Below are 52,314 nucleotides of genomic sequence, written 5' to 3'. Positions count from 1 at the left end.
CTGTGTTATCTGTGGTGTTACATAGGACTGCAGGTGACATCTACTACATTACCGCTACTCAGAGTTATCACTGTGTTATCTGTGGTGTTACATAGGACTGCAGGAGACATCTACTACATTATCTGTACTCAGAGTTATCACTGTGTTATCTGTGGTGTTACATAGGACTGCAGGAGACATCTACTACATTACCGCTACTCAGAGTTATCACTGTGTTATCTGTGGTGTTACATAGGACTGCAGGTGACATCTATTACATTATCTGTACTCAGTGTTATCTGCAGTGTTACATAGGACTGCAGGTGACATCTACTACATTATCTGTGCTCAGTGTTATCACTGCTATCTGTGGTGTTACGTAGGACTGCAGGAGACATCTACTACATTATCTGTACTCAGTGAGATCACTGTGTTATCTGTAGTGTTACATAGGACTGTAGGTGACCTCTAGTGTTAAGCGAACTTGTGTTTCAAGTTCGGCGTACAAAGTTCGGGTTATCTAAGAATTCCGTTATGGATTCCATAACTTATGACTACAATGGGAGTGGGGGCTGAGTTCCGGCAGCAGCGCACGGTGAGAGGCAGCCAGACTAAAAGTACTGCATGTAGTAATTTTACTCCGGCTCCCTCTCGCCGTGCGCTGCCGTGCTGCCACCGGAACTCCGCCCCATTTCAATGGGAAAAAATGCCGGCATTCCCACAAGTGTTCCGGAATTTTGGCGGAGATAAAACCGCAGCATGCTGCGGTATTATCTCCGTCCTGAAAAGTCAAAAAGACTGAACTGAAGATATCCTGATGCATCCTGAACGGATTGCTCTCCATTCAGAATGCATTAGGATAAAACTGATCAGTTCTTTTCCGGTATTGAGCCCCTAGGACGGAACTTAATGCCGGAAAAGAATAACGCTAGAGTGAAAGTAGCCTTATGTGTAGTGTTACATAGGACCTCTATATTCTGCGTCTCAATACGATTCCTGCAATACCAAACATGTATAGGTTTTATTTGTTTTACTACTTAAAAATAAAAACCTTTTAAAAAATCGAACTTTTCTTTACCTCACTATTTTCTGACAGCCATAACTTTTCCATCCACAGAGCTGTATGAGGGGCTTGTTTTTAGTGGGACGAACTGTAGTTTTTATTGGTACCGTTTTTGTGGTACCGTACTTACAATCTTTTGATCAGCGTTATTAAAAAAATTTGGGGGGGAAAGGTGACTAAGTTATGGCATTCTCCGCACAGGAATTTTTTTTAAATTGTTAATATATTTTTATATGTAAAATTGGGAAAGGGGGGTGATTTAAACTTAATATTTTAATGATTTTTTTTAACACTTTTTATTTAATAAATATTAGCCCCCTTTAGGGGGCTAGAAGCTGGGATCTTTTGATCCCTTGTCCTATTCACCCTAATAGAGATCTATTAGGGTGAATAAGATTTTCACATGCTCCATGCTGCGCTATGCAGCAGGGAGCTTACCAAGGCAGTCATGGAAGGCTTTACAAACGTCCAAGTTGCCATGGTAACCGATAAGAGCCCCGCGGTTTTTCTGCGGGGGCTCTGATCGGAAGGCAGAGGGAGCTGCATGTGCCACGATCAACGTGGATCGTGGCACCTGAGGGGTTAAATGACAGGGGTCTGGTGGGATCATTGTCCCCCATCATTGCAGCCAGGTGCTGACTGTATGGTACAGATGGCACCCACCGCGTATGGAGCGGGCTTACAGCAGCAGCCTGCTCCATACATTGCCTCTACCACCGTAACGGTGGTGGAAGGAGTTAAAAGGGTTTTTCAGGATTTTTATACTGATAACCTATCCTCAAACAGCTGATCAGCGCAGTCCTGGGTGTCGGACTCCGACCAATCAGATACTTATGACCTATCCTGAGGATAGGTCATTAGTATAAAAAAACCCTTTAATTATTGCTACTTCTGATGTTTTAAAGGGGTTGTCTCACTTCAGCAAATGGCATTTATCATGTAGAAAAAGTTAAAACAAAGAGCTTACTAATGTATTGTGATTGTCCATATTACCTCCTTTGCTAGCATGATTAATTTTTCCATCACATTATACATTGCTGATATTCAGGAGTTATGACCACCCTTCAATCCAGCAGCAGTGGTCATGCTTGCACACTACACAGCTGGCCTTTCTGGTGGCTGGGACCGTGGGAGTGCACATAGGCCAGTGCTTTTGCCATTTGCTGAAGTGAGACAACCCCTTTAATTTTCTTACCCTAGGTGGTGGGGGGCTTATGAATTATAGTTAACCTCCGGTAGCTGCTACATTCAGTGCTTGCCATAAAGTTTTGTCTGAGAATAAATAACTTTTCATAGGAGCCCACAGCCTGCCTCCACTATGAAAAGATTCATACTTACCTACTATCCGCAGCTATGGCCCTATGCACTGGCTTCCGTGTGTCCATTTTTTGGTCCGCAGCTTGTTTAATTCATGCCCGGCATAGGCATGATCATCTTCTCTGCTGCAGATTCAGCGGTGACGTATCCACAAGAGAGACATCACTGGTGAAGCCAATAATTGGCTGCAGCAGAGCAGATGATTATACCCATGCCCCGGAACTAAACAAGCCCCGGTCCAGAAGATGGACACATGGGAACTAGCTCACACGACCAGAGTGGTGGGAGTAGGTATGATTCTTTCCATAGGAGAAGCAGGCTGTGAGCCCCTGTGAAAAGTTACTCATTCCCGGACAACCCCTTGATGAACCCAGATGACTGTAGCCATGCCCAGTAGTGTACTTCTTCCTCTGGTCATCAATACTCAGCATGTGCAGCACAATGTCAGGCATTGTAACTAAAGGTCATGAACCAGCAGGCAGATACCTAGTATAAGGGACAGGAGAGGTGAGAACTGATCATCTATAACCACTAGAACATCCTATCACTGATTATAGTATAAGGGACAGGAAAGGTGAGAACTGATTATCTGTCACCATTAGAACATCCTGCTTATCATTGATTATAGTATAAGGACAGGGGAGAACACAGGAGAGGTGAGAACTGATTATCTATCACCACTAGAACATCCTGCTTATCATTGTTTATAGTATACAAGACAGCAGAGAACACAGGAGAGGTGAGAACTGATTATCTATCACCACTAGAACATCCTGCTTATCATTGTTTATAGTATACGAGACAGCAGAGAACACAGGAGAGGTGAGAACTGATTATCTATCACTACTAGAACATCCTGCTTATCATTGTTTATAGTATACGAGACAGCAGAGAACACAGGAGAGGTGAGAACTGATTATCTATCACCACTAGAACATCCTGCTTATCATTGTTTATAGTATACGAGACAGCAGAGAACACAGGAGAGGTGAGAACTGATTATCTATCACCACTAGAACATCCTGCTTATCATTGTTTATAGTATACGAGACAGCAGAGAACACAGGAGAGGTGAGAACTGATTATCTATCACTACTAGAACGCCCTGCTTATCACTGATTATAGTATAAGGGACAGGAGAGGTGAGAACTGACTATCTGTCACCATTAGAACATCCTGCTTATCACTGATTATAGTATAAGGACATAAAATATGTTTATGATTAACATTTCCAAAATTTTCCAAATTGATATGAAATTTAATAAATTAAGTACATAATATTAATAAGAGATACAAAAAAATTTAAGCAGGCGTCAGAGTCGGTACATTTCTACTGACTCCAACTCCACCCAAAACTAGCTCGACTCCACAACCTTGCCATGAATACTCTGTGTCCCCTTTATACAGTGCTTCATGCTTGGTGCGTATAATGTTGGTGCCAGAGGCGCAGTACCCCATGTATAGTATCAAACACTCTGTGCCCCCTATATATAGTGTCACACACTGCACCCCTTGTATATACTGCCAAGTTATGTGCCCCCCTTATATAGTGCCTCTTGTTTTGAGCCCCGTAGTCTGTGCCCCCTATATACTGCCTCTTGCTTCTGCCTCATATATAGTGCTTGTTGTCTGTGCCCCTGTATATAGTGCCTGCTGTGCCACCTGTATATAGTATCTCCTGCCTGCTATGCCCCTGTATATAGTACCTCCTGCCTGTTGTGCCCCCTGTGTATAGTGCCTCTAGGCTGCAGTGTCTCCCTGTATATAGTGCCTCTCACTTACTTTGACACACACACTCATGCAGACAGTATAAACTAAATCAGCTGCCCTTGCCTGGTCCCACGATGCACGCCTGGCCTCTTTTGTCCAGGTCTGATCCAGAGGAACATCCCAGGTGGCTCATTTACGTCATTGTGCTGGCCTTCATCACACTGAGTGCCAAATCATGACAGGGGAGGGAACCAATAGGTCTCTTGTCCTGTCAGCACTGCTAGCTGTTCAATTGTTTCTGCGTCCTAGGGACCCCAGAAATCAGATGCCCTAGAGAGGGCCCTCAGCTTGTTCCGGCCCAGACCTAGGACAGATGCCTCCCCTGCTAGTTATACCTCTGCCTTCCCAATTGTTGCATAGACAGTGCTCAACCATCACTATGTATAGAGATCAGGAAGCTGCAATGCCCAGCGGTATTGTGATTACTGGGGGCTGGGTGTCTGCATGAGCTGCTGGGTCTTAGCAGACCCAAGTCAGCTCTGCATTGATGCTGAACAGCCTTGTACAGCCTCTCTGATGGCCAGTGTTGGACTACGGTGCCTGGGGCCCACCAGTAAAATTAATTATAGGGGGCCACTGTAAAGCTACATCCAACTATTACTCTCTCAGAGAACAGCAGCAGCAAGATGCTACAAGGTGACTGATTATGGGGGTCCCTGCAGCGACTTGGAGAAGGCAGGTCCCCTGATGAAAGAGGATACTGGATGGCATGCCTCTGTATCTTCAAGTCATCTCAGCCAACCGATGCATCTATAACTAGAAAAGCTACAATTTCTGGGGAAATTGTGTGAAGTGTTCTTGCCTCCACCAGTAGTCTACAACTGGAGTGGGCGGAGTAACTGGGTGGAGTGGCTGGAGTAACTTGTGTGGTTGGAGTGGCTGGAGTAACTGTGGAAAGGTCGGACTGGGCAGAGTAACTTTATGGAGTGGGCAGAGTAACTGTGTGGAGTGCTTGGAGTGAGTAAAGATAGTAAACATTCCACTAACCAATTGATTGATCAAATTTAAAAAGTGCACATGGCAAGCTTGATAGAGTGAGAAATGCATTTCAACTTTTATTTATTTATATAGCACATTTAATTGCAATGTTTTTGCCCAAAGTGCTTCACAGTTACATTAAAACATACATTAGCAGCCGATTTGTGTAGGTGGGCTTGAAAATGATGGTGGAAAAAGTGGTGGCAGTTTAGAAATCATGTCCTGATTTTTCAGCTCCCACTCAAGTTTTGAACATTCCGCCATTCATTCATATGGGACAAATTTCGCCACAAAAACACTGATATTTCGTGAACCATTCGGTGAAACGTTCCACAAAGTAATTGCACACCAATCGGGAACAATCCGCACTTTTCCGTATATTACTGTCTATACTGTAAAAACTGTGGGAGGAGTTAAAGGGACACTGACAGGCCCCAAAAAGCATATTTAGGTATATATATGACAGTACAGGTCTTACAAAGTGTATTAGAATCATCTAAGTATCCCCCCTGTCCACCTTATAAATACAGTAAAATGAAGTTTTATAACCTGCTTGAATCGTCTTCAATCTGCCCAAGGGGCGGCGTTTCATCTCCACTTGCGCCCAGCCAGCCTCGCCCCAACTGCCGTTTGAAACGCCGCCCAGCTCATCAATATTCACTTCGCTGGGCGGCTACTCTGAAGCGCTGCTCTGAACTGTGCCCGGCGCATGCGCATAAAGCAGAGGCTGCATCGGCCTCTGAGAATAAGACTGTGCGCAGGCACGATGCGATCCCGGCCAGTGAGGGTGCCGGGCGCATGCGCTGAAGATGGCCGGGGACACTAGTAGCCGCCCAGCGAAGTGAATATTGATGAGCTGGGCGGCGCTTCAAACGGCAGTTGTGACGAGGCTGGCTGGGCGCAAGTGGAGATGAAACGCCGCCCCTTGGGCAGATTGAAGACGATTCAAGCAGGTTATAAAACTTCATTTTACTGTATTTATAAGGTGGACAGGGGGGATACTTAGATGATTCTAATACACTTTATAAGACCTGTACTGTCATCTATATACCTAAATATGCTTTTGGGGCCTGTCAGTGTCCCTTTAAGGTGTTACATTTGTCTATAATAATAATAATATATATGTGAGATAACAGTAAGTCGTCTTGCCATGCAAGAACACCTAATTATAAACTGGATAGTTTTTTAAATAATCTACCCAGTTTTTGTATGAACATAGACTTGGAGCTCACTTTTCTTAGGGATCCCCTGGGCCCGAGGCACCCTAGTCCAGCACTGCCAGTTCTCCTGTGGGCCAGTCTGAGCTTGCTGATGCCTGTATTTCTCCCATAAGTGGGGCTACTATGTCAGTCCCCGTTACATGAGAAATCAGTAATAAAAAAAATTCACTTTAAATGTCCCCAAAGGTCATGTATGACCTTATGGGGGGCACAAAGTGTAAATAAAGACAAATAAATATGCCACAACACAGCTTTTAGCCGTATCCCAGCGACCAGAACCCATATATCAAAACAAAACAACCGTTACATAAAGGGGACATAATAAAAAATAAATGTTTCACTTTGTGCTAGTAACAAAAAAATAAAATAAAAAATAAAAAAAAAGACTATTTTTTCTGTATTCGGCGCATGCGCATTGAATGTCTGACCGCTCCGAGCTGAGATCTCAAATGCGCCGAATACAGCCGCGCACGGCGCATGCGCGAGAACTCGTCCGCTGCATCACACGGAGGAGGACATGGGCGGGCTGGAGGGACGCGCTGGGCGGCGGCTGTGTATGAAGGTAGACGGAGCCTCTAGGTGCTAATGACGCCCACATAGCACCTAGAGGCTCATTAGCATATTTATAAAAGTTAGTTTTTTAGCAAAACCGCTGCCCCACAAGTGATTATAGTAGGATGGTTGGCCAGAGCAGACACTAGCAGATCGCTAGTGTCTGACAGCTAATTATGTCATACCAAGTGATAGAAACCCTTTAATACAAACTACAAGAGTCCCAGGTGTAATATAGCAAAAAATCTTTAAGTGACATAAATACATAAAAAACACATAAAATATGGAATAGAGGGGAGTTTGAGTTGTAGTTTTGAGCTGAAAAGTGAAGTTTTTTACTTCAGTTAAACTGATTTTTGATGTAAAACCAGTGTTATACAATATTCTATTAAATGCAACACAATGGATAGCAGGAGATGAGTAACAGTAGCTTCAGATATTGTGGATCTCTTGAAGATTTACAGTGTAGATTCTAAACTGAAACCCTACAATCTAGAGAACTATACATGTGGATGTCTCCGTACACCAGAAACCGTCCCCTCTCCTGACAGGTCTGTTTTAGTAACTACATGCATTCCCCATCTAATAACAATTCTGGAGCATCTATTCTTATGGCTCTATGTTGTGCCATTCCTTTATTATTCCTGCTAGAAGTTATGAATGAATTTCCAGCAATGTGCAATGAAGGTCCAGATGGTTGTTACCAGTTGGGGGGAGGTGTCCCTGCGCAGTCTAACATTATCCCCCAACTAGTAGCACCCATCTGGACCTTCATTGCCCATTTCTAGCAATTCATTCATAACTTCTAGCAGGAATAATAAAGGAATGGCAGAACATAGAGCCATAAGAATAGATTCTCCAGAATTGTTATTACACGGGGAAAGCAAGTAGTTACTGAAATAGACATGTCAGGAGAGGGGAGCTTAGAGCAAAAGCAGATTTCAGATATTATTTCTACCAGTTTTCTTAGGCAGACAATGTTAAAGAGGACCTGTCACCTCTCCTGACATGCCTGTTTTAATAGCTTCATGCATTCCCCATGTAGTTACAATTCTGGAGCATCTGTTCTTATGGCTCTATGTTGTGCCATTCCTCTATTATTTATGCTATAAATTATGAATAAATTGCTATTGTCTCCAGTAATGGTACAGAGGGGAGGTAACCAGTTGGGGGGTGTACCTGCACAGACTGACAGTGGCAGCACTGATTGGATAGTCAGTCTGTGCAGGGACACACCCCCAACTGGTTACCACCCCTCTGTACCCTTACTGCAGACTGCTAGCCATTCATTCATAACTTCTAGTAGGAATAATACAGGAATGGCACAACATAGAGTCAAAGAATAGATGCTCCAGAATATTAAAACAGGCATGTCAGGAGTGGTAAAAGGCCCTGCCTTGCCCTTTTTTAACATAAGTGTTGAGTGGGCTTTTGCAAGAACTTGCAACTTCTCTACACCAGAAAACTAAGATAGAAGCATTGATACATTTTTCTTCGGTGACCTGGGTTTCGTTCAAGAGAACTGCAAAGGGTCTTGGTGTTAGAGGTGTGAAAATGTGTATATACTGTATTACAGATGCGGGAGACACGGCTAAGACCAATTTCACCCCAGTGTAATACATGCACATTCCTGTGCCTTTGCTATAGCTGGAAATCCAGGCCTAATGTGGGTCCGATCATCTGAACAAACAGCATCACAGGTGGATCTTGATTGTGGTTTGGGCGATCAGATCGGGCATGTTGGCTTTCAGCTGCCTGTACATTTTGTTCTCAGAGGTGCCTAGCAGCAGTTTTCTCTCCTCTACCGGAGCCGAGCATGCATGTGTATGGGAGAATTAGGAGAGATAGTTGTCGGCTGAAGAAGAGTTGGGCCAACGACTATCTAATCTGTACTCGGGCGAGGAGCCCGGCTGTTTTATATATTTTTGTGGCCAGATATTGCTTTAACCCGTTTGCTGTCAGGAGTGTTTGAACATTTTGCACCTCTGGTAGTCAGGACAATGTTCAGTTTTGACAAGTACAAAAAAAAACAACTAACTTACAAAATAAAAAATCCTACTAACCCCCACATACCCATGTATTTTCTGAAAGTAGACACCCATTGTCAAAATACTACTCAGCACTTTATACACATAGACAACTTCATGCAACTTAGCATCAAAGTGTCGTTTTTCATACAAATTGATATAAGTGGTTGTAAGTGTGACACAAGCCAAAAGTTTCATGGAGCACGCCTCCTAAAACGAAACATTCAAAGTTCAATGTGTATGAGTTCATACATACAACGTCGGCCTAAAATTAAAGGGAGTCTGTCACCACATTTGGGCATATTAGACCGATCAAATAGGGTTATATGATCCACCCAGAACTTAAAAACGGTACCTTTGTTGTACAAAACGGACTTTTCTTTTTGCCGAAAATGAACTTATAAGGTTATGTTAATGAGCCCTCTCAAGTGCCCAGGGCGGTCTCTCAATCCTCGGAGCCCCAGGCAGCACCTCCTAAACGGCTCATAACCCCACCCTCCGTGCGCCTCTGCCCGCCCGTTTACTCCCCTCTCCTGTCCTTTTCCACTGCGGATGTGCGGTCCAAATCGTAGCGGGCGCATGCGCAATGCGATGCCCGCTCCTGGCAGGGCATCGCGATACCTACTGCGCATGCTCCCGCTACGATTTGGACCGCACAGCCGCAGTGGAAAAGGACAGGAGAGGGGAGTAAACGGGCGGGCAGAGGCGCACGGAGGGTGGGGTTATGAGCCGTTTAGGAGGTGCTGCCTGGGGCTCCGAGGATTGAGAGACCGCCCTGGGCACTTGAGAGGGCTCATTAACATAACCTTATAAGTTCATTTTCGGCAAAAAGAAAAGTCCGTTTTGTACAACAAAGGTACCGTTTTTAAGTTCTGGGTGGATCATATAACCCTATTTGATCGGTCTAATATGCCCAAATGTGGTGACAGACTCCCTTTAAATGCACATATCTTTATAAAATCTAGATTTAGGCCTCATGCACACGACCGTTGTTGTGTTCCGTGTCCGTTTTCCGTGATTTTCTGCGGACCCATTGAGTTTCAATGGGTCCGTGGAAAACTTGGAAAATGCACCGTTTGTCATCCGCGTCCGTGATCTGTGTTTCCAGTCCGTCAAAAAAATATGACCTGACCTATTTTTTTCACGGACAACGGTTCGCGGACCCATTCAAGTCAATGGGTCCGTGAAAAAACACAGAGGCACACAAGATTGTCATCCGCGACCGTGATTCGTATCCGTTTTTTTCCCTATCATTTTCAAGGCAAACTTGACTTGATTTTTTTTTCACTTTTCATGTCTGGTGATCCTCCAAAAACCAAGGAAGACACACGGAAACAAAAACGGAAACGGATCACGGAACAACGGAACCCCGTTTTGCGGACCCTGAAAAAATACTGTCGTGTGCATGAGGCCTTAAAGTGGCTATTTTAAAAAGTAATAACCTATAAAATACAAGGATAACAGTCCTTAGGCTGCGTTCTAGATTCCATTATGGCTTTCCATTATAACATGGTTATAACGGAAAATAACGGAATCCATTAGACGGAAGGACGGATCCGTTATACTGCCCATAGCCTTGTATTATGATGGAAGTCAAAATGGAAGCCTTTAGAGGCATTCTGTTTTGATCCGTCTTAATAGAAGTCTATGGGAATCATAACGGATCCGTCCCGTTTCCGTTATGCAGAACGGAGAAAAAAGTCCTGTTGACAGGACTTTGTTTTCCATCTTGCATAACGGGACCCAGACGGATCCGTTACGATTCCCATAGACTTCTATTAAGACGGATCAAAACAGAATGCCTCTAAAGGCTTCCATTTTTACTTCCGTCTTATGGATTCCGTTATTTTCCGTTATAACCATGTTATAATGGAAAGCCATAACGGAATCCAGAACGCAGATGTGAACCTGGCCTTAAAGAAAAGTAAGTACACCCGCAAAACCTATATATTTCCTGATCACTGCAGTTGCCTTGACAGACTGCTCAAAACCGTGTCCACCTTCATGTAAGGCTACTTTCACACTGGCGTTTTGGTTTCCGTTTGTGAGATCCGTTCAGGGCTCTTACAATCGGTCCAAAACGGATCAGTTTGCCCTAATGCATTCTGAATAGATACGGATCCGCTCAGAATGCATCAGTTTGCCTCCGTTGTCTCCATTCCGCTCTGACGAAACTGGGCCAAACGGATCCGTCCTGACACACAATGTAAGTCAATGGGGACGGATCCGTTTTCACTGACACAATCTGGTACAATAGAAAACGGATCCGTCTCCCATTGACTTTCAATGGAGTTCATGATGGATCCGTCTTGGCTATGTTACAGATAATACAACCGGATCCGTTCATGACTGATGAATGCGGTTGTATTATTGTAACAGATCAGTTTTTGCAGATCCATGACGGATCCGCCCAAAACACGTGTGTGAAAGTAGCCTAACTTTGTAACAAAGAGGAATGCTTAAAAACATCAAAACATTGACACCTATAATGCACGGCCAAGCAGAAGTTTACATATAAAAACAATATATTACGGTGTGCAAATATCATATACACCACAAGTGTATACATCAACAAAGTTTAAAACCACTGGCACGAGGGCTATGTAATATATGTCTTCACCCAAATATGTGTCAGGGCTCATGCACACAAACATGTGCTCCCTGTGCCCCTTATTGCGGCTCACAGTGAGTTGAGCGCCACACCTCTGGTTCTAATGTACCATGGTCGCTCCTAGTGTTGCAGCCATAATATGGACACTAAAAAGTAAGTAGAATAAAAGTAAATAAAGTAGTTAAATGATTGTTTATGGCGACAGTCTATAAACTAAAATGTATTTTCTGATGAAATGTTTTTTCCTCTGTAGTACGGACCCATTCACTTCAATGGGGCCACAAAAGACGCGGACAGCACTCTGTGTGCTGTCCGCATCCGTTGCTCTGTTACGTGGTACGCAAAAAATATATAACCTGTCCTATTCTTGTACGTTTTGCGGACAATAGGCAGTTATATCAATGGCTGTCCGTGCCGTTCCGCAAATTGCAGAACGCACACGGACGCCATCCGTGTTTTGCGGATCAGCAATTTGTAGACCGCAAAACACACAACGGTCGTGTGCAGGAGGCCATAGACATTGAGGGTCTGATCTGAGGTCTGATAGACATTGAGGGTCTGATCTAAGGTCTGATAAAGATTGAGGGTCTTATCTGAGGTCTGATAAAGATTGAGGGTCTGATCTGAGGTCTGATAGACATTGAGGGTCTGATCTGAGGTCTGATAAAGATTGAGGGTCTGATCTGAGGTCTGATAAAGATTGAGGGTCTGATCTGAGGTCTGATAAAGATTGAGGGTCTGATCTGAGGTCTGATAGACATTGAGGGTCTGATCTGAGGTCTGATAGACATTGAGGGTCTGATTTAAGGTCTGATAAAGATTGAGGGTCTGATCTGAGGTCTGATAGACATTGAGGGTCTGATCTGAGGTCTGATAAAGATTGAGGGTCTGATCTGAGGTCTGATAAAGATTGAGGGTCTGATAAAGATTGAGGGTCTGATAGACATTGAGGGTCTGATCTGAGGTCTGATAAAGATTGAGGGTCTGATCTGAGGTCTGATAAAGATTGAGGGTCTGATCTGAGGTCTGATAAAGATTGAGGGTCTGATAAAGATTGAGGGTCTGATCTGAGGTCTGATAAAGATTGAGGGTCTGATCTAAGGTCTGATAAAGATTGAGGGTCTGATAAAGATTGAGGGTCTGATAGACATTGAGGGTCTGATAGACATTGAGGGTCTGATCTGAGGTCTGATAAAGATTGAGGGTCTGATCTGAGGTCTGATAAAGATTGAGGGTCTGATCTGAGGTCTGATAAAGATTGAGGGTCTGATAAAGATTGAGGGTCTGATCTGAGGTCTGATAAAGATTGAGGGTCTGATCTAAGGTCTGATAAAGATTGAGGGTCTGATCTGAGGTCTGATAGACATTGAGGGTCTGATCTGAGGTCTGATAAAGATTGAGGGTCTGATCTGAGGTCTGATAGACATTGAGGGTCTGATCTGAGGTCTGATAGACATTGAGGGTCTGATCTGAGGTCTGATAGACATTGAGGGTCTGATCTGAGGTCTGATAAAGATTGAGGGTCTGATCTGAGGTCTGATAGACATTGAGGGTCTGATCTGAGGTCTGATAAAGATTGAGGGTCGGGTCTAAGGTCTGATAAAGATTGAGGGTCTGATCTAAGGTCTGATAAAGATTGAGGGTCTGATCTGAGGTCTGAAAGATTGAGGGTCTGATCTAAGGTCTGATAAAGATTGAGGGTCTGATTAAACATTTTTTTCTACTCAAATCAAATGACTTTTTTTCCCCACAAGCGTTAAAAACGTATCTAAAGGAGCTTTCTGGTAAGTACATACATCATTTTAGATTAAAATACATTGAGAAGTTTATTATAGGATAGGCCGCCTGACATACATTCTATCCACCAGGCCCCGTGTACCCGTAAACCATAACCAGTGGGCGAACCCTGAACCGCCTACTACACGGATGGAACCGCATCGACGCATGCGTCAACTATAGCGGGGCTTGGCGCATGCGTACTCGTTTCCGAGCGTCGTCCCGTCAAGTCGTTGGCTACGCAGGCGCAGAAGCAGCTGCACCCGGCCCGTCAGCTCCTGCACAGGAGGAAGCCGCCATGGAGTCATACGATGTGATCGCTAACCAGCCCGTGGTGATTGATAATGTGAGTATTTCAGAACGGCCGGCGTAGCTTCGGTTGTCCATCGCTGCACCAGGTTTTTGTGCTTAGCGATTGGTATCGGCTGTGCTGCGGAGATTAATTTTTTCCCTTTGTCATTACAACCGCGCCCCTCCTGTCAGTCACAATGACCAGGCTGCTGTGCCCTGCGGCGGCTCGGAGGGGGTAGCAGAGTCCGGGCGGACGCGGGCACGTTCTCCCATAAGAACTCATAGATTTGTCTTTATTTTATGACGGGTGTTTAGGGCAGAGGAGGCTGTGAAGGCTCAACCTAACCTGCTGCCGCGACAGAGCACGCCTAAAGCACCGAGGAGGCGTGGCGGACTGCGTTTTCTTGGCTTGCGATTGGACGAGCTTGCTGTCAGTTACGCTCAGTGTAAGGGGCGGGAGTCGGTGATGTCAGCTGGCGGCGCCCTCGATTTTTATTGGTCGGGCACCTGAATGACAGCAGCTACGCTGTCTGTGATTGGTCTGTTTTAGGATTGGGCGGGGACAGAGTCAGGGTGTGGAAGGATGGGGATGACTGGTGTAAATAGGCCGAGCCCGTTATGTCTGTGGGTTTGGTTGATTACAGGATGAAATCATTCATTTGATTTGGCTTCTCTGGGGGCCCTGCCATATGACTCCCCCAATATGTGCCCCCAATTATATTACAGGGTTACATAGCGACAGCATCACTCACATCAAGTGACTTTTATTTTTCCCCTTATTAAAATGTATCCTGACCACTTCCAGTAGGTGTAACTGAGCCTCGGCCTTGTGCGACACCTCCTGGCGGGCAGTTTACAGCTCTCTCAAATTATGGGGGCGACACCGCGAATATCTCTTAAGTCTGTATTGCCTGACTGTAGGAAATATGATCAAAAAATAGATGCTCCCGTTACCTCATACTCTCTGGTACTCTCTGCTGGTCTTTCAACACTTTAATGCAGTGATCACTGGATTTAGCGCTCTTAGGCTGCGTTCAGATTTCCGTGTCACGTCCCTGGAACAAAGTGTACGTGAAGATGTCCGTGTGTCATCTGTAATTCATGGAAGTTGCTCAGCTGAAAATAAATTTCCAAAGAATCCTCTATTAGTCTTCAGTGAAAAATGTACGCAACACGGATGCCATCCGCGTTGTGTCTGTGATTTTCACGGACCCATAGACTTCAATGGGCGTGCTAGTTGGTCCGCATCACGGATCAAAGTAGTGCATGACCCACGGTCGGGGAAAAAAAAAATACAGAAATGTGAACAGACAGATTTAAATCAATGGGATCCTGTGCTGTCGGTGGGAAATGCGGACAGCACACGTTAGTGAAAAACGGAAATGTGAACAAGGCCTTATGTGTATCATGCAAACAAAAAAGAAAAAAGTGGTCGGCACCACACATGGACGCCATCAAGGTCCAGCTCAGCGAAGGGCAACACAAAGGAGCGGCGCTCAGTGATGAAGGAACATAGTAATTAGAGATGAGCGGATTTCCACTTATGAAGTTCGTTGACACTTCGCTTGTTGGTTAAAGGTGAATTGCGTTATGGATTCTGTCACCACGGACCATAACGCAATTCTATGACGGAATGCCTTTAGAGACATTCCGTTATTCATTCCATCCTAATAGAAGTCTATGGGCTGCAAAACGGATCAGTCCAGTTTCTGTTATGCAGGGAAGTCCTCTCCTGATCCTGAGTCCTCTCCTGCATAACGGAAACCGTACGGATCCGTTTTGCAGCCCATAGACTTCTATTATGACGGAATGAATAACGGACCGCCTCTAAAGGCATTCCGTCATAGGATTGCGTTATGGTCCGTGGTAACAGAATCCATAACGCAATTCTGCTTTTACCACCAAACGAAGAGTGGACGAATTTCAAAATATGAAATTCGCTCATCTCTAATAGTAATGTGAAAATACAGCGAAACAGATATAGTCCACGGCACCCACCCGGTGCATAAGAAGTTCACTTTTTTAGACACATGCGAGGAGCAATACTCAGCACATTCAGCCGGCCCACGGCCGTTTTGTGTCGTGTGACGCTTTCTCAAGGCCTCACGACGTGAAACAGCTGTTGGCCGGCTGAATGTGCTGAGTATTACTCCCTGCATGTGTCTAATAAAGGGACCTTCTTATGTGGACCACCACTGAGGGCAGGGATTGGCAGGCAGTGGTCATATGGACGCAGTGCTCCAGACTAAAAAAAAACAAACAGGAGCCATTGGCTCCTAAACTGAAAAATGTAGGAGCCAAATTAAATTTTAGTCGCCAAATTAAATATATATATAATTATAATAACAAAAAAAAACACTTGGAGAAGATGAGACTCGGGTCACAGTAGTGAGCCAGCTCGGCATCTCCTGTCATGTAGACCTTCTCTTTCCTCTTCTCCTCCATTTGACCCAGACCTCCATGACAAATTCAGCCGCATCTCATCTCTACAGAGTTTGTTACAGACACGTTCGATTTTTCAATTTTTCCATCAACCCCCCCCCCCCCCTCCTGGTGTCCCCACGGTGTCATCCTGCTACCATTCCCAATACTGTGCCGTGGTGCTCCCCAATGCCACAGGTACTATACTGCTGAAAAAATAGTGACCCCAGTAGAAATAATGTCCCTACAGTGTCTACAGCAATTATAAATGCCACCTAGAGTGCCCCCAGTAATAATAATAAAACCTTAGATTAATTCCCCCCCCCACACTGCCCCCACATAGTAATTTCCACACACATAGTAATTACTCCCCCACTGCCCCCACGGTAGAAATATGCTCCACAGTAGTAATTTCCCCCCCATACTGTCCTCTAGTGCCCCCCTATGGCTAGTAATGTCCCCTCAGTGCCCCCCTTACGGCCAGTAATGTTGGCGCTTAAAAAAAATAAAAAATGCTAAAATCTTATACTCACCTGTGTCCTTTCACTCACTAGCTTCTGGTACGGCCCGGGGTGGTGCGACACAGATGCGCACACCTCACTGCTGTGCGCTTGCGCTGGGATTTCACTGCCAAATAGACCTCAGGCCTGTAGCGTAGGTGATTGGCGGCGGGGCATGGAATTATTGGCTCCCATGCCCCGCCGCAATATTCAACTACAGTGCGGCAGCCCTGTCCCAAATGGCGACAAGGCTAAAAAGTCTTGTCGCCATGTGCAAATTTCAAGGCGCATTGGCGACTATTTTGGTCGCCATCTGGACCGCTGGGACACACAGCACAATCATTGCAGTAAAGTAAACACATTTCTTCAGGGAGCAGCATGGCCTTTAAAGGGGTTTTTGGGGAGTTAAAGGGATTGTCCAGGTTCAGAGCTGAACCCAGACATATCCCCATTTTCACCCAGGCAGGCCCCTTGATATGTGCATCGGAGCATTTCACGCAGGGCATCGGCATTTTCTGGAGATCCGGTGACGTCCCGGGCTCTCCATAGGGTAAGCTAGGTGGAGTCTTCCTCCTAGCAGTGAGCCCGGTGACGTCACCTGCACTGATGGATGGGCTTTAGCGCTGCCCTAGTCTGTAAAACGCCAACACTGCTGGGCAGAAGCTCCAGCCTATCAGTGAGAAACGTAAAGAAAGAAGTCCTGGCCCCGTGCGATACAGCGCAGAGCATCGCATCATTACATTTTTCGATGCTCATATCAGAGGGGCTGCCCGGGGGAAATATTGCTGACCTATCCTCAGTATAGGTCATCAATATCTGATTGTTGGGGGGCTAACTCCCGGCACCCCCGCCAATCCGCTGTATTGAGAAGGCCGCCTCTCTCCATTGTGTGCTGCGCCAGTGATGTCACTGTCATCGGTTACATGGCCCGGGATCAGCTCAGTCCCATTCAAGTGAATGTAAATTCACAGTAAATCACAGCACTCGGCAGAAAACTGGCAAATGAATGGGTGCTCGTCCCTTGTTATCCCTGACTCCACCTCAGGAATTCTTCAGACAATTAATCAAAGTTTGAGACCGCACACCAATAGGAATTTTCAATTCAATTAGTGTTTTTATTCAGCCGGACTTTACATAATTTAAAAAAAGGCAACGTTTCTGGCTTTACATATTGCGCCCTTCATCAGGCCTTATGATGCCAGCACAATACTCAAGCCTCATGAGATACTGCCTGATGAAGGGCGCAATATGTAAAGCCAGAAACGTTGCCTTTTTTAAAATGATGTAAAGTCCGGCTGAATAAAAACACTAATTGAATTGAAAATTCCTAATGGTGTGCGGTCTCAAACTTTGATTAACCATTCAAGTGAATGGGCTGAGCTGCAGTGCCAGGCACAGCCACTATACAATGTACGGCGCTGTGCTCGGTAAGCTGCCAGGAGGCTGATGGGTGGGGGTGCTGGGAGTCGGACACCTATGGATCTGGAATTGATGACCGATTTAAGGATAGATATTCAAATAGAAGTTAACGCCAGCATATTCATCCAGAGATTCTTTATAAATAGTCCATGAAAATATGTCCAAAAAGGTTTATAAAAAGCAGCAACATTTCGACATTTTCTCAAGCATAGTATGAAGTGCGTTCCCCAAATTATTTATAAGGCATCAAGTACCCCCCATAATATCGCTAAACCAGTCCATTATCAATCGCCCCTCCCAGGCTTGAAAAAACACCAATAGCAGATCATCACCTCGTGTTAATTATTGCGATTTACATATAATGAATCCTTTGGAGGGCCTTCAACTGTGGACACCTTACCTCATGCACCATCCAGCTTGGCGTCTCGTAATTCAATTTGTGCATGCTCAACATGTCACTTCTTCCCCCGTCATTAACAGCTCAATCACGTGATCATCTAGTAATCACATGATCATCTAGTAATCACATGATCATCTAGTAATCACATGATCATCTAGCTCCTCCTCAGCCGATTCACCGCCGCACTGGCCCATATCTAATTCTAAGGATAGGTCATCGGTATTGTGCTCCTGAAAACCCCTTTAACAGGGAAGTATTGGTTCATTTCTTCCTTACACGGCACAGTTGTCGGCCCGGGGAACGGATATTAGTACAAACGCTTGTTCCCGATAATCTGCCCGTGATAAGGGGCTGCCAAACAGCCGATGAGTGATTTTTTTTATTTTTATGAAATGTTTGTTCGTCGGATGAATTCATCATTTATGTGGACACCTCAGTCAGCAGATTGTGTCTGTAATCGGGGATCTGCTGTCCAGAAGCAATGGATCTGTAAGAGAATTCCTCCCTATTCACTGGAGGTGATCACTGCAATCTAAGGCTACTTTCACACTGGCGTTTTGGCTTTCCGTTTGCGAGATCCGTTCAGGGCTCTCACAAGCGGTCCAAAGCGGATCAATTTTGTCCTAATGCATTCTGAATGGAAAAGGATCCGCTCAGAATGCATCAGTTTGCCTCCGTTCCGTCTCCATTCCGCTTTGGAGACGGACACCAGAACGCTGCTTGCAGCGTGTTGGTGTCCGTCTGATGAAACTGAGCCAAACGGATCCATCCTGACCCACAATGTAAGTCATTGGGGACAGATCCGTTTTCACTGACACAATCTGGCACAATAGAAAACGGATCCGTCCTCAATTGACTTTCAATAGTGTTCAAGACAGATCCATCTTGGCTATAGAAGACATAATACAAACGGATCCATTCTGAACGAATGCAGATGGTTGTATTATCTGAACGGATCCGTCCACAAAACAAGTGTGAAAGTAGCCTAAATCAAACTCTTCGGCCTCTTTCACACGGGCGTTGCGGGAACATGCGCGATTTTTCCGCACCAGTGCAAAACATTGTAATGCGTTTTGCACGGGCGTGAGAAAAATCGGCATGTTTGGTACCCGAACTTCTTCACAGAAGTTCAGGCTTGGGATCGGTGTTCTGTAGATTGTATTATTTTCCCTTATAACATGGTTATAAGGGAAAATAATAGCATTCTGAATACAGAATGCATAGTACAATAGGGCTGGAGGGGTTAAAAAAATAAATAAAAATAATTTAACTCACCTTAATCCACTTGATCGAGCAGCCCGGCATCTCTTCTGTCTTCTTCTTTGCTGTGTGCAGGAAAAGGACCAGTGGTGACGTCACTCCGGTCATCACATGGTCCGTCACATGATATTTTACCATGGTGATGGACCATGTGATGACCGGAGTGACGTCACCACTGGTCCTTTTCCTGCACACAGCAAAGAAGAAGACAGAAGAGATGCCGGGCTGCTCGATCAAGTGGATAAGGTGAGTTAAATTATTTATTTATTTATTTTAACCCCTCCAGCCCTATTTTACTATGCATTCTGTATTCAGAATGCTATTATTTTCCCTTATAACCATGTTATAAGGGAAAATAATAATGATCGGGTCTCCATCCCGATCGTCTCCTAGCAACCGTGTGTGAAAATCGCACCGCATCCGCACTTGCTTGCGGATGCTTGTGATTTTTACGCAGCCCCATTCACTTCTATGGGGCCTGCGTTGCGTGGAAAACAATATAGAGCATGCTGCGATTTTCACGCAACGCACAAGTGATGCGTGAAAATCACCGCTCGTGTGCACAGCCCCATAGAAATGAATGGGTCGGGATTCAGTGCGGGTGCAATGCGTTCACATCACGCATTGCACCCGCGCGGAATACTCGCCCGTGTGAAAGGGGCCTTACTCTGCTGATGAGCCGGTGAATATCAGGAAGGGACACCTCCTTCCCAATATCGGACTGCTCAGTCACTGCCCATAACTGCACCTTTAGGCCATTTCTTTGAAGCTCATTTAAAAGGAGACATCCACTAAAACTTCCGATATGTCTTAGACTCAGGTGAGAAGGTCATGAAGCCTGATTTCCAGAATGAATCGTTTCTATAGAAAGCTCCCATCCCTTTGGCGCTGCCCAAGATTTTTGTTAGTTCTCACAAACACGACCGTGTATTTTTTTCTTCTGCATCCGATTTGCAGTTTTTTGCTGATCAGATGCAGACCCGTTCATTTCAGTGGGGCCGCAAAAAGTCTGGACAGCACGCCATATGCTGTCCGCATCCGTATACCCGCGTGGCCATTCTGCAAAAAAGATAGAACATGTCCTAGTCTTGTCCGCTTTTTGTAGATCTACAATACGACCCGCAGAAAGAGTGGGATACACACAGAGGGCTTGTGACGAGCCTGTCATTAATTATGTGACATCCTGACTCAGACTGGTTTCCTCTGTGATCTACCCCGGCCCCATTTCTCAGCCATCCACTACTTGTATATAGTAACTGTGGGGACAGTGGACGTCCCCTATGCTGGTTCACAATTGAAAAGATTAGCAGTCCTGTGCAAGCAAAGAGGTTCCAGTGTCCATGGTCTCCAGCTGGTGTACAACTCCCACTATGCCCTGCTGTAGGCTGATACCTGTAGGCAGTCTGGGCATGCTGGGAGTTGTAGTTTTGCAACAGCTGGCGAGCCTCAGGTCGGCCATCCCTGGTCTACAAGATAATTAGTGGTGCACTATCCTATTAATATTTGGATCTCTTGCTAATGGTTCATTTCCAGTCACAGTTAGCACAATCACTGTATGCAACATTTTGTTAAAGGGTTTTCCTGTTAACAACATTTATTATCCAGTGCCCGCCCATTAGTGGCGGTAACGTCACCGGGCACACTGCTAGGCGGAAGCCTAGAAGTAAAAAGGTAAAGAAACAGCCCTTGCCCTGGAACCCCTTTAAATGTATAACATGTAATTGCTGTTCATGCGCTTCCTTAACCTGTTCTTGATGCTTATGTTCTTCTTCCTAGGGCTCTGGGGTGATAAAAGCTGGATTCGCAGGTGATCAGATCCCGAAATATTGTTTTCCAAACTAGTGAGTGCGATTTTATCACGTTGATATACATTTCTCTACCCCGTCCGTACATGTGTAACACAGTGTTGTATTCTCCCTTAGTGTTGGCCGACCTAAGCATATTAGAGTCATGGCGGGTGCCCTGGAAGGAGACTTATTTATTGGACCAAAGGCAGAGGTAAGACAACTTCACGTGGTGGGCTGCCCTGGGCTACCTGTTCTCTGGTCCAGGGCCTCTCAAACTTTTTGTATTGGGGCCTCATAAGCCAGAACATAACGATGCGGCCGCTTCAACCAGCTGATCATCGGGCATGTCAGGAGTTGGAACCCCTACCCATCTTGAGGCTAGGTCATCTGTAACTGTAGCCTGGACAATCCCTTTAATCCCTGTTTACACCTGTGTCAGAGGCCTCTATTGTAGATTTTTTTTTTACCTGAAAAATAAGGCTGCATGGAGGCCTAGGCCTGTGTCACATTTGCATTGTTATTTCCGGTTCTTCTATCCGCCAGAGGATCTCAAAACCGGAATTAAACAGAATTTGTACATCAGGATGCATCCGTTGCGTTACGATGCGGTTGTGTGAAATCAAAACGGAGCAAACCAGATCCGTCACTAAATACAATGAAAGGGAATGGGAGCCGGATTCTAAAAAAAACTGATCTGTCACCATTGACTTGCATTGCTTTTAGTGACTGATCAGTTTTTTTTCCCGTTTCTATAACCGGACGCAAAACCCCAGCTTGCGTCCAGTCACAAAACGGAATGCTGAGGGGGGCGGAAGACGTCCTGATGCACCCTGAACGGATCTCTTTCCATTCAGAATGCATCAGGACTAATCGGAACCGTTTTCTTTTTTTTTACGGTTTTGAGATCCTCTACCGGATCTCAATACCAGAAAACAACAACGCAAGTGTGAAAGTCGCCTTAGCTTGTTCCACGATCCACTAATATTTATTTTACTTTCAAACTTTTTTTTTTCTTTTGTATCCACACCTTTGTTTTAAAGGGGTTGTCTTACCTATGAAAATTATTTAGAAAAGCCCCAAAAAATGTAAAAAATAAAATAAAAAATAAAATCATACTGTCCCTTACCGATCCTTTGACAGAGAATTATAAAGCATCAAAACAGGGTGCGTGTCCTTCAGAGCCGTAGGAGAAATCCAAGATGGCGCCCGCTCTCTGCACCACGAGGCGCCGGAGGTAGGATATGGAGGTGAGCTCCTTGCAGCGCGCACTAGAAGCGCAAGAGGTAGTCCTCCAAACTAACTCACCCTCCTCCTCTCCTGTCAACCCCTCATCCTCCACAAGGCAGCAGGACCCATTACTGTTTATTTCTCGCCCATATTCCTTGGGGGACACAGGAAACCATGGGTATAGCTCTGCTCCCTAGGAGGCGTGACACTAAGCGAAAGCTGTAAGCCCCTCCTCCATCAGCTATACCCTTCAGCCTGGAGAAGAGACTGCCAGTTTTTGCTTAGTGTCCAAGGAGGCAAGACACCCCCTGCTTATGCAGGGTTGTTATCCTATGATTTTTATTTTTTACGTATTTGTTATTTTTAACTCGGTTTTTTTCTACCTACAGGGACAACAGAGGCGCATTGGACCCCTCTGTTTCTCCCGGGGTTGAGTTGCGCCAGTGCCGGTAATTCCGCACTGCCGCCTCCCCCACAGAAGACAAGGTGGACCAGGGCAGCCTCGCTCCCCTGCGTCCCGCCAGCTCAGGGTCGCCCGCACGCCAAGTCCCTCCCCCGGCTTCCTGCCACCGCGGTGCCAGGAGCTGAAGGGGCGACCCCCGCTGGATGGACTGAGGGCGAAGACAGCGTATGGTGAGAGTGGCTGCTCCAGCCTCCCCTTCCTCCCTCCCACCGCTGCTACCAACATGGCCACTGTTACATGACCACTACTACACCATCCGCCCCCCCCCCCCCCCCCCCCCCCCCCGCCCCCCCCCGCATATCGGGACGTTACCGGGCATAGTGGAGGGCAGTCTATCTGGGCAGGTCCTAGAACGCTGCCTTACAGGGGACGGCTGCAGACATGCAAGCCGTCTGCTACATCTAGGCGCGGTGGGAGCCGTTTTTTCCTGGCATGAACGGCGCCATGTCATGGCCGGCACTTCAACATCCTTGGGGGTTAAAATCATTTTGCCGCGCGCGCGGCTCTGCTCGGCTTCAGCGCGGCAGAGGGGGGGCGGAGCTTCCTTACACATTCAGCTCCGTGCTGCTGCGCTCCGCTACTTCCGGGTTCATCTCTCTGCCGTGCGATACTGAAGCCTTTCAGCTCCGTGCTGCTGCCTCTCCTCCACAGCCTCCTCAGTCTGTTCCCCTTACAGCTGCCGCTTGTATCATCGGGTCTGGTAGGACTGTTTAACCCCCTCCGTGCCACAGTACTGTTGCTTTAAAGTGCAACATCTTTCCACCATGTCAGACCCTTCTGCAGCCGCCAAGCCATGGTACCATGCCTGTACCGCTTGTAGGGAACCCTTTCCCCGGGGGCAGTCTGATCCGCACTGTACTGCATGCCGAGCTCCACCGCAGCCTCAGTCGCCCGCTGTGTCGCTCCCTGCTTCCTCTGACCCGCCTGACTGGGCTAGATCCCTGTCCCAGGCCGTGGAAAGCCTCACTCATGTCGTGGGCCGCCTAATAGACAGGCCACCTACCCCGCAGGACGCCACTCTGACTGTCGCGCCCTCCGGGTCCACTGCTTCTGCCGCTGCAGCGGGTTCATCCTCTCCTAGTGACCCCTCCCGAGCTAGGCACTCTCAGAAGCGTATTAGAGTAGAGCGAGCCTCCTCCTCGGATGCCTCCCTCTCCCCGCCACGCGTGCGCACCCAGACGAGCCTCTCCTCTCCAAAGGATTCGCTCTCTGAAGGTGAATTGGCGGCTTCAGATTTGGAAATGGACTCGGCCCTGCCGTCCAAGCTAGCCTCAGCGATGGGTCAACTCATCTCTGATATACGTGACACCTTTAAGGTGCAGGATGACCCCCCTAGCTCGGACGCAGCTAGCGTCTCTTTTATCAGACCCAGGCAGGCCTCAAAGGTCTTTCCAATCCACTCTGATTTCTCCTCCGTGGTGTCTAAGGCTTGGGCTCGCCCGGACGCCCGTTTTGTCAACCCAAAGAAGCTGGACATTTGCTATCCTTTTCCAGCCGATGTCGTGGCCACCTGGTCTTCCCCACCCAAGGTAGACCCCCCTGTGGCCCGGCTGTCAAAGAACACGGCCATCCCTGTTCCCGACGGGTCCTCTCTTCAGTCAGCGGAGGACCGTCGCATGGAGACCCTGTCCAAGGGCATTTTTGCTGCCTCCGGTTCTGCCCTCAGACCGGTTTTTGCCTCTGCTTGGGCAGGGAAAGCAATCTCTGCTTGGGGTACGCAGCTGGAACAGGAGTTGGACTCGGACATCCCCATCCAGGACCTACGTTCCTTGGCCCAGCTTATTATTCGGGCCGGGAATTTTGTCTGTGAGGCCTCCCTTGATGCGGGAGCCCTTATTGCGCGCTCCTCCGCCCTGGCAGTTGCCGTCAGGAGGGAGCTCTGGCTGAAGGTCTGGAAAGCGGACGCTGCCTCCAAACGTTCCTTGGCGGGGCTACCGTTTGCGGGTTCCCGCCTCTTCGGGGTCCGCTTAGACGAACTTATTTCAGAGGCCACGGGTGGTAAAAGCACCCATCTTCCTCAACCCCAAGCCAGGGGCGCCCCCCGCGGACGCCCTGGTGCGTCTCGTTTTCGGTCCTCCCGCAGGGCCTCTGGGGCTCCCACCATAGCTGCCGCTTCGGCTCCTCCCCAGGACAAGCGTAGGAAGCCGTTTTTTCGGGCGCAGCCCTCCTGGCGCAAGCCGCAGGCTGCCCGCACACCCGCAGCAAAACAGTCCTCTGCCTGAAGGCGCGCCCCCACCCACCCGGGTGGGGGGCCGGCTCCTCCTTTTCAAGGACGTCTGGATGGCTCACGTCTCCGACGCCTGGGCCCTCGAAATTGTGTCCTCCGGATACAAAATCGAATTTGCATCCTTCCCTCCGGATCGGTTCTTTCGCTCCCGCCCCACGCGAGACCCGAGAGACGCGGCCGCGTTCTCCGCGGCCGTTCAAGCTTTATTGGACAGGGGGGTGATTACCCCCGTTCCTCTAGAGGAAAGATTCCAAGGGTTCTACTCGAACCTCTTTGTAGTTCCCAAGAAGGGAGGTTCGGTGCGGCCCATTTTGGACCTCAAAAAGCTCAACCGTTTTCTCCTCCTTCGACGGTTTCGGATGGAGTCCCTCCGCTCCGCGGTGGCTTCCCTGGAGCAGGGAGATTTCATGTCTTCCATCGATATACAGGATGCCTACCTCCATGTTCCGGTAGCCCAGTGTCACCATCGCTTCCTTCGATTCGCCGTGGGGGACCTCCACTTCCAATTTGTCGCCCTTCCCTTTGGACTGGCAACAGCCCCCCGGGTGTTCACCAAGGTCCTGGCCCCGGTTTTAGCCTTACTCCGTTCCAGGGGTGTTTTTCTGCTACCGTACTTGGACGATATCCTCATCAAGGCTCTGTCCCTTTCTCAAGCGGTTGCCAGCGTGGATCTCACTCTAGAGACTCTGGCGAGGTTTGGTTGGGTCATCAACTTCCCCAAGTCCTCCCTTCCCCCCTCCAGACAACTGGTCTTCCTGGGGATGCTTTTAGACACGGGAGCGGCGGAGGTACGTCTTCCCTCGGAAAAACGTCTGATCCTCCGTGGGGCGGTTCGGGGTCTCCTTCTCCACCGTCGACCGTCCTTCCGCTTCTGCATGCGGGTATTGGGGCAGATGGTTGCCTGCTTCGAGGCGATCCCATTTGCGCAGTTTCACTCCCGCCCTCTCCAACGGGCGATCCTCTCCTCCTGGGACAAATCGCCGCAGTCTCTGGATCATCCCTTCCATCTGTCGCCTCCGGTGCGGTCATCTCTCCGCTGGTGGTTACAGTCCCCTCTTCTGGGCAGGTCCTTTCTGCCACTCAACTGGTTGGTGGTTACAACCGATGCCAGTCTCTCGGGCTGGGGAGGCGTGTTTCCTCCCCGATCCGTCCAGGGCATTTGGTCTCCATCGGAGTCCAAACTCTCGATCAATGTCCTGGAACTGAGAGCGGCCCTTCTGTCTCTACGACACTGGACTCATCTGCTGAAGGGTCATCCAGTTCGTGTACAATCAGACAACGCCACGGCCGTGGCGTACATAAACCACCAGGGGGGCACTCGCAGCGCTGCAGCGATGCGGGAGGTCACCAGCATTCTCCGTTGGGCGGAAGCCCACGTCCCGGCCCTATCTGCAATTTTTATTCCAGGGGTGGACAATTGGGCGGCGGACTTCCTCAGTCGCACCACCGTCGACCCCGGCGAGTGGTCTCTTCACCCGGAGGTATTCGAGGCCATTTGCCTTCGTTGGGGCATTCCGGACGTGGACCTCATGGCCTCAAAATTCAATCACAAGGTCCCCGTCTATCTGTCCAGGGCCAGGGATCCGGGAGCTTGCGGAGCCGACGCCCTCGTTCTTCCTTGGCGAGGCTTCGCGCGCCCATACATATTCCCTCCCATCCCTCTCCTGCCCAAGGTCCTTCGGAAGATCGCGGCGGAAGGCGTCTCGGTGATTCTGGTCGCTCCGGACTGGCCCCGCCGGTCTTGGTATGCCGACCTCATGCTGCTCCTGGCAGACGCGCCCTGGCCACTGCCCGCCAGGGAAGATCTTCTCTCTCAGGGACCGATCTTCCACCCGCGTTTAGGGTCCCTACGTTTGACGGCGTGGTTGTTGAGACCACCGTCCTGACACGTAGGGGTTTTTCTGCGGATGTCGTCCGCACCATGATCCGCGCCCGTAAGCCGTCCTCTTCTAGGATCTATTATAGGACCTGGAGGACTTTTTTTGGGGTTCTGTGCCGATCTGGGGATTCCTCCGCTCCGCTTTTCTCTCCCCACCGTTTTGTCCTTCCTGCAGAGCGGACTGGCCCAAGGTCTAGGCCTTAGTTCTTTGAAGGGTCAGGTATCTGCGCTGTCCATTTTGTTTCAGCGCCCACTGGCCCCCCTTGGTCCTGTCAAGACCTTCCTTCAGGGCGTGGCTCACGCGGTTCCCCCGTATCGCCCTCCGGTACCGCCCTGGGACCTGAACCTGGTTCTCTCAGCGCTCCAGGCTTCTCCTTTCGAGCCTCTGCGGACGGTTTCCTTGCGACTTCTGTCCTGCAAGGTTATTTTCCTTGTAGCCATCACCTCTCTTCGGAGGGTGTCCGAATTGGCTGCACTCTCCTGTCTGGAACCTTTCCTAGTGTTCCACCAGGACAAGGTGGTTCTTCGTCCGGTCCCTTCCTTCCTTCCTAAGGTGGTCTCCGCCTTTCATCTGAACGAGGACATCGTTCTCCCCTCTTTGTGTCCTTCCCCTTCCCATCCGCGGGAGAGGAAGCTTCATCGCCTGGACGTTGTCAGGGCGCTCAAGATTTACCTGGAAGTAACCAGCTCTTTCAGGCATACTGACTCGCTCTTTGTGGTCCCGGAAGGGTCGCGCAGAGGGTTGGCGGCATCCAAAGTTGCTATCGCTCGTTTTGTCAAGATGGCTGTTACTGAGGCTTATCTCGCCAAGGGCAGGGTTCCTCCCCTTGGTGTTACCGCTCACTCCACTAGAGCGGTCGGGGCTTCCTGGGCTCAGAGAAATCGGGCTTCTTCGGAGCAGATTTGCAAGGCGGCCACTTGGTCCTCCTTGCACACCTTCACCAAGTTCTACAGGGTGCATACTCATGCGTCGGCTGACGCTGCTTTAGGCCGTCTGGTGTTGCAGGCGGCAGTTGATTGATGCCTCTGGCGTTGGTTGAGTTTGTTCTGGTCCCTCCCTTCTGGGACTGCTCTGGAACGTCCCATGGTTTCCTGTGTCCCCCAAGGAATATGGGCGAGAAAAGGAGACTTTTGTATTACTTACCAGTAAAGTCTCTTTCTCGCTCTTCCTTGGGGGACACAGCACCCGCCCTTCATTGGGTTACAGTTGTGGTTCCGGCTTGGTTGCCCCCGTTGGGGCGCGACAGTTCTTTTTCCGGTTGGTGGTTATTTTTCACTACTTGGACACGCAACTGGCAGTCTCTTCTCCAGGCTGAAGGGTATAGCTGATGGAGGAGGGGCTTACAGCTTTCGCTTAGTGTCACGCCTCCTAGGGAGCAGAGCTATACCCATGGTTTCCTGTGTCCCCCAAGGAAGAGCGAGAAAGAGACTTTACTGGTAAGTAATACAAAAGTCTCCTTTTTCACTGTATTATGAGACATGCAACTCATAGAATGTATGTAACATTCCTTTCTGAAAACAATAAAACATATGTAAAAAAAAAAAGAAAGCGTCAACAAAACAGAGGAACAAAGGATCGGTAAGGGAGAGTATGACCTTTACAGAAAGGGAACATGATTTAAAAAAAAGTTTTTTTTAAATGTGAATATTTTTTACAGTTTACTAAAATAAAGTCCCATATGTCACCAAAAAAAGTGCAAAAATTATTTACGTAACCAGACGGGGGAAAAAGTTATGTCTTTTAGAAGACGTGTGTACTAAAAAACTGGAAAATGCCATTTTCATGTTAGCAGTTTTCTCCCCTGTTCTCATTACTGCATCCTGGCAGAACGTCCTGTTTTCCACAGCTTCCTGTTGGGTTGGCGAACCAATCCCAGCATGTTTTGGTCTGAAATGTTTCACAGGGCTTGCTCCTAACATGGAGAGGGGAGGTGTAGGGGGTGTGACAGTGGGGCAGCAGAGCACCACCTATACAGGGAATCTCTCCACTTGTCCTCTATGAGGGCACACTGATTCCAGCGCTCTCTCCGTTATGTGTGTGCGGATAATGTCATTTCTGAGAAATGCACCATTTTATTAGCTGCAGCGCTGGCATTGTGCTCTGTGGAGGCGTTTTCATGAACTGTGGGCATGTGTAATCTTCTCCAGGAACACAGAGGGCTCCTGTCTATTCGATATCCGATGGAACACGGGATTGTCAAAGACTGGAACGACATGGAACGTATCTGGCAGTATGTCTACTCAAAGGATCAGCTGCAGACCTTTTCTGAAGAGGTAAGTGGACCTTTTTAAAAACTAAGTGCATTTACCTGGCAAATCCGTTTGCAAAACAGGGAAAATCTGGAGCAGCCAGATAACATTGGTGTAAACCTGTATGCTGAGACCGCCACTGCTTGCCATGAGGATCTACAGAACACCTGGAGCCTTTCTGCTCTTCTAGCAGATTTCTATCTCTTTATCAGCTAAGTCTAGCTATGCACATTAAAGGGGTTGTGAAAGAAGGGCCTGTGATGCTCCATCGATGTCAACATCTGGTTTGACCTGGCCACAATGGCGACCATTGCAATCATGTGACCATTTGTCCTAAGGGGAATCGGTCACCGCCGCAGCCAATCACAAACCGTATGTTGACATCGATGGAGCCCAACTGAGCATCACAGGCCTGCAGGAGAAGGAGCAGGGAAGCATGTAAGTAGGCCAAAAACTCCCCCATTTTTGCACAATCCCTTTAAGTTGATGCTGGCCAAACCCACTTTTTTTGGTGGGACCGGTTGACTATCTAATATGAATGGGGACCCTCACGACATTCCCCTAGCGGCAGATGTTGGAGAGAGAAAGATCTAGCTGCTGGATTTTAACATTTCCCATTATTTTGTTCTGTATTATATAATATATATATCAAAATGTAAAAAAACGGAGAACTCAGAATACAAAATGAAAGTGGAGCAGGCATTGTCTCCAGTCCCCATGTACTTCTTTTCTGTTTCTCATTTCTCCAGCATCCCGTTCTGCTCACAGAAGCCCCCTTGAACCCACGGAAAAACCGTGAACGAGCGGCTGAAGTTTTCTTTGAGACGTTCAATGTTCCAGCTCTGTTCATCTCCATGCAAGCCGTCCTCAGCCTGTAAGTGACTTCTACACACCCACGTACATACCTGGTAATACTGCATGTTATGGGAGGTGGCTCCGCAATGTGAGAAAATGACTCGCAAGTAAACAGACAGGTGATAGGAGACAGGACGATGTTTTATTGTTGGCACTACAGGCGCCATTGTCACATTTTACTTCGTACTAACAATACAGCAAAACCCGCTGAGAATCCTGCTGTAAATTGCATTTTCAGTATCTGAACCCTTAGGTTAGGCTACTTTCACACCTGCGTTAGGTGCGGATCCGTCTGTTATCTCCACAGACGGATCCGCACCTATAATTCAAACGCTTGTATCCGTTCAAAACAAACATGATAATGCAAACGGATCCGTTTTGACTTACATTGAAAGTCAATGGGAGGCGGATCCGTTTTTAATTGCACCATATTGTGTCAGTGAAAACTGATCCGTTCCCATTGACTTACATTGTAAGTCAGGACGGATCCGTTTGGCTCCGCACCGTCAGGCGGACATCAAAACGCTGCAAGCTGCATTTTGGTTTCCGCCTCCAGAGCGGAATGGAGGCTGAACGGAGGGAAACTGATGCATTCTGAGCGGATCCTTATCCATTCAGAATGCATTAGGGCTAAACTGATCAGTTTTGGGCCGCTTGTGAGAGCCCTGAAACGGATCTCACAAGCGGACCCAGAAACGCCAGTGTGAAAGTAGCCTTAGTTTCACACAAGTGTGTTCAGTTCGGGAAGCATAATTTCTGTGATGGCTGCATTTCCCAGAACGAACACTGACCCTAACTCACAGCATAAAGAACACCTTGAGTACCGTACAGTAGACCTGCGGTCAGGCAGAAACTGACAGCGTCATAAGTGGTTACAAAGCTGTGAGTTCAGGTCAGAGGAGCAGTTTTCGGTTCAGGAAATGCGGCCATCACACAGAGCGTGTTTCCCGAACCCAACACACTTGGGTGAAACTGGCCCTAAAGGGGTTATCCAGGATTTTGATCCGAAGGATAGACCATCAATATCAGATTGGCAGGGGTGCAGGGTGTCAACTTTTGCCTTTTGGTTCTGGTGACAGAACTATACAGCTCAGTCCATTGTGTAGTGGATGGAGGTGATAACGGCAGTGCTGCCCCCATTCACTTTAATAGGAGCAGCGCTGCAGTAGCCTGGTCTGTCCTCTGCACAATTGATGAAGCCTGTGTATGTTTGGAGCCAATTTGGAACAGCTAATGGGTTGTGGTGCAAGGTGTCAGACTGCCACAGGTATTGAGGACCTGTCTTGAGGAAAGGCCATCAATATAAAATTACTAAAAAACTCACTTAAAGGGAATCTGTCAGCTCCAAAACATCCAACAAACTAGAGTAAGAGGCGTACAGTGTGAGTCAGATTATGTAATTTTTATCTTCATACTCGCTTGCATTCTGACACTTCTCCCACAAACCAGCAGTAAAATGTATTGCGAGGACTGCTCTTTGAGTCCTCTCCTCTATGTGCGTGAGCTCAGGAGTCCTCTCAATGCATTTTACTGCTGGTTTGTTGGAACACAGCATCGGAATGGAAGCAAGGATGAAGATAAAAATGACATCACCGGATTCTGCGTCACTTACACTATACACCTCTTAGGCCCTGTTCACACGTCGGTAATTTGATCAGTTATTTCCATCAGTGATTGTGAGCCAAAACCAGGAGTGTAGGTTACGCAGAGATAAGATATAATAAAAAGATCTGCAACTGTTCTGTGTTTTTGACCCGCACCTGGTTTTGGCTCACAATAAGGCCTCATGCACATGACCGTATGTATTTTGCGATCCGCAAAAAATACGGATGACGTCCATGTGCATTCTGTATTTTGCAGAACAGAACAGCTGGCCCCTAATAGCACAGCCCTATCCTTGTCCGTAATGCGGACAATAATAGGACATGTTCTATTTTTTTGCAGAACAGACATGGACGGAAACGGAATGCACACGGAGTAACTTCCATTTTTTTTGCGGACCCATGGAAATGGATGGTTCCGTGTACGGTCCGCAAAAAGACAGAACAGACATGGGAAGAAAATACATTCGTTTGCATGAGACCTAACTGATGGAAATAACTGATCAAAAAACGTACGCGTGAACAAGGCCTTACTCTGGTTTGGGGGGAGGGGGTGGGGGTTTCGGAGAGAAATGATTCCTTTTAAAGTGGTTGTTCTATATGACAGTGATCTGATCCATACAACTCTCTACTCGGACAGGCTGCATCTGCTTGTGTGGAGGAATAGTCTGTCCATGATCCCTTCAAGTATTGATGAATTTGCTGGGAAACCTGGGTTTAGGCTTAGGTGAATCGAGCTTCATATCATAGATCCGAAGTCGATTCGTAAAAAAACTTTATTGTTAATGCTCTTTCTGAACAGCATTAAAATATATGGGCTCCTTGTAGGCAAACTTTGTCTCAGCCGAAGTTGCGCGAGACTTCGGTGAATGACTACGGTATTCCTATCTGCACAATTAATTTGACACATCTCCTCACGCAGGCAGGGATCACCTTGCACAGAGGTTGATTCCTCTGTACAGTACGAGCTAGCCAGTAATCTTTGGATCTAGACCTTCCTTCCAGACAATCAGTGTTACGCCCTTTGTACAATAAGTTGCCCTGAAAGGTTTCTTTTTGTGTGAGATTTTGGAAGGATTCATCGATCGTCAAGGGGCTGTATTCCACTGATCTGTCTTCCTGCAGAACGAGTGGCACTCATTTGCATCAGCTTGTTAGGCTACTTTCACACTAGCGTTTTTGCTGGATCGGTCATGGATCAGCAAAAGCGCTTTCGTCATGATAATACAACCGGCTGCATCCGTTATGAACGGATCCGATTGTATTATCTTTAACATGGAGATAACGGATCAGTCTCTAAAACCATTGTAAGTCAATGGGGGACGAATCCGTTTTCTTTTGTGTCTCCATTGACTTACGTTGTGAGTCATGACGGATCCGTCTTGCTCCGCATCCCAGGACGCCCTCAGAAACGCTGCTTGCAGCACTTTTGTGTGCGTCATGCGAACGCAATGAAACGGAGTGGAAAGCATTCTGGTGCGCTCCATTTCGTTCAGTTTTGTCCCTATTGACAATGAATGGGGACAAAACTGAATCGTTTTCCTGCGCTATTGAGATCCTATGACAGATCTCAATAGCGGAAAGTGAAAGCGCAGATGAAAAAGTAGCCTTACATTGGCTGCGGTGTAGTATATGGGGGAGGAAGGATTGCCACCGTGATTGTTCCTCCCCCTTTCAGTTGTATCGATTATCAGCAGCATATCCTTGGTTAGGCCTCATGCACACGAACGTTTTTTTTCACGGTCCGCAAAAACAGGGTCCGTAGGTCTGTGATCCGTGACCGTTTTTTCGTCCGTGGGTCTTCCTTGATTTTTGGCGGATCCACGGACATGAAAAAAAAAGTCATTTTGGTGTCCGCCTGGCCGTGCGGAGCCAAACGGATCCGTCCTGAATTACAATGCAAGTCAATGGGGACGGATCCGTTTGACGTTGACACAATATGGTGCCATTTCAAACGGATCCGTCCCCATTGACTTTCAATGTAAAGTCCGGAGTCCCTTTTATACCATCAGATCGGAGTTTTCTCCAATCCGATGGTATATTTTAACTTGAAGCGTCCCCATCACCATGGGAACGCCTCTATGTTAGAATAGAATATACTGTCGGATATGAGTTAGATCGTGAAACCTCATTTCCGACAGTATATTCTAACACAGAGGCGTTCCCATGGTGATGGGGACGCTTCTAGTTAGAATATACTACAAACTGTGTACATGACTGCCCCCTGCTGCCTAGCAGCATCCGATCTCTTACAGGGGGCCGTGATCAGCACAATTAACCCCTCAGGTGCCGCACCTGAAGGGGTTAATTGTACTATCATATCCCCCTGTAAGAGATCAGGGCTGCCAGGCAGCAGGGGGCAGACCCCCCCCCCCCCCTCCCCAGTTTGAATATCATTGGTGGCCAGTGCGGCCCCCCCCCCTTCCTCCCTCCATTGTAATAAATCGTTGGTGGCACAGTGTGCGCCCCCCCCCCCCTTCCTCCCTCTATTGTAATAATTCGTTGGTGGCACAGTGTGCCCCCCCCCGCCTTCCCCCCTTCCTCCCTCTATTGTAATAATTCGTTGGTGGCACAGTGTGCGCCCCCCCCCCCCCTTCCTCCCTCTATTGTAATAAATCGTTGGTGGCAATTATTGGCCCCCCTCCCTCTATAGCATTAACAACATTGGTGGCCCGATCATTGGTGGCAGCGGGTTACTAGCAATAGTACAAGATTCATACTTACCTGGGAGCTGTGATGTTCGTGTCCGGCCGGGAGCTCCTCCTACTGGTAAGTGACGGTTCATTTAGCAATGCGCCGCACAGACCTGTCACTGTCACTTACCAGTAGGTGGAGCTCCCGGCCGGACACGAACATCGCAGCAGCAGGTAAGTATGACTCTTCAACTATTGTACTATTGCTAAGTAACCATGGCAACGAGGACTGTAGTAGCGTCCTGGTTGCCATGGTTACCGATCGGAGCCCCAGCGATTAAACTGGGACTCCGATCGGAACTCCGCTGCCACCAATGATGGGGGGGGGGGGGGAGATGGGAGGCCGCACACTGGCCACCAACGTTGTTAATGCTATAGAGGGAGGGGGGGGGGCAATGGGGGGCGCACACTGTGCCACCAACGATTTATTACAATAGAGGGAGGAAGGGGGGGGGCGCACACTGTGCCACCAACGAATTATTACAATAGAGGGAGGGGGGGGGGGGGGGGGCCGCACTGGCCACCAATGATATTCAAACTGGGGAGGGGGGGGAGGGTCTGCCCCCTGCTGCCTGGCAGCCCTGATCTCTTACAGGGGGATATGATAGTACAATTAACCCTTTCAGGTGCTGCACCTGAAGGGGTTAATTGTGCTGATCACGGCCCCCTGTAAGAGATCGGGTGCTGCCAGGCAGCAGGGGGCAGTCTTGTACACAGTTTGTAGTGTATTCTAACTAGAAGCGTCCCCATCACCATGGGAACGCTTCTGTGTTAGAATATACTGTCGGTTCTGAGTTTTCACGAAGTGAAAACTCAGCTTTGAAAAAGCTTTATGCAGACGGATCTTCGGATCCGTCTGTATAAAAACTAAACTACGGCCACGGATCACGGACACGGATGCCAATCTTGTGTGCATCCGTGTTCTTACACGGACCCATTGACTTGAATGGGTCCGTGAACCGTTGGCCGTGAAAAAAATAGGACAGGTTATATTTTTTTCACGGCCAGGAAACACGGATCACGGATGCGGCTGCAAAACGGTGCATTTTCCGATTTTTCCACGGACCCATTGAAAGTCAATGGGTCCGCGAAAAAAAACGGAAAACGGCACAACGGCCACGGGTGCACACAACGGTCGTGTGCATGAGGCCTTACAAAGGGAAACGTGTTGCCAATAATTGGGTCTAATATACACTCAGCCGACAAATGTGCATTTGTTCATTTTTTCAGGGGTGACTAGGGGCACGATTATATGGGGCAGTCATTGGGAATGAGCCTCACTATGAATTTTTGTTCCTGAAAATTGTCCCAAAAACAGTACATGCGATTTTCTTTAAATCCTCACATGATACACATTGTGTGCATGTGGTCTAAAGGTCCTTTTTAGGGCTGAATCGAGTTACTCGACACAAAAAAATCCTCGATGCGAATTTTTTGCATCGAGGATTCGTTTGTGTCATGTGACCACGGAGCGTGAGTTAAGCGCGTGCTAGTACTCGCCACTCCGTGGCCACCCGCCAGCTCGCACCGCGCTGCGCTGTCCTCCTGACATATCGTCAGGACATAGTGCACGTAAGCATGCACTATGACCTGACGCTGTGTGACGTCAGGACAACAGTGCAGCGCGCGGAGAAGATGGATGAGCTGTGGAGCGGCGCCCCAGCTGGTGGCACTGAGGGGGCAGCTGCACTGGGGGGGCAGCTGATGGCACTGGAGGGAGGGGGGGGCACAGCTGATGGCACTGGTGGGGACACAGCTGATGGCACTGGTGGGGGCACAGCTGATGGCACTTGGTGGAAGCTGTTTGCACTAGGGGGGGGCAGCCTGATGCCTCTGAAGGAAAGCTGATGGCACGGGAGGGCTGATGAGTTTTTTATAAAGCAAAACAGTATTCTAATTAGTTTTTTGCTATTAGAGTACTCGATTAATCGTTGGATTAATTGATAGAATACTCGATTACAAAAATAGTGCAGTCCTAGTCCTTTTACATGGACATATAAATTGCACGTACCAAGCACCGATCGTCGATATAGGCAGTAGATGCTTCTTTGCTGTTATCATCACTGGCCAATTATTGGGATGGGTTTGAATGAATGATCGTTCCTGCCGGCTGACCAGTTTCTCTGCTAATCACTGGGAATGTTTACACCAGGCAATGATCCGGAATGGAAGACACTGAGTTTTATGGACCTTTTCCATTGCATACAGTAAAGTGACTAAGACGCAGGGTGAAAAACCCTTCATCTGGAAATGCTAATTGTTTGTCTACTCCATTGTACACTTCAATTTCCAGTGCAGACCGATACAGGTTTCTAAAATATATCTGGTTTTATTGCAGGTATGCAACAGGAAGGACAACAGGAGTTGTGTTGGACTCTGGGGATGGAGTGACGCACGCTGTCCCTATCTACGAAGGCTTCGCCATGCCGCACTCCATCATGAGAATTGACATTGCTGGCCGAGACGTCTCCCGCTTCCTTCGCCTTTATCTCAGGAAGGAGGGCTATGACTTCCACACTTCAGCTGAGTTTGAAATTGTCAAAACTATCAAAGAGGTTTGTACGGAGTTCTGTATGTATGCACATTACTCATTAGGAAATAGTAATATGGCCGGCTCACCTATTTGGCCATATGAACCCCATTGGACCCTTCTCTATGATGCAGAGTGGAGGGACGATAACAAAGTGGCTGTCAAGCTGGCGGACCTGGTGTGCCCATGTATTACATGGACAGCCTTCCTATGAATGGCTGCCATGTAATAAATACCTCATTTGTGCTAATATGTGGCTGGGCTGCAGCTTTGGGTTTCTGAAGCTGGAGCAATAATACTCAGCTGTCATGGAGAGAGAACTCCTTTAAGGCTACATCCACACGACCATGGTGCCGCTGGGTCCGTGTTGCGGACCGCAAACCGTGGGTCTGCAAAATACAGCATCGGCCATCTGAACTCATTGGAGTGCAGACCTATTGACATGTCCTATCTTTTGCGGTGGGGAACTGCAGACCCCGGAAGCCCACGTAACTAGGGATCGACCGATATTGATTTTTTAGGGCCGATACCGATAATTTGTCAACTTTCAGGCCGATAGCCGATAATTTATACCGATATTCTGGGTATTTTTATTTTTGAGGAAAAATAAAAATTTCCTACACAAATCTGCTGAAAATTAATGTTTATTGTTAACGTGTATTATTATTTTAATTTTTTTGTAAATCTTTTTTATTTATACTTAATATTTTTGTGTTTTTTTTTTTTTTACTAACTTTTAGCCCCCTTAGGGACTAGAACCCTTGTCCCATTCACCCTGATAGATCTCTATCAGAGTGAATAGGATCTCGCACTCTCCCTGCTGCCCTGTGCTCTGTGCACACAGCAGCATGGAGCTGACTATGGCAGCCAGGGCTTCAATAGCGTCCTGGCTGCCATGGTAACCGATCGGAGCCCCAGGCTTACACTGCTGGGGCTCCGATCGGAGGAGCAGGGGAGAGGGGATCCTGTGGCCACTGCCACCAATGATTAGAACTGGGGGGGGCGCACTGCGCCACCAATGTTTTTACTATTGGGATGGGGGTGGGGGGCGCACTGCACCACCAATGACTAATACTAGGGGGCTTGAGGGGGGGGGGGGCGCACTGCGCCACCAATGTTTTTACTATTGGGGTGGGGGGCGCACTGCGCCACCAATGATTAATACTAGGGGGCTTGAGGGGGGGGGGGGCGCACTGCGCCACCAATGAAGATACCTCTCTTTCACATACAGGAGGCGGGAGCTGGCTGCAGAATCACATAGCCGGCTCCCGACCTCTATGAGCGGTAGCTGCGATCCGCGGCACCTAAGAGGTTAACTACCGCGGACCGCAGCTGCCGTTCATAGAGGTCGGGAGCTGGCTATGTGATTCTGCAGCCAGCTCCCGCCTCCTGTATTTGAATTAATGAAAGACTCATCTTCATTGGTGGCGCAGCGGCCACAGCCCCTCCCCTCCTCTTGTCTTCCGTCCTGTCATTGGAGGCAGCGGCAGCAGCAGCACAGGGGGAGGAGACACTGCTTCCTTCTCCCCTGTGCTGCGGAGGGAACACAGAACGCGCTGAGAGCAGCGCGTTCTGTGTTCCCAATACGTTATCGGTATATCGGCAAAATAGATGCCGATACCGATAACGTTCAAAATCCTCAATATCGGCCGATAATATCGGCCAAACCGATAATCGGTCGATCCCTACACGTAACGGCTTCCTGGTACGTGCCTCCGAGCTGCAAAAGAAAGCACATGTCCTATCTTGCACCACATTTTGCAGATCATGGACCCATTGAAGTCAATGGGTCCACACCGGTTTGCATAGGAGCTGTAAACGTTAGAACAATTTTTTAATCAAGATTTTGTAAGCTTGCCATGCCTGTTTTTTTGTTTTAAAACACATTCTTAGGCCATTTATACGTATGCATATTATTTTAATTGCCTTTTTTTTTAATTCTCCCTCTTCTGAACATGCAGCGTGCCTGCTACCTGTCCATAAATCCACAAAAGGATGAGACATTGGAGACAGAGAAGGCTCAGTATTACTTACCTGATGGGAGCACTATTGAGGTATGGATGTCTTTCTACTTGTAGTATGAGTTACTAATATTACAGAAGATCTTACATTGGGCTGGGTGTGGTCAGAAGCGGCGTCAGTAGGCGCTGTAAAACTACTGCAGTAATGCCATGCCTGTGCAGAACTACTGTGAGGGGATAACAAGTAGCTGCAAGCAAGGGTGCGACCGCGCGCTAAGTATGTGAGGTTTTTATGGTTTGTATTTCTGTTTTTATGCAGTGGCGTGCCAGCTTAGATTAGGTGTCAACCTGTGGCAGATCTGTGGAGGAATTATGTAAGATTAGCATTTGTTTTAAAGGGAACGTGTCATCAGAATATGACCTATAGTTCAAATCAAATATTTCTGGAAAAAAAAAAGTTTTAATATATGCAAATGAGCCTCTAGGAGCAACGGGGGCGTTGCCATTACACCTAAAAACACTGCTGTTTCTGCAACTGCTGCGCCCTCTCCACTTTGATTGACAGGGTTAGGTGTGATGATGTTTTCACTGTCTGGTCCTGTTGATCAAAGTGCAGAAGATGCGGCAGTTGCAGAGAGAGCAGAGCCTCTAGGTGTAATGGTAACGCCCCCCGTTGCTCCAAGAGGCTCATTTGCATATATTAAAACATCATTTTCTCAGCAATGCGGGCACATATGAACATGGGACCAACACAGATGTCTTCAGCTGCCAAGTGCACATGTAACAGGTCAGCCGGTGTCATAGGTACAGATCTGCTGACAGCTGCTTACCTCTAGGACCCACACCTATCTTTAGAACAGGGCCCTTTAAGTATTATATTTTTATATATATATCCATTTTTGATTTTATTTTTTTACAATCTGTGGTGATTTATTTTATTTTTTATTTTACATATGACTGTTTTTCCTGCCGTTTTGAGACTGTCCACTAAGCCTAAACCCTGTTCTATACAGGTCACTTTCCAGCAGTCAGAATTACAGTCACCTTTGTATAGATCACTCCGGATCCACCAGAGCTCACAATGACCTGTGCACAAGTCACACAACTATCCCATAGAACTCCATGAATCCCTTCCGGTCTGTTGTCTGTGGCCCATTTTGGCTTCTGTAAGGCTACTTTCACACTAGCATTCGGAGCAGATCGCAGACGTTCGCATCCGTTCAGAACGGATCCGTCTGCATTATAACTTAGAAAATTTTCTAAGTCTGAAAGTAGCCTGAGCGGATCCGTTCAGACTTTACATTGAAAGTCAATGGGGGACGGATCCGCTTGAAGATTGAGCCATATGGTGTCATCTTCAAGCGGATCCGTCCCCATTGACTTCCATTATAAGTCTGGACGGATCCGCTCGCCTCCGCACGGCCAGGCGGACACCCGAACGCTGCAAGCAGCATTCAGGTGTCCGCTCACTGAGCGGAGCGGAGGCTGAGCGCTGGCAGGCGGATGCATTCTCAGTGGATCCGCCTCCATTGAGAATGCATCAGGGCTGGACGGCTGCGTTCGGGACCGCTCGTGAGCCCCTTCAAACGGAGCGCACGAGCGGACACCCGAACGCAGGTGTGAAAGTAGCCTAAAGCAGATCTCTAAATGCAGATAACAGCAGTTCAGGCAAGATGGCTGCGCCCATAATCAGAAAAAAAACCAGATTAGAGAAAAAGAACATATATCGCTATCTGGTTTTAATAGGTGTCACATTCCCTTTGAAATCGATACCCCACATATGGGTTTGTACAGACTGGTATAGCATTATAGGTTGTAGCAGTTCTTAAAATGATTTTCCTTTCAAAAATCTAAAATAAATGTAAATAAATTCTAAATAAATAACATGAATATAATATAAAACAATATGATATAAAATAGCAGATACACAGCTACTCATCTTCGGCAATTCCAGTGCTGTACCGAGCCAATCACTGGTCGTACCGGTCACATGCCGTATGTAAAAGTATCACTGCTGCAGTCAGTGAATGGCTATGGTATTGCACATCCTCACTTCAGTGATATAGAGACCACCAGCTCTGTCTGCTGCCCTTTCCTGTACAGATTGTGTTTTATTTAAACAGTGGGAAACAATGGCCAACATATTCCACCTTTTCGAGGGATCAATCAGGAAATACTCCCGTCCTATAACCCAGAAAGAAGGGAAAAAAGCAAAAGAAGTATTTGAAGGGGTTGTCTCCATCTCAGACAATGGGGGCATATGGCTAGGATATGCCCCCATTGTCTTATAGGTGCGGGTCCCACCGCTGGAACCCACTCCTATATTGGGAACGGAGCCCCAAAAGTGGTGGTTGGAGGACTCCGGTCCGGCCACCACCAGGCGCTTTCCCCTTAGAAGTGAATGGGAGCGCACCGCGCATGTCCAACCACCGCTCCCATTCACTTCTATGGGCCCGACGGAAATAGACACTCCAGCGCTCGGCTATTTTCGGCGGCCCCATAGAAAATAAATGGAGGGCGGTTGCACATGCGCAGTGTGCCCTCCACCAATTTCAGGGCTACATTCTCGATATAGGTGGGACCCGCACCTATAAGACAATGGGCCATATCCTAGCGATATTCCCCCATTTTCTGTGATGAGAAGACTCCTTTCAGCCCATATGCAGCTACCAGTGCACCAGCAACTAGACTTTTTCCTCTACAATTTCTCCAGTTACAGTAAAATACGTCTGTTTAGATGCACAGATGTAATCTTGTAGCCATGTGATTCGGGAAAAATGAGAAACTCTGATGGAAGTGAAAAGCCTTTCATCCAGACCCAAGCCTGCTGGCGAGATCTTCAGCGTGACTAGTGGATGACTCATGTGTGATAACTGGGTGTGGTATGAAGTCTGGTCGCTGCTATTTCCAGTCCTGTTGATGACTGGATGATTTTCGTGTTTATTTGCAGATTGGTCCGGCCCGATTCCGAGCCCCTGAGCTGCTGTTCCGACCAGATCTAATTGGGGAAGAATGCGAAGGAATCCACGAGGTCTTAGTGTTTGCCATTCAAAAGTCAGACATGGACCTGAGGCGAACTTTATTCTCCAACATTGTGTTGTCTGGCGGATCCACTCTATTTAAAGGTGCGCAAACTAACACGCAGCTCTACACACTCACATACAATACTCCAAGCTGTGATACAAATGTCTGCCCCTTTAACCTCTAGAGATATCCATAAACTAGATTGGGATTCCATGCCCACGTTTTTAATCGCATGTCCTGGTAATCGATGTCATCCGTTCATTTGAAAGGTATTTCTTATCAGAATGAAGACCTTGGAGGACCTGCGCCGTGCTATTAGAGTTCCTCCGCTGCAGAGTTTATCTGGGATCTGCACTGTAAAGGGTGAAATCCGTGGTGGAAATCCAAAGCAGAAAATGACATGCAACGGATTTAAAATATTGGGCCAGTGAGCAGCAGATTGTTGGGAAGGAAATGCTCTTTCCCGACAGTCGGCGGCTCGTTCAGTGGGGGTGAAGCACTGTATTTACATGCAGCAATCAGCTCCACAGTATGAGGATGAGCGGTTGCTATTGGGATCACTCATCCTCATACAGCTGCATTGTTTCTGGGCAGCCGATCTGCCCAGAAATGCTAATTTAGGTGGTTTCATGAACGACAGTTTCACCTGATGAACCAGCGTTTCGATCTGTGGCACCTTGACACAGGCAGATGGTCTGGAATAAGCATTCACAGGAATGTTCGTTCCTGATAATCTGCCCAATTATGGACGCTTTTATATGAGCTAGTTGCACACTCTGGACTCGCTGCGTGAGTATAAGACATCTCCCGTCCCGAACTCCCAGCACTGCCGGGATCGCATAGCATTATACTGATTTATGATGCTATGTAACCTGTACAGTTCTGGAATGTATTGTATAACTCTGACATAGTGCTGAAAGTTTTATCCAATACATTCCAGACCTCTAAGGGTTACATAGCATCATAAATCAGTATAATGCTATGCGACCCCGGCAGTGCTGGGAGTTCCAGACAGACACTCACGCAGCAAGTCCGGAGTATGCAACTCGCTCGTCTGAAAGTGGCATATGTGGGCATCTAAATACTCCTTTGTACACATCACAGGGTTTCTCTGGAACGTGATATATGCCTATGGTATCACAAAGTCCTTAATGAGCTAAAGATAATAAAAAAAAAAATTAGAAGAGTCATTACTCATCTCACTGTTCCCACGCTGCCATTCAGACATTGCTCTGGTCCTCACTGCTCTCTCTTCCTGACTTGACCCACAGCAAATGGCTTGAGCTACTCAGCTAGTTGCTACAGTGGTGACCCACCTCGGTCAGTGATTGGCTTAGCAGGCAGATCGAGCCATTTCCTGTAAGTCAAGCCCCGAAAACAGGAATTAGAGAGCAGCAAAGAGCCGAGCGGCAGGGTGATCGGTGAGGTGAGTAATGTTCTTTTTTTTTATCTTTAAAGGGTCGCTAAGCTTTCACAAAACTTTTGATTTGTCATAACGATGTACAAATGTTTGATCAGTCTGAGATCAGAAACCCCCACCGATCGCTAGAACGAGGAGAGAGAATCAGTCGCATTGTGCACTCTGTCTCCTCACTGCAGGAAACAGAAGGGAGACAGACTTACAGACTTTCTATTGTGCCTGTCTCCTGCATCTAGGCGAGACAACGCACTACGTTGCAGACACTGATGTCAGTGGAGTTAAGGGTTGTGCATGCTGGTTTGCAACTGCCTGATCCTTTTGTTTGTGGGGAGATAAGCCGCTGCCAGAACTGTCTGACAACTGCTTTCTCCCCATTCAGTCCATATACATTCTACATATCTATACAGACTACAACAAGTAGTCTCCACAAATTTGCTTTTACTGTAACAAACATCTATATAGATCTAAAATGTCTTTTAAGTGATGAAAAAAAAAAGGTTAAATAAACGGTATGCATTTTTGGCAAACTATATATTAATTGCTAACATCTATGTACTCAGAAATGATACCAAAAACAATGCCTTATACAAATCAGAACAACAAGTCAGAAATGAATAAAACTACCCAAAGTAGAAAACCCCTTTAAAGGGAGTTTCTGGGTGTTTAATATTGATGACTTGCCCTCAGGATAGGCCATCAATATCAACATTTCTGACAACCCCTTTAACTGCTCCCTGCTGTTCTGGTCCTATGCTCTGGCTCGCGTGTTTATTTGTCTTCTGGTCCCTGGCTTCTTTACTTTCCCCCGGGCATGTTCATCTGCTCCGCTGCAGCCGGTGACTGACTTCTGCAGGGATGCGTCCGCAGGAGACATGTCACTGCTGAAGCCAGTGGTTGGCTGCAGTGGAGCAGGTGACCATGCTGGCAGGAAGTAAACAAGCGGGGGACCGGAAGATAAATACACATGAGAGCCAGCGCACAGGATCGGAGCCGTAGGAAGCAGGTACATTTGAATCTTATAATAGTAGAGGCAGGCTGCGGTATCAGTTAAAGGTTAGGTTTTACCGGACAGCCCCTTTAAGGCCAAAAATTGTCTGGTCATCAAGTGGTTGAAGTGAACGTCGACGAGTGAATAGATTTAATTTTAAACTAAATTTTAAGCGGAATAGCGATTTCCCTGTGCATCATATCTAGAAATATTCTACTCTATGAAGCAGCCCACTAGTAACTGGACTCTTACATTTTACTTTCCAGGTTTCGGGGACCGGCTTCTAAGTGAAGTGAAAAAATTAGCACCAAAAGATGTAAAAATAAGGGTGGGTTGTGCTTTATTTTTTTAGTGATTACTTTGTACTGTGTATATTTTTCTGTCGATCCATTCATCCTTGTAGACTTCTATATGGATACGATACATATTAATATCTGTGTGTCACGGCTAGGGCTGCAACGATTAATCGAAGTTATCGATAATATTCGATAACGGGATTCGTTGTCAACGAATCCCGTTATTGAATAATCGGCCGATTCGTTGCTATGCGGGCGGTCAGGGTCCTTAACCAGCAGTAACTTTTACTTCAACTTTAAATCAGCGCATCTTTATTACCTTACAATGAAGCTCCGGTAACAGGCAGAGCGGGCGGCGCGTAACGTCACTTACTCATGTGACGCGCCTGCTCCGCCTGCTTCATTCATAAAGTGGGCGGAGCATGTGCGTCACGTTACGCCGCCGCCCGCTCTGTTTGTTACTGGAGCTTCATTGTATTTGTAAACTAATAGAGATCATAGATCTGATTTAAAGTTCAAGTAAAAGTTACTGCAAGTTAAGGAATAGTCTAAATACTGATGTGGCCGGTGTATTGGGAGATCTGTGGATGACGCACTTATGGGGGGGGGATCTGTGGATGGCACTGTTATGGAGGGGATCTGTGGATGGCACTGTTATGGGAGGGGGATCTGTGGATAGCACTGCTATGAGGAGGGGGATCTGTGGATGGTACTGTTATGGGGAGGGGATCTGTGGATGACACGGTTATGGGGGAGATCTGTGGATGACACATATAGCATACAATGCTATATAGTGTCATCCATAGATCCACCCCATAGCAGTGTCATCCACAGATCCCCCTCCCCATAACAGTGCCATCCACAGATCCCCCTCCCCATAACAGTGCCATCCACAGATTCCCCTCCCCATAACAGTGCCATCCACAGATCCCCTCCATAACAGTGCCATCCACAGATCCCCCCCCCCATAAGTGCGTCATCCACAGATCCCCCCCCCCCATAAGTGTGTTATCCACAGATCCCCCAAACAGTGTGTTATCCACAGATCCCCCAAACAGTGTGTTATCCACAGATCCCCCAAACAGTGTGTCATCCACAGATCCCCCCATAACAGTGTGTCATCCACAGATCCCCCCATAACAGTGTGTCATCCACAGATCCCCCCATAACAGTGTCATCCACAGATCCCCCCATAACAGTGTGTCATCCACAGATCCCCCCATAACAGTGTGTCATCCACAGATCCCCCCATAACAGTGTGTCATCCACAGATCCCCCCCATAACAGTGTGTCATCCACAGATCCCCCCCATAACAGTGTGTCATCCACAGATCCCCCCATAACAGTGTGTCATCCACAGATCCCCCCATAACAGTGTGTCATCCACAGATCCCCCATAACAGTGTGTCATCCACAGATCCCCCATAACAGTGTGTCATCCACAGATCCCCCATAACAGTGTGTCATCCACAGATCCCCCATAAGTGTGTCATCCACAGATCCCCCATAACTTGTCTTTTTTACATTGTAAAGCAAAATTTTTATAATTATGTAACTCCTAAATTAGTTTTAATATGGCCTTTGAACATAATTTTTCAAGTAAAATCATATAAACCCCTTTTTTGGTCATGTTGGTGTTTTTTCCCGATTAATCGATGAAATTATCGACAACTAATCGATTATTCAAATAATCGTTAGCTGCAGCCCTAGTCACTTCCATATAGAAGTCATGTCAGCCAGAACTCTCGCCCTACATCTGTCCTCCCGAGATCAGAAATAGAATCCTGTCCTGAAGACCTGGCTCTGTCTTCTCTTCTGTACATTTATTGGTTTCCCAGTAAGCCGTTTACATTCCTATATTGCCGGCTGTATATGGTACCGGGGTGTATGGATGTAATACGGCTGAGTCAGAGCAGAATGTTGCTACTGCAGACCCAGACCATCCATGTTTTTGATGGATTTCATTTGGATGTCCGCCAAGTAAGGCAAAATTCTCCCAGCAGCAGCTGCTCCAGGGGCGATGTCTAGAGATCGCTGGGAGTTAGAAAATCTGCACCCACGGAAATCAGCCGATCACCATGCCAGCTTCCATTTAGAAAGGGGTTGACTTCATCAGACAACCCTTTCAGTGATTTGTTAGGATATTCACCTTTTCTATTACCGATTCTATGGAATGTTATTTTATTACATAGTTTAACATTTTATTTCTATTTTTTTTAGATATCTGCTCCTCAAGAACGATTATACTCTACATGGATTGGGTAAGAAACATTTCATTCCTTTATTGTCCTTCTTGCATTATCAGTATCTTGACAAGTAGAATTACTTAGAATGGAATAGATGGGCTTTACCTTACAAAGAGCGGAGATAGTAGTAAAATATAGATTGATAGATAGATAGAATCTATATAGGTATAGATACTATCTATCTATATCTATTTAGATATATATATATATGATGTTCTATGGTCCTAGGAATGAGAAGTCCCAGATCCATGTACGTGGGTGAGATCCACCCATTCATGTGTAGTCAGTCTGCATAGAAATGAATGAGAGATACAGACACCGCAGAATAAGCGGTCATTCATTTCTATAGGGTGACTGCACGTCTGCACGGTGTCTTAAAACATAATAAGCTGCAAACCTCTATGAAAGAATCCTTGCATTTTGCCCACATAGGTCCGATGACAATTTTGTCTGATGGTCCTCGGCTACAGACCACACACTGTTACCATCTGTAGTCTGTCGCTAAGGAGCATCTGACAGAATTAGCAAATTTCCGAATTTCTAAAAGTTGTAAGGTATCGATTTCGGCAGGTTTAAAGAGGACCTTTCACCTCCCCAGACATTCCTGTTTTAATAGCTTCATGCATTCCCCATGTAATGATTTCTGGATCATCTATTCTTATGGCTCTATGTTGTGCCATTCCTGTATTATTTGCACTAGAAGTTATGAATAAATAGCTAGCAGTCTGCAGTAAGGGTACAGAGGGGTGGTAACTAGGGATGAGCGAATCGACTTTGGATGTATTGGCTCCGATGAGCTGAAGTTATTACTTTGCAAAGTCTCGTGAGACTTCACATAATAACTTCCTAAATTGATTTGTACTGTAAAAAAAAACATTTCCCAAACTCTGGTTCAGTTCCGAATGGTACCTTGGAACTGAACCCAAGTACAGTAGAAATCAATTTATGAAGTTATTATGTGAAGTCTCACGAGACTTTGCAAAGTAATAACTTCGGCTCATGGGAGCCAATACATTCTAATACTGTACGCAGCGCTGGCTCCGTACAGTATTCAAAAGAAGTATGCAAATCTACTTTAGATGTTTAATCCGAAGTCGATTCGCTCATCCCTAGTGGTAACCAGTTGGGGGGGGGGGGGGGGGGGTGTACCTGCACAGTCTGAAAATGGCAGCACTAACTGGAAAGAGTGAGTCTGTGCAGGTACATTCCCCCCCTAACTGGTTACCGCCCCTCTGTGCCCTTACTGCAGACTGCTAGCAATTCATCCATAACTTCTAGTAGAAATAATAAAGGAATGGCACAACATAAAGCCATAAGAATTGATGCTCTGAAATTGTTATTACACGGGGGATGCATGAAGCTATGAAAACAGGAATGTCAGGACGGGGACAGGTCCTCTTTAAGGATTGTGTAAATATATTACTGAAATATAGGGAGGATTTATATCCAGATTGGAGTTACATACACCAGTCTTGATCTAGTTTCTGTTGCAGTAAGATGCGCCGGGGACTGTAAATTAGGCTCTGCAAATAAAATAAAAAAACGTACTGTCCAAAGTCGTGCAGTTTGGCGTAGCATGATGACCTGAAACAGGCTGTCTTCACTATACGCAATGTTCACACAAATTTGATCCGCACTGCCTCCATCCAGTTCATACGGAGAAATCCGAAGGAATAGTGGTATTCCACAGATAATCACGGTGACCAAACGTCTGATGCTCCACACACCTCTGATCTCCTCCTATGTTCCTCCCCAGAAAAACAAACGAGGGAATCCAATCATGAAGTATTGCAACGAAGTAGAAAAAGTTAAAGTGCATATAAAATTGCGCATATCATTAAAAGCCAGGTGTCCCGGCACTGTAACTTTTCCCACTTTGTTGCAAAACGACGCAATTGCCAGAAAGTCAGATCTAGACCAGCCATAACCTTGCGTTGATTTGAGCTGTAAGTTACACCAGGGATAAATTTGCTAAGAAGCATCGTGGCAAGTGTGCCATAAAAATCCCCAAAAAAGGCAACATTTTTGAGCAAATGATTGCATATATAATTGCGACTGTTTGGCACATTGCGAGATAAGTTCCCCCCAGAGTTTCACAGGGTCTTGGAAATGTATGAGGTTTGCCAGCAGCACTCCCATAAGGTCGTAGGCTTTTCTTATATAAGCAGAATGTAAATCATCTGCTCATGTTCAATACTTTTGATCCTTGGAAATGTTGATCCTTTTTTTTTTCTCCGTTTCCCTTTCCAGTGGATCCATTTTGGCCTCTCTGGACACGTTCAAGAAAATGTGGGTCTCAAAGAAGGAATACGAAGAAGACGGACCCAGAGCTATCCACAGGAAAACCTTCTAACGTCAAGGAAGACCAAATCACGTTATCTGTCCACTTCAGTTTAAAACTCGCTTTTTGAGTATGAGAGTGTGGTCGGGAGGTGACTGGGTGTGTATGAATGTGTCTGTATGCGCTCTCCGGCATGCCAAGAAGGGGTCATACAAAGGTAAAAGATCTGACATGGTAAAGACCAGCAGAGAGCTCCAAGGAGAGGAAAGCCTTTATCCCATTCCTATTTATGTGTTCCCTTGCGCCAGGGTTCGTATAAAGGTCCGTCGCGACAGTTCTTTTATCGCGTTATAGCCAATTTAACCCTAACATAACCGTATGTGAGATCTAAACAAAGTGAAGGGGGGTCCATGTTGGAGTGGATCGGGATCTGTTCAGTTTTGACCCCCGCACTTATACTGCCGCACAGGCCTCCGGAAATGCATTTTCTTTGACTCTACAAAGGAAACTGTAACATGTCAAATTCGTCTAAACTCCATGAATTTTGGAAAATGTTTCTATTGCATGTAATAAAGAAACTGTATAGTTATATAGTTAGACATCTGGATTCTGTCTTTGTTCTAGAGTATCCGTGTCACTACGCCTGCAGGTCAGTGTAGGTTATATTGCAGGAGTAGCTTCTGTTCCCTGATCATTTCTGTCATTCTTCACACTTAAAGGGGTTTTCCAGCAGTTAAAGGGCATCTGTCAGCAGATTTGTACCTATGACACCGGCTGACCTGTTACATGTGCACTTGGCAGCTGAAGGCATCTGTGTTGGTCCCATGTTCATATGTGTCCGCATTGCTGAGAAAAATGATGTTTTATTATATGCAAATGAGCTTCTAGGAGCAACGGGGGCATTGCCATTGCACCTAGAGACTCTGCTCTCTCTGCATCTGCACTTTGATTGACAGGGCCATGCGTGATCATGTTTACACTTCCTGGCCCTGGCAATCAAAGTGAAGAGGGCGCAGCAGTTGTAAAGAGAGTACAGCTTCTAGGTGTAATGGCAACGCCCCCGTTGCTCCTAGAGGCTCATTTGCATATATGAAAACTTAATTTTTCTCAGCAATGCGGCCACATATGAACATGGGACCAACACAGATCTCCTCAGCTGCCAACAGCACATGTAACAGGTTAGTTCCAGGTACAAATCTGCTGACAGATGCCCTTGCTATCCTCAATATCAGGTAAGTGGGGGGTTTGACTCCTGGCACCCCTGCTTATAAGTTGTTGGAAAGGGCCGTGGCACTCAGGCAGGCTCTGCAACCTCTTCCTTGGCCAATGACATCCACCGGTCACACTGCCTTTATACAGCTCAATCCCATTCAAATGACTGCGATTGAGTTGCAATACCAGGCACAGCCACTATGCAATGGACGCTCTGTGCTGGGTATAATATGAAGAGGCTGCAGCACTCGTCTGAGCATCACGACCTCTTCAATCAGAGAACCGATGGGATGCCAGGAATTGTTCCGATAGTTTGTCACTAATATTTTACTGCCGGAAAACCCTTTTTAAAGAGGGTCCACCAATGACTACATGTCTGTTTTAGTGAATACTTGTATTTCCCACAAAATAATGATTTTTGTAGAACGCTAGGTTTTTGTTGTTCCTTCTATTCTTACTCCTGGAAATGTGTGACTGAATTGACAACTGGGTGTCACTGATACGGTCAGCACTGACTGGACTGTCCGTCTGTGCAGGGACAGACGCCCAGTTGTAAATGTATTGATAGATTTGTAGGAGGAATAATAGAGCAGCAGCACACGAAGAAAGCTGCTCCAGAATTATTACACAGGGAATTAAAGTACCTACTAAAAGACATGTTAGGAAAGTCGTTTGTAATTAGAAAAAAGGGCCCGATTTATTTCAGAAACTGCGTCCTCTTTGGGTGGCGCTGTTTTTTTGTAAATTTTTATATCGCCCCTTTAAAGTAAAGACGGCTGTGGGATTAAAATCCCCAAAATACTGAAGGCCCACAGCCCCTGTGCTGGTTTTAGTTGCTGATCTTTACCGCTTTCTGTAATACCACGATTGTGTCGGTGATCATGTAAAGTCCGTCTCGGCCCATACATGTCTTCTGTTATCATTCAGACCACATTTGCCTTGAAAACATTTTATTTTTGTCTTTACTAAGTGAAAGTTGAAACCATTGAGCGGTAATAGTGGCGAACTTGTAAAGCGCAGATCTGCATGGCGAGCATATGCTATCCTCCTCCAGTTGTCTACAATGTATGTCCAGATCTTCTAATGTATACAGAGCAGGCCTGCACGGGGCCCCCAGCATGTCTCTTATATGCCCGTGTATATATCACTTTAACGCTTCCTATTAAGTGCTCTTGAAGAACATGGAAAGGCCACTGATAACTAACGACTAATTACTAAAAACGTATTTATTCCTTAATAGATTTTGAGCTTTTTCCAATACCAGTATCCTACTCATGAGAGTCAAGGAAGCTGAGATACGGGGGTTGTTTGATGGCATCCTGCCATAACTGCCTTAGTACTGCTGAAGGTAGTCATCCTAAACGAATGGGTATTTCCATGTGCACTGTCTTCTCCATGCCACAGGGAGCAACCCTACACTTTTAGGCCGGGTCCGCACAAGTGTATTAACACACCATATTCCGTATGTGTGACCCACAAGAGGTTTAACTAATCCGAACGCACAGCATGGCAGAGCCTTATGATGCTGGGAGTTTGGGTCCATAAACTCGAGGTCAGCACAGGACAATTAGTCCGAAATGCAGACCGATAATGCATCTGTAGTATACTAGTGTGCATCTGGCGTGATCCTAACAAACAGCATCCTAATCTCAGCTTCAACCTAGTTTTGGATGACTGGGCTAATTGAAACAGACAGGAGAACCATCGGTCACTAAGGTTCCATTCACATGACTGTATTTTTCGGTCTGCATTTTTTTGCGGACCCATTCATTTCAATGGGCCCGCAACAG

The 52,314-nt window shown here is 47.0% G+C and overlaps 1 protein-coding gene across 1 annotated transcript; it reads left to right on the top strand.

Moving 5' to 3' along the window:
- The first annotated feature begins 13,513 nt into the window (after positions 1-13,513).
- On the top strand, positions 13,514-49,911 carry ACTR1A (actin related protein 1A). The gene is made up of 11 exons (XM_040437861.1): positions 13,514-13,639; positions 21,361-21,425; positions 21,507-21,582; positions 29,316-29,441; positions 30,167-30,291; positions 36,905-37,121; positions 39,058-39,150; positions 42,008-42,182; positions 44,756-44,817; positions 47,006-47,046; positions 49,282-49,911. Exons 1-11 carry the CDS (start codon positions 13,592-13,594, stop codon positions 49,382-49,384), a joined length of 1,131 nt encoding a protein of 376 aa, XP_040293795.1. The 5' UTR covers positions 13,514-13,591; the 3' UTR covers positions 49,385-49,911.
- The last annotated feature ends 2,403 nt before the right edge of the window (positions 49,912-52,314 follow it).

Source organism: Bufo bufo, chromosome 6, assembly GCF_905171765.1.
Source record: "Bufo bufo chromosome 6, aBufBuf1.1, whole genome shotgun sequence".
In the NCBI taxonomy this organism is placed as follows: Eukaryota; Metazoa; Chordata; class Amphibia; order Anura; family Bufonidae; genus Bufo; species Bufo bufo.
The sequence above is the reverse complement of the archived record's forward strand: the minus strand, read 5'-3'. Positions and strand labels throughout refer to the sequence as shown.

Coding starts and splice junctions, on each gene's coding strand:
- ACTR1A (XM_040437861.1), top strand. CDS start 13,592: ATGGAGTCATACGATGTGATCGCTAACCAGCCCGTGGTGATTGATAAT. Junction 29,442..30,166: donor TGCAGACCTTTTCTGAAGAG/GTAAGTGGACCT, acceptor TCATTTCTCCAG/CATCCCGTTCTGCTCACAGA. Junction 44,818..47,005: donor CAAAAGATGTAAAAATAAGG/GTGGGTTGTGCT, acceptor TATTTTTTTTAG/ATATCTGCTCCTCAAGAACG.